The following is a 71200-nucleotide window of genomic DNA, read 5'->3' as shown; positions in this document are numbered from 1 at the left end:
CTGCTGTACCAGTCTGTCCATGCAGCAGCAGGAAGGAAGATAAGGGAAATGTTGGGCAGTGGCTGGCAGATATTTTCCACTGAAAGTAAATGGGCAAATCCAATTTTAGTAGCACAGACAGATAGTGTAGTCAAAGGCTGAGTACAGCATATGGGGTTCTTTTGTTGTTTTTTATTTTTCCCTTAAATGGGGGTGGTGGTACGCAAAGGCTTCAGAACTGAAAGAAGGTGCTTTTAGTGAGTTGTTATTCAGAGTTGCAGCTCATCAACACTGGGCAGGGATGACTCTGAAGCAAGTGTTATCTGAAATTATTAATCAGCTTTTGAAATAAAGGTATGAACTGTCCCTTCAGCCCCCTCTGTAGCTTCCTAGGTTTTTGGTCTTCAGGATTTCCCCAGAAAGCTTGAAAACCTGCACTAGAATCTGTTGGGAGAATCTAATTTCCTTTTCATTCCTGGTTTTAAGAAAAGTGTTTGTTTCCCTGAGGAGCACTGCCTTGGGGTCACAGGGCTGCCTCTGCTACAAAACCCTCTTCTTTCTGTAGGTACTATTTGCGCACCCTGACTCTCCCCTACCAGAAGCTTAAGATGTAAGGAGTAGTTGCTAGATGCACCTTCCTAGTGCCACTTACAAGTATTGTGGACACCACAAGGTCAACCTTTTTGCTTTGAACTCCAGCAGGAATTTCCATGTGTTTGTTCTAGCATGTGATGCCAGTGAGGGCTCTGTCTGTTCCTTAATATTTGCAGATCAGCTACTCAGATCTTCCATGCATGTTTTGACCAGTTAGCACACCAGTGCACAGGTATCATGAATAGGCAAATGTGATCACCTCAGAGTGAGAGGCTCTGGTCCAAGTGCAGGTAATTATTACTGCAGTAGAAGTGTTATGTGGAGCCTGTTTCTTTAAAAGTTTAATTCAAAGATCGTCTTCACAGCAGTGAAAGCCTCATCCTGCCTTACAGAGTAGACTTTTAGAGGCAAAAGGACTTTTTCTAAGGAGAGTGAGAAAGCATTGTCCCCTTAGTATTGTATGAAAAAGAAGAGGCTAGACTACATTTGTATTGCCAAGTCGTAGGTTTCTGGCCTGTTCTGGCCTCAAGTGTATGTAAACATACCAACTGATACAAATTTGTACTCCAATGTTTTTTTTCTCTGTTTATATAGCATTTCATTCTAAGGGGCCTTCTTTGCCTCTTTCATTCTCATTTCTGTAAAACAAACAAAAGGAGATTTACCCTGTCTATGGGATTTTGCCACCCAGGCAGGCAGCCACCCAGTGCTAGTGAAACTCACTGTGATTTTTACTCAGTTTGGTCCTCATTTGGACTCTAACTGATCTTTTGCCATTAGGAAAAACCAAACACGATCATTCATTTTACAATGAAATTCTTTGTTCATGAGGCTTTAGAGAAACAGTGGAGAATGAAACTAAAAGAAGCAAAAGATAAATAATTGGGAAATAACCAAGCAATCACTGTATAGATAGGGGTTTTGGTTTTTTTTTTTTGTTTTGTTTTGTTTTGTTTTGTTCTTTTTTTACCATGGAAATGTTATTTCTGCAATGGCATATCTACCCTGGAGCCAGATGGCTGGATTCACCAAGAAGTACTCATAATTACTTGGTTCTCTGAAAGTTTTATTAGCTAGTAATATTCCTGGTGAAAGGCAAATATGAGAAATGAATGGAAACTGATTTTCTTTAAGTCTGAAGTTTTAGGAAAGCTAGTTTTCTAAACTGCTTTTGGAAGCTGTTTCGCTGAGGCCCTTTCATGTGATTCAGATCAATTCCAGATCAAACTGTCTCATTTTTAGAAGTGTAGAAAAATGAATAAACCCTCTATTTCCTTGGTGCAACTGAGAATTCTTCCCCTGAACCCTTAGAACATGTGGTTCAATGGCTAAGCTGGATCATGTTTAGCTTGCATCTAATTTACTTTCCTTCTGTATTAGCACAGGGAATGCAAGAAATGGGGACCTACATAGGAAAGTGACAGGCATTAAAAGTTTTTATTAATGATACCTTTTTTGATTTGGAATTGTTAGGTGTAATCCAGCTAATTTCAAATTTACAAGAGGTCAACTCACCCCCCACCTACAACCCTTACGGACTACCAAAAATCCTTACCCCAAGCAGCCTGCAAGATAGGAAATAAAATTGTTCAAAATTGATCCTGCCAGGGAGAACAAATCCTGATGCTGCTTTCTCCCATTCCCACCCATGTGCACATGTGGGCCACAACAGGGCTGTAGGTGGGGAAGAAGGGACATTTGGGGAACTAACATAGAATCATAGAATAGTTAGGGTTGGAAAGGACCTCAAGATCATCTAGTTCCAACCCCCCTGCCATGGACAGGGACACCTCACACTAAACCATCCCACACAAGGCTTCTTCCAACCTGGCCTTGAACACCGCCAGGGATGGAGCGCTCACAACCTCCCTGGGCAACCCATTCCAGTGTCTCACCACCCTAACAGGAAAGAATTTCCTCCATATATCCAATTTAAACTTCCCCTGTTTAAGTTTTAACCCGTTACCCCTTGTCCTGTCACTACAGTCCCTGACAAAGAGTCCCTCCCCAGCACCCCTATAGGCCCCCTTCAGATACTGGAAGGCTGGTATGAGGTCCCCACGCAGCCTTCTCTTCTCCAGGCTGAACAGCCCCAACTTGGCTCAGCCTGTCTTCATACGGTACATACATGTAGAGCTTGGTCTAATGTCATCTGCTATTCTGGGGAGAGGCCCGTGTCTTCCATGTGAACTACTTCATGGTCAGCTGGCCACTTTCTGAACAGCTAGAGCACTTCAGCTATTGATTATTTTTAGGTTTTAAGGTGAATGTTCAGGGTTGCAGACTGTCCCTGACAGAGCACAATAGACAGTGCTCAGGTTGGGGAATGCTGTTCTTGAATAAGAGTTGAACAAAGAGCAGTGTAAAGGCATTGTGCATGCAGTGAATGCCACAGACCCTGCAGAGGTTTGGAAAGAGTGGCTGTATTCTTGAATTAGACAGAATATGTGGATATTTAAATGCTAAAATCAATCCCACCTACAGTACCAGCAGTCGATACGTATCTACGGTTCCCATTGACTTCCACACAACATGTAGGCATGCACAATTTTGATGTAATAATTTTGATGCCTAAAGAATCACAGATATACAAATAAGGACCAAGAAATTTCATGGAAAACTTTATCTGAGCTAGCAATAGTTACAGTTTCAAAAGACTGAAAACTTGATGGTGCCCCATTGTTTCAAGCTGCCCCAGCACTGCCTGCACTGTCATATCTTTAAAGAAAAATAGCTGGAAAGAAAATCCACTTAACTGTGCATATAAAAACTATTGTCTAACCCTTCAGTTTTCCCAAGGGCTCATAAGGAATTCTTCCTCAACCAACAAAGAGCTCCAGGTGTTGTTAGAAATAACTCAAGTGGGCTCCCAGTGCCTGGTTCTCTAAGCAAGGAAGCTGAGTGTGTAAGAGTTCTCCACAGTCCTAGGGAATTCCTCCAGCCCACGTGGAGCTGAGGTTCCCAGATGCGTTTCTGACCTCACAAAGCAGTTGTAAATGTGATGCCTTAGGAAATTGAGAGTTACAGTAACCCTACAGAAAAGAGGGACTTGAAAAAACCCTAAAATAGAAAAAAGACTCCAATGTAACAGGATGTTGTAGTACATTTCTAATATACAATTTTATGTTAGCCAAGGGCAAATCATGTTTGGTTTTTTTCTGACACTTTCTAATTTGGTGGCTATTTATGGTTATTATTTCAATAGGTTCATTTCAGAGGAATCAAGAGAGTTCACAGTAACTTTGAAATGCAATGTGTTATTTTTCAAATATGCCCGTTTATTGCCTACAACATTCTGTACTGCTGCTCATTAACCTTAATTTTGCTGGATACTAGATCGTACTGTTTGAAAATGCAAAACGTAACCACTGCTCAGTTAATCTCCATCCTCATGTAGGGATGACGGTAGGTAGTGCCAGGTCATGCTTCCTGTGACTCCAGCAAGAGCATTGCTGTCTCTGAGCAATTCAGTAATGCCTGTTTTCCCAGACAGGACCTTGTCACCAAAAGCATCAGAGATAGGTGATTAATGAAGGCATAGAGAGACCTGTCTGTTGAAATCTACACAAAATGGAGGTAACACATTGTAGAGTTAATGCAGTCCAGTTTTGCTCCTCACTGTGTTTACAGATCCTGCATGTCCAGTATTCATTGTGGTCAGGGGAGATGCTGCTGGTTTTGTTAACAAGGGAAGTCATCGAAGATCAAACCCATGTCCTTGTTTCTTAGCTAATTGCCTTCAGGTACTGTGCAGGTGGAGGATGAAGTTGAGGCTAGTTGTCCCCTGATAACACACAGGCACAGCACACTGGCAGTCCAGTCTGTGTGCTGGCTCCAAATTTAGTCTCCCTTGGGTCAGTATGTCTTCAGTGTGAGGAGCATCAGGATGTCTAAGTATGGCCAAGGGTTCTTTGTCCTCTTCAAAGAGATTTTACTCTCCCACCCTCTTCTTTTCATGTTGCTCCCAAAAGTACAAAGGCTTTGCAGTTCGCTGGTGTTGTCTTGGCCCAAGGTGGTATGTTTTCTGATTGGTAGAATTTCAGTTTCAGACAGAGCTAATTTAGGGTATCTATGTCTGGGCCACTCTGTTGCCTTAGTTTTATGGCAGGCTTTCTGAAAATATGTAGTTTTCACTTTTTCTGTTAAATCAGCATGTTCTTGCTATACTCCATCTAATTTTACCATGGAGCTAAAATTCCTGAGCGAATCAGCTCAACACTTGTGCTCATTTCCAACATTTTAAGGCCCTTTCCAAACTCCATATAAATCTTCAGAAAAGTCTTTGAACTTAACTGCCTATTTGAGAAATCACTGGCCTGCCTTTTAAAACCTTTTTGAGTGGTTTTTATTTGCAGTTGTAGGGAAGATACAAAAGCATAGCTTGCAAATGTCATCTTAACTGAAGTAATTTTTCCACCCTCAAATAACTGCTTTTAACCCGTAGGGCACCAAATGGACTTGCGCTTTTCCCCATAATAAAATCCCATAGTTCTGATAAGAAAATAATCATTTTTACAAAGGTTTCTGTTTCAGATATCTAATATTTACTACTAATGAAAAAGACTGGATTTTTTCCTGATTTTCATTTTTCAGAAGTGGGCAGATGGGGAGGGAATAAATGATGTAATGTGAAGAGTTTCCTACTTACTCTCATTCTTGCCTTTCTTCTAACATATCCCAAATAGCACACCATTAACTGCTCACCTAAACCTCACCACTCCCAAAGCAGAGGAGCAATGACTGTGCAAGCTGTATTAGTAGTTGCAGATAAACAGACTTGCAGTTTGACAGCTCTGTGCTGAGCTGAAATCCTTGGCTTGGCTCCAGCAGCTGAGGTTTGCCCCTTCAAGCACTGCTGAAACAATTGATTTTATTTTCCTGAGAAGGAAAATGAGTTAGACAGGTACAGCTGACTAAGATTTTCCATGGAGGATTTTTCAGGCATTGCTGTTTTTCTTTCTTTAGAATCTGGACACAAAGGGATGACTATAGAGAAAATATTTTGCATTAAGCAAACCTTTAGGTGTATTATAGGTGTGTGAAAAGGGTGTCTAAAGGTCTGTGTTTCTGTTTCCTTTCTTAGCCACTGAGCCCTGCAAGGACTTCAACAATAAAAGGCACTTCTGAGATTCACAGTGGAATGAGAGGAAGTGAAAAAAGGTGGTTTCTCAGCTGAAGGGGATAGGTTTGTGGTTTCTGAACTGAGGACTTGATATGCAGAAAATGGAAGACATAGGGAGTTTCTCAGCTAGGAGGAGGAAGGCTTATCTGTGTGCAAGGGACTGTGGCACCAGAGATGAGTGAGGTAAGGAAATGTTTGTTGAAGATCCTATGGCCGCCTATTTGGCCTGGGTCATTTTATAAATATGGTTCACTCATGCTTTTCCCCAGCTGTCTGTTTGTAAGTGAAGAATAACTTCATATAACATTTATTTATATGTTAATTGTGGATCAGTGCTAGACCCTTTTTGCAAAGTGTCTGGGGTGTGCGCAAGGTCTCTTCTCTGCACTGGGGGGTACAAGTGCTCTGGCCTAGTCTGCTTTAGCTGAGTTCACAATTTTCCCCATGAAAAGGATGCCATGGGTGATTTTGTCAGTAATCATCATCAGGAAGGGCTTGTTGAATCTGATGCGAGGAGGAGGAGAAAACTCTTCAGAAAAAAGTACCATCCATCTTCTTTACACCCTCCTCATAGGTATCTGTAGCCAGCACTAAGAACCCTCCTTCACCTGGCTGAACAACTTAAGTCACTCAGCTTGTCCTCATATATCCCATGCTCCAGCCACACAGCCACCCTGCTCACCCTCCACTGCATTCACTGTAATTTAGTATGTCCCCATCTCCCTTGCACTGGGGAACCCCAAGCTGGATTTGCAGTATTCCAGAAGTGATTTCACAAGTGTGGGATAGAAGGGAAGAATCAATTCCGTTGTGACACAAGGCATGTATTCCCAGGGACACTATGGAAATCGCTTTACTTATCTGCGTCTCAGTATCTTGTTTGTGAAGTGGAGCTATCCCTGACCCACAAGTCTGTTGTCCATATAAATTCCAAGGTGTTTCAATAATCATAGACTGGTTTGTGTTGGAAGGGACCTTAAAGATCATCTAGTTGTACCCCCCTGCCACAGTCCTGGGACACTTTCCACTAGACAAAGTTGCACAAAGTCCCATCCAACTTGGCAGTAATAGTGCAGTAATGAATGGTGTATACATAGGATAAGAATGACTATTCCCACACTTACGTCATAACTATGACCCTTGTCATGCATTAATTATTTTACACCATCTTTTGTGAAATTATTCTGTTTTGCTTTCCAGATCTGTTTTCTTCTTCAGAGACTTTCAAGTGAATTTGCAGGATTGCTGTGCAGTAAACAATATTAATTAAACTGTAGGAGTAACAGCCATTTAATGCCTAACCTTTTCCTTCCTTTATTAACGTCAATAAGCCATGACTACACTCCAGATGTGGGATTAGCCTATTTATGGAGATAAAACCTGGTTGTAAGCAAGGGAGATAAATCTCTTGATTACCATCTCTGTTTGCATACTTACTTTGGAAACCTTCAGAAGAGTTTTTTCTGCCTCTCCAGGGAGATCAGCCTGGTCACTGAACAACTCTGTCACACCCATTTTCTCAAACAGGCTCTTGACATCATAGGTGCTGGAGATGGAGAATTTTGGAAGGTCCAGGTAGATTTTTTCTTTCCAAAAATCAACAAAAAATGTGAATTTATTATTGCAAGATACTTCAATGCTGTCCCTTCAACAGCTGTTGCAGGTATATACCTATTCCAAATACCTAGGGATCTAAGGCTTGGCTGTCACAGTGATAAATCCGATGTTACAGAAGCAGAAATTGAGATACCTGTCCCACCAGCTGCAGTCTGATCAGTGGTTCAGGGAGAGAGTGCTGGTAAATGAAAGTGACTAGCTGGAAGGTATCGTTCAGACTAGAGAGAAAGAAATTTATATTCTTTTTAACTGGATTCTTCCTACTCAAGACAGGCTCCCAAGGGTAATGTGCCTGTATACGGGGTGGGAATCATCACAGCTGGTAGCACTTCCACTGCTGTGACTGGAGAAGCCAGGGAGAGTGTTGCCTCTAGGTGCAAAATCATCCAATACCTTGTTTGAGTTAGAGAAACCATGCAGTGCTTGTTCCTTAGAACAATGTGTTTAGCAACTCATTGTGGCATCCTAAGCTTTACCTTGCCTGGATGAGCAGTTATGGCCTCTTCAATATTTAAAAAAAGGAGCAGTTAAAAGATTACTTGTTTTCAAGTGATTGCATCCAGTTATACACTGTTTATTTTAGCAGTGCATCCTCCACTTGCTGCATTGTCCCTTCATCAGGTAGAATGAACAATGAAGTAGAATCATAAAATAGAATCATAGAATCAAATAGGTTGGAAAAGACCTTTAAGATCATCAAGTCCAACCATCACCCCAAGACTGCCAAGTCCACCACTAAACCATGGTCTGGGGAATAGGGTATTTTTTTTTTTTTCTGCTGTTCATCACTGAGGTTGAAGGCATATTGACCCTGGACTTAAAGTGCAAGAAGCAACAAACACAAATACAATGCAGATTTCATCTTCCTTCTGAACAGTTCTGTTAAGAAATAATAGAGCAACTTTTAGATATAGAGAATTTTATCTTTATCTTTCCTGCATAAAAATAATTTCTGTATTCTAGATACTGATTTTCAGATGTCAGTCTTTAGGATTGCTCTTCTACTTGGCCTCCTGGAAAGTATTTCTAGTCAGTTCTTTCAATATTTGACCAACAGCAAAAGAAGGAAGATATTAATGTGGCATTACCAGCAAATAATTGATGTTTAGGCTTTCATGAGGCATTATGACTGAAATAGTTCTTGCCTTTGACCAGTGTGGCCTCACTGCACTCCTAAGAGCCTTGGGGTGCATGGCTGAGTTCACCTATTGACCCCCAGTGTATTTGGTAAGCACTTTGTCAGAAGGACCAACTTTTGCTGATATGTTTATGTGGTACTGTTGTGGTTTAAGTCCAGCCAGTAACTCAGAACCATGCAGCTGTTTGCTCACCAGAACTGCTTGCTCACTTAGAGTAAGCATTACTTAGCAACAACTAAAACACCGGTGTGTTACCAGGGTTGCTCTCAGACTAAAGCGGAAACACAGCACTGCACCAGCTACTAGGAAGGAGAAAAAGTGACTGCTACAGCTGAACCCCGGACAAGGTATTCATGGCCTTGTTATTACTTGGGTTTTCAAGCACTGAGGCAATACAGATCTAATGTCAGTTACAGCTGAGAATAAAATGCATCTAAATACTCACCTCTTAAACTACGTATATCTTTTTGTGTCTTGTGTAGCAGCTCTGAAATCAAGAAGCATATTATTTCAAAACATTACTTTAAATGTTTTAGCAAATTGAGGATAAATCAAGGTTTATTGACTCCCTCTACTGCACGTAAAATATCCGTAAGGTTGCAAAGCCCAAAACTCAAGAGCTGAAGAAAAGCTCTAGTGTAATCTGTCTTGCTGTGTATGTACTATTCAAAGACTTTTCCTCTTCCTTTAACTGATGTAAGCATATTTTATGTAACCCCAGTCTGTCTTCTGCCCTTTTCAAGTGAAGAACCATACTGGAGAAGAGCATTATCCCTAGGTTGCCTCACCTAAATTATCTCAAATGACAAATACTCAAAAACCTGAAGTAGGTAGTTTGGGCTGCAGTAAAACAGAGATGATCTGAATGTTGTTCATAGCAGCTGTATACTTATTCTAGAGCGTGGGATTCCTTCCCAGGGTCTGCCTCAAGCTGTGTGTCTAATCCCAGGTTTAGGTCTTACATCAGATTTTCATGGGGAGTTATTAATTCTGATTTCCCTCTTTTCCAGCTGCCCAGTATAAAACACTGGAGATGTAAGCTGTGGAAGTGCTGAGTACAGGAGCTGTACTCATCATTTTTAAAATGCTGGATGAAAACATTGATGCTGAAAAAAAGAAATCATTCTAAATGGAGGTAATTAATTTTGGTCTGATAAGTACTCTTTTCAAATTCCTCAAATCTGCTTTTGAGAGACTAATTTCTCTTCCAGGCCACTTGGCTGAATGGATGCTACTCCATTAGCCCTGCATCAGCCTGGTGTAGTCAGTGCACTGAGATAGCAACTGAATTTACTCCTCTTGGAGCAGATACAAGGGTTTTTTCTTCACCTTGTTATTTACTGTTGAGTACTCATTTTGGACCTCATCTCCCAGTCATCCTGGCATGATGTCTAGGAGCTGGATCACTGACTGAATCCTGTTTCCAACATTAAGAACATGCTTCCAGAAGCTAAAATAATTTCCAATTACTGTACAAGATATATTAATCTCAGAATTAAATATTGTGCAATAAACAGCAGAGACTACAGGCAACATGAGTTACAGACCACCTGATCAAGGAGAACCTGCAGGTGAAGCACTCTATAGACAGATAGGAAAAGCCTCACGCTCACAGGCCCTTATTCTCATGGGTGACTTCAACCATCCTGACACCCGTTGGAATGACGGTACTGCCCGGCACAAGCAATCCAGGAGGTTCCTCGATTGTGTGGAAGACAACTTCCTTCTGCAAGTAATAGAGGAGGTGACAAGGAGAGGTGCCATGCTTGACCTTGTGCTCACCAACAGGGAAGGGCTCGTTGAGAATGTGATGTACCCGGGCAGCCTTGGATGCAGCAATCAGGAGATGGTCAAATTTGAGATCCTCAGGACAGTGAGAAGAGTGTGCAGCAAGCTCACTGCTCTGGACTTCAAAAGAGCAGACTTTGGCCTCTTCAGGAGCCTGCTTAGTAAGGTTCCATGGGATATAGCCCTAGAAGGCAGGGGGGCCCAAGACTCTTGGTTGATATTCAACGATCACCTGCTACAAGCTCAAGAATGTTACATCACAACTAGAAGGAAGTGCAGCAGGAGGGCCTGGGAAGAGTACAGGGATGTTGTCTGGGAAGCTAGGGACCAGGTTAGGAAGGCTAAGGCCCAGTTAGAATTAAACTTGGCCAGGGATGTTAAGGATAACAGGAAGGGATTCTACAGGTATGTGGCAAATAAAAAACAGACTAGAGACAACATAGGCCCCCTCTGGAAGCTATTGGGAGAACTGGCTACACAGGATTTGGAGAAGACTGAGGTTCTGAATGACTTCTTTGCCTCTGTCTTCACTGGCAAAGGCTCTGACCGCACCACCCAAGTCTTAGAAGGTAGACACAGGGACTGTGAGAATGAAGACCTTGGGCCCACTGTAGGAGAGGATCTGGTTCAAGACCATCTTAAGAACCTGAATGTACACAAGTCCATGGGACCTGATGAAATCCATCCGCGGGTCCTGAAGGAGCTGGCGAATGAAGTCGCTAAGCCACTGGCCATCATATTTGAAAAATCATGGCAGTCAGGTGAAGTTCCCGACGACTGGAAAAAGGGAAATATAACCCCCATTTTCAAGAAGGGGAAAATGGAACACCCGGGGAATTACAGACCAGTCAGTCTCACCTCTGTGGCTGACAAAATCTTGGAGCAGATTCTCCTGGAAGGCATGCTAAGGCACATGAAACACAACAAGGTGCTTGGTGGCAGCCAGCATGGCTTCACTGAGGGGAAATCCTGCCTGACCAGTTTGTTGGCCTTCTGTGATGGGGCTACAGAACTGATGGACAAGGGTAGAGCAGTTGATGTCATCTACCTGGACTTGTGCAAAGCGTTTGACACTATCCCACACGTCATCCTTGTGACCAGCAGGTGGAAGGAGCTGATCCTGCCCCTCTATCCTGCTCTTGTGAGTCCTCACCTGGAATATTGTGTGCAGTTCTGGTGTCCTCAACATAAAAAGGACATGGAACTGCTGGAACAAGTCCAGAGGAGGGCCACGAGGATGATCAGGGGACTGGAGCACCTCCCGTATGAAGATAGGCTGAGAAGGTTGGGGCTGTTCAGCCTGGAGAAGAGAAGGCTGCGTGGAGGCCTCATAGCAGCTTTCCAGTACCTGAAGGGGGCCTATAGGGATGCTGGGGAGGGACTCTTTGTCAGGGACTGTAGTGACAGGACAAGGGGTAACGGGTTAAAACTTAAACAGGGGAAGTTTAGATTGGATATAAGGAGGAAGTTCTTTACTGTTAGGGTGGTGAGACACTGGAATCGGTTGCCCAGGGAGGTTGTGAATGCTCCATCCCTGGCGGTGTTCAAAGCCAGGTTAGACAGAGCCTTGGGTGAGATGGTTTAGTGTGAGGTGTCCCTGCCCATGGCAGGGGGGTTTGGAACTAGATGATCTTGAGGTCCTTTCCAACCCTAACTATTCTATGATTCTATTCTGTGATTCTATAGTGTTACTTACAGTGCTGGGCCTCTTTTCCACAGTGCTTCTTGCTTATTCTTCATTTTGCTGGGTAATATTAAGTTAATATCCATTGGTAAATATTAAACAGAGCAAATGAGATTTATTTGCAAAGCAAAGACTGAGTAAGCAATTTTTTTCTGGACATCAGACATTAAAAGTCTATCTTCCCGGCATACAGGCAGAATGATGCCAGTACGTGAGGCTCTGACGGGAGAGAAACAGGCACATTTTTCTTATTTAGAAGGGTATTGAAAGCTGAGATACATGCCACTCAGCCTAATTAGCAATGACTGATTATTTCCATCCAACGCTGGTGATTTCATTTGGAGTAAATTTGCAATTTATCTACACATAGGAATCTACCCACCATAGTTATTGCTATGTAACTACTATCTCATACAAGGTAGTGGCAGAGTTGTTCAGAACATATTTCTGAAAACAGGTTTGGTTTTTTTTCATGATGTGTGCAAGTACCCAGAAAGTTTATTGCAGTGTTATGTAGAATGACCAAGGTTCAGAGGCAGTAAATATGCTGTTGCTTGTCTCTAGCAAAGACAAGCTATTTTTCTCAAGTCTGGGCCTGCCTACATAGATATCGTGATTGTTTCAGTCCAGTCCCCTGTTCTCAGGAAGGAACTGCTGGGAAAAGCAGAGCTTCTTCAGTGATTCTTCTGGTTTCTTCCAGGACATACAGCAGCACTCGATGTGTAGAAAGTCACTCCTGTCTCTGCTCACCACTTGCACTAACTAGCTCCAGTCACCCTGGCCCAAGTCTTGTTCTGGGCAAGGTTAGGACCAACAGTTACATCAGACCCATAAATGACCATTTTCAAAGCATTCAGCTCTTAGCAGATGCATCAGCATGGTTAATGAGTCCATCAGTCGCACCTAGTCCTTTGGAAATCTCCCTTAGGTCGTAAGTTTCAGAAGTAGAGACTCTTGGTTGGATGCAATGGAAAATGAGGGTGAGTCACCACACATGGATATCACCAGCGTACTTGCCAGATGGGTTGGGATAAGAGCAGTTTAGTAACTAAGTTATAACACAAACAGCTACTGATACTGCCAATAATAATAATGATAAGGAAAATAACAAGGGAAGAGAATACAATAGCACATACTGACTGATACGCAGCCCGACCGAGCAGTGAACTAGCCCTTCCAGGTAATTCTGAGTTTACATCCTGGGCATGATGTGCTGTGGTATGGAATACCTCTTTGGCTAGTTTGGGTCAGGTGTCCTGTCTCTGCTTCCTCCCGGCTTCCCCTCCTCCCTGGCAGAGCATGAGACTCAGAAAGTCCTTGGTCAGACTAAAACATTTGAGCAGTAAGTAAAAACATTGGTGTTATCAGTGCTGTTCCAAGGCCGAAAGTCAAAGACACAGCACTGTACCAGCTGCTAAGAAGGAGAAAAATGACTGCTACTGCTGAACCCAGGACAACTGGGAATATAAACTACACCTTTTCTGCTTTCTTTTCAGCTTCTTTCACCAATGCAGTAGGAATCTCTGAACTAAAATTTTATATGAGCTCATAGTTTGCTAGATGAAAGCTGTATAAACAATTAAATAATATTATTTTTTTCTTCTGTGCTACGTCTCAGAAGGAAATGAAGTTCTTTTATTACCGGAGTGTGATTCCATTTCTTATAACTGACGTTTGATCTCAGATCTTTTTCATCAGTTTGCAGAAAACATTTTAAGTTTTCTGCTTTGTCTGTACCTGATCTTCTAGCACTGAAAGAAAATGTGTTTCCAAGAGCATACAAGCATTTAAGGCCTGATGTAAATTCCACTGGAATCAGTCAGCCAGCATTTTAATGTTCAAGATGAGTAATCTCTCACTGAGAGATCATTTCAGGTTTTACTGATACATTTTCCATAAAGTTCCCAGATAGAGACATTGGAATTGCAGACCTGCCTGACACTGCCAAGGCTTTTAAAACTAGTTGTTGTTTTTTTTTGGTTATGTTTTGTTTTGTTTTTTTTTTTGTTTGTCTTTGTTTTTGGTTTTGTGTTGTTCGGGGGGGGGGTGTTCGGGGGGGGGGGGGGGGGGTTGTTCCGGGGTTGGTTTTGGGGTTTTGTTTTTTTCTGTTTGGTTTGGTTTTTGGTTTTTGTTTTTTTTAATCACTAGAATAAAAAAAGGGGGGGGGGGGAGGGGAGGATGAGGAAGTAATAGTAGATAAACTGCAAGACCAAACCCCTTAATGGTACAAAAACTTAGAGATGGCAGACATAACACACAGAATTAAAATAAATGACAGTAAAGGAAGGTAGTGGGTCCTCCTGACTGTCAGTGAGGTTAAAGCCCAGCCCTTCCAGCACCTGAACCTGGCTGGTGGGTCTGCAGCTCAGGGCCAAATTGGAAGGAAACATCCGTGTTGCTGGGGATTATCCCTTGGTAGGCTTTTCATTGTGCGGCTGCTGCTCCTGCAGCACTTAGTTTTCTTATTCTGCTTGTGGCCACAGGACTGCTGACAGCCAGGGACAGCAGGCTCAAGTGCAGCAAAGGAGCACTGCATACAGTCATGGATAAAGACAGCATAAAGTCAATTCAAGATTTCTTGATCTAGTTGTAAATAGATTTCATGTCTGGGTACCATGCCAGAAACAACTCCTAAATTAATCCATCTGGCCCTTTGAGAACTTCTATAGTTATTGCTTTATCAGGTTATAGCAACACTTGTCTTTCTGCTGTCAGTAAGACCATTTCATAAAAATTTTTGGCAAACAAAAAATACAGTTTTTCCTTTGGTCTAGCACTGTCTATGGGAATGAATTGGTCACAGAGGATCTGGTTACAAACTCTCTGATTCAGTACTAGTTTGGCAGTGATATTACTTCAGTCCTGATCTGCTTTATTTAACATCACTGTCAGATTCAAAGAGTGGGGAGCTGTGCCCTCCACCACCTTCATCTCTGCCTGCCTCTGTGCAGTCATTGGAAGAAGAGATGCATGACATTAGCACTGGGTGCTGAGCCTTTCACAACGGCAGGATCCAGCTGCCAAAGGAGACTCTCCAGTGGCCTTTTTCTGCCAGCTCATTCCAGTTTGCAGGGTCAGGGTAGCACCTAGCAAGCAGCTTGCACAACTGTCAAAAACCTGTCAGGTCTCTGAACTAGTGACAGACCTTCTGGTTCCTAACAAAAATCTTAGTTTAAATATTTTTAAGGAGGAGAGGGGAGATGGAGGATGGACAGTGGCTATGCCTCCATAGTAAGATCTGTCACATTTTAAACAGTATTTAAATTCATTTACATTACAAAGTAATGTAATAGAATTAAATTTGCATATCTTGTACTTCATGATAGTTTCTATGTGTTCAGCTGTGAAGTGTTTCAGGTATATGCATCATCAAAACATTGCTGTATCCATCTGAGGATAGGCACAAGTCTGTAATGAGAAGCAGCCTTTTGAAAATAAGCGTGTATGAGTACTGTGACAGCAAATGCACAGGACTGACCACCTGAAGAAACCACCAAAACAAATATATGGGAAGTACATGGGAGTCTCACAGTTTGTGAATTGCAGTAATTTTGAAGGGTGTTTCCTGAATTGCCTAGTCATATTCCACAGAATGGGAAAGGATCTCCAGTTCCTTAAATTTTGAGAAGCAGCTGGTGAAGACCTATCAACATGACCTGGAACTCATTCAAAAGAGGCAGGTTGCCAGAAGGGGCTGGGGTTTCCCCTCAGTCGGTGGCTCTGGTTTCATTTAGAGTCATAGAATAGTAGAATAGTTTGTACTAATACACTGAGCAGTGCTGCGGCACAAGCCTGTTCATCAGCCTGCAATCACTCACACACTTATATTTTAGCACAGTTTCAAATACAAGTATCAGTTGATCTATACATGATTCTTCCAAACAAGTGCTAAGCATATATTTCCAATAAGCAGCCTGGATGTCTTGAAGGGTCAGAGTTAAGCAACATTTACTAGCATAGATGCAAACTCTGGGGATACAATTAATTTCAGTTTTTGTTTTACCCCTTCCAGATATTCAAAGCCTACCCCTTCTGAGCTTATATTTGTTAGTGAAACACAAGAATAAATCTATAAAACAATGTCTAGCCAATGCTGGTGTCTAGCCAACTAGAACATTCTCCAGCTCTTGTTTAGTCACTGCTTCCACAGAGGGTGCTTGTGGAGAGTTTGTTACCTTAAAAGGGGACTCAAAGACGTCAACACAATGTGGATGGATGCCCTTAGCTGTGACTATTGTAAAGGAGAGCATGGCAAAAGACTTGACCTTCAAAGAAAGTTCCTAGGCCTTGTCTGAAAGTGACTGATTTCCTTCAATGTGTGATTTGGAGCTGTGGCTTCCTTTTCCTGGAAGCTCTACCAGTTCCACAAGATATCCCAGCTTCAGCCACTACCCACTCAGCAGTGTAGTTTGCAGAGAATACATTAGGATATATCTGCCAAACACATTCTCCATCCAGGGGAGGGCAGACCTGGATTTCCATCTTCCAGGCAAATACCCTTACGAGTGCTCCAGGTCCAGTCCTAGCTCTCCTTTCACAGGGTTCATCCTGACCAGCCTGGAGTTTACGAAATTGTCTGCCTTCAAGAAAGGGAGGGGTCTGAACAAGAATATTCCTGAATATCCTGTACCCAAGGCAGATGGCCTAACTGCATAGACTGGTGTGGGCAGGTAACAGTTGCCTTGGAGAGGTTGGACTCTATAGAGCATCTCCTTCTTGGAGCTTGCTCAGGTGTCAAATTGACCTCGTGACCCTATAGACTCAAACATCTGCTTTAAAAAATTAAACTCCTGATCACCTAAACTTGTGTAAATAAAGAAGTTGAAGGAGGTTCAACGCACTGAGAACCTTAGCACCCCAGAAAGGCAATCTGACTTGCCGAGGAGGGCAGAGTTATGTGGCAAAAGCAGGACAGGTTTTACTCTCTCCCTTAGTTGTGGCAATACTGGGAGGAAGGCTGCTGCTGACAGCATCACCACACGCATTTTGAGCATCTCGCCGCAGAGCAAAGAGCTGCACAAGCAGGAAAAAGCAGCACAGACAGGCACAAGCTTCCACACAACCTGAGGAAGGCGAGGACTTCAAAACATCTTGGAAGTGATGCGAAGGGTTAACCGATGTACAGGGAGGGTTAGGATTAAGCCGCTTGCTTAAAAATGTTACTGCTTACTTGTGCTTACTCAACAAATGCGTGCTTGCCGGAACAGGGTGGGAGGACCAAGGCTATTGATAAGAGGAAGGAACAGTAACTCCTGTTCTCTGGACCCCTAAACTGGCTGAAATCAGCTTTGCAGTTTGGACAGTGACTAAATCACCAAGGAACGTGAGCAATGACTAGACATGAAAAGTTCAGGGAAGACTCTTTTACTTCATCTTGAGACCCTCGCCCATGAACACCAGGAGACACTACGCAAGCAAGGACCTTTTACCTCATTATAATATGATGTGGGGATAGGTCATGAATATAGACAGGTATCTTGCGTAACCTCCTGAATATGTAACAGTTTAGAGGATAAATATGAAGGACAACAACACTGAGGTGTGCATGCCTTTGGAGGAGCTATCCAACATGCGCCTCAACGCTGAATAAAGCATACCTACTTTACAACTTTAACAAGTTGCGGAGACGACCCACGTATCCCAACCAGTCACACATCAGACAAGTAGTGACAGAAAGAATCCTCAAGAACATCTTTTCCCGCAGAAACCTCCAGGTCTGACCATGCCCGAGAGCCAACACCTCCCTCCTGCGGTGAGGCGCGCGGAGAATGAGGGTGGGCAAGCCAGAGGCAGAACAGATGCCTTACTCTTTTCAAAGAGATGAGAGATTCATTTTCAGTCATTAAAGAGAGATTTGCTCTGCGTAGTCTTCTTCCCCGAGCCGGGAGGATGGAATTCCAAGAGGGAGTAGGCATGAAGAGATGGGGACAAGATGCACCGGGCCAGGAAGCTCACCCCCTCCTGAGGGATCCTACGCCTTCACTTCAGGAACTGGCAGAGCTTTAGGCCCGGGAGCTCCACAGACACCCCCAGGGACTAGTCGTGCTTTCTAGACAGCCCTCAGGGCTGGCAGAAGCTGCAAGACCCCTAAACCGGCACGGGGCCACCCCAGCACAGTGAGGCAGCAACAGCAAGGGAAGGACCTTGGGGCAGAAGGGAAAGCACTGAGCTTCAGTGGTGACAGGGTGGCAACCGAGCCCCACGCTGTGTGAGGACAGGCAGATGCTGTGTCCTCGTGTCCATCAGCCCCAGCGCACCGTCTCCCCGTAACCTTTGGGACCCAGTGAATGCAGAGTGCCAGTTTTCCCAGAGCAGGCAGGGATTTTGAGTCGTCTCCTGGCTTCAGGTTAGCCAACTGCTTCTGGCTTCTAGTCAGGGCAAGGTGTGAAGCAAAGCCTGAGGAGAACTCAGGCTGTGGTGCTGACTACGACCCAGGGGACACCAGCTCAACCCTCTGGCCACTGGGGCTGCGATTCCGCAGTTACTACCCAAGCACAGCCTAGTAAAAGCAAGCCCAAGTGGCGCAATGGCAGGCAACGAGCCCTGACCTTACTTCTGGCAGGTCTGTCAAGCAGCTGGGAGGAAAGAGCCGTGCTGCTCACATCTTGAACACTGGCTTCCAGGATGAAAAGCATGGTCCAGTATTAGCTCAGAACGAGGGGGCTTGAACACCTCTGCAAGAACTTCATGCACTCCAGGGGATGCATTCCACAATCCTCTCAGCACAGGACTCCTGCAACAGGCTGAATAGCCATGTTGTACCCATAGCTAGTACTTGGAAAACACAGGAAACCCATCCACAGGCTTCAGACCTCAGCCAGCCCTGCGCATCCCTCATGGGGTTTGGCTCCAGGGTTTGTCCCCTGCTGGAGCTACTGGAGATGACCCACCTGCCCTGGGCTTCTGTGTACCCTCCCGAGAGATTTGGAGGAAACTCCAGGAACAAACTCGCTAGCAAAGCTTTCGAGTTGACAAGCGGGTATTCTTTATTGCGGCGCCGGGAGACACGGGGGATAGTTCCTCCTAACGTGTGTCCCCGTATTGCTATACAGGCCGCCCTTACTTACGAGGCTACACAAGAATTACATCATTTTCCGGAAAGTTTCCCACATGCATACAAAAAATGTGGTGGTGGTCTTTAAGGGTCGTTTACTTCTCCCCACAATCTTCATAACTTCTGGCAGCCTTTGAAGCACCAGCTTAATTAGCATTACAGACACAGCAATCATCCTGGCCTTCTACTTATCAGTTACTTTAATTGCTCCCATCCTGGACATCTGCTAGTCCCGGGATACTCCCCAGTAGACGTTTACACCAGCTTAATGGGTTCGCCAACACCGCAAACGTAACAATCATCCTGTCCTTCTACTTACCGGTTAGTTTAACTGCGCCCATCCTGGACGTCTGCTAGTCCCACATCCTCCCCATCCCCAGGTCCGGTTTTTCTCTTCTGCTTTTCGTGCACTTTTTGTGCTGAGGTCCTAAGGACCTGAAACTATGTCAACTACCTTCAAGCACCGCAGTTTTTTTCCCTTACAAAGCCATCAAACTTACCTTACTTAGAACTGACTCCATTGTGCTTTTGTGCCTCCTTGTCTCAAGGGCACATGCGGGAGCAGACCCAATCTTTTGGGCAATAGAAACAAAGGACCTCCAGAGTGCATTTGTGTTCAGCATTAGAGGGCAGCCTAAGCAGAGCTGGGGAGCTTGGCAGCACAGTGCTGGACCGATTTCTGCAACCATCATGCTTCAAGCTGGGAAACGTCATTTGAATGTCGTCCCCAGCTGTGAATCTGTTCCAGGTCCTGCCCTTCTGCTTCCTCTGCCAGATGCTGACATATTGGTGGGTTCCTTATCCTGCACACACTTTCTGTGTTCTACAGGAATTCGCTACCGGTGTCAGAAGCAGAAAGAAAGATAACCAAAAATGATCTGCTACAAGAAGTATTTCGGCTTTGTAGGGGCAAACACATGGCAGAAATGAATAAATAAGGGGAATCCTCTGAGGGTGCTCTTCTCCTGCGCGTGTGCTTGCATCTGCATTTTTCTTGAAGTCTTGTCATCTTCACAAAATATTTCACTGACTTCAAAAGCATAATTTTTAAAGGGCTCTCAAGAGTGAGAAACAACCCGTGGGTTTTTATTCCTCTGCTGCACTAGGAATCGTTCTCTTGTCGGAAGCCGCACTGCTCTCCTGGTCAGCTGGTTCTGCGAATAGAGAAAAAACATATCGCGTGCACACAGAAAATCCCCGAGTCACCTCTGTATATTCTGATTGCTCTTCTCCATGTTCAAGCAGCGAGAAGCTGGGGGCCTTGGATGGGCTTTGCTGTTCAAGAATTTATGCCGTCAGGCATAGGCAGCAGGAAATAAAGCTTAGGAATATAATGATCTAACAAAATGTTTATCAAGTGCCACTACTGCTCCTACCCAAGTGGTGCCTCAGCAGACCATGGCGAGATGGTGCGGTCCAGGTGGCTATAAGGGACTTACACAAACAGAGCAGTTGTGACCTTACACTGCCACTTACACGTTACCATGAAGGCTGTGCCTGTCACAGGCGCTGGCCCAGTACTGAGGCATTTGGTCAATACGGCCTGGTGCACTTAAGACAAACCTCTGTTTCATCTCTTGATCCTCTGCAGTAGCTCACTTCATCACAGGCATTTGCAGTCCCACAGACACCTGTACTGCCATTCCTCTCACCTAACTATAGGTAACTGCTGTGCATGTTTCTACATCTAAGCCTGATAGCAGGGCTTCCAGGACAGTTCAAGGGTCTACAGTCACGGACTGAAGATTGTAGGTTGCGTGGTCCACACAGACAGTGAAGTCAACAGCACAGTCTCTTAACAGGCACATCCAGTTGGATGACCATAGTCCTTTGGCTTCAATGTGACACAGTGTCAGGCTTTCATTGTGTAGACTTCTGAAGCCAGGGGAGTTGAACCCTAGCCTCAGAAGTCCACACACCCTATTTCTGGTGGGAGTTAGCTCTCCTGTACTCTCTGAGGCACCAAATCTCCACAGGCTTGGCTGGCCCCAGCTAACTGATGTCATGGCTTATTGATGAATTGAGGGCTAGGTATGATCTAATTTGGATGCCAGAAGGAGTACAGCCACACACGTTGCCTTCCTTACCGTAAACACCAAGGAAGCCAACTCTAGCAGGAAGCCCTGAAGCCCCTTCCTGACCTGTGCTCTTTAGCAATACCACTGCAATGCTCACAATCAGAAAAGAAAGGCAACGATATGGGCAAGTTCCCCGCTTTTAGCAGGGAGGAGGGCAGAGCCACGTATAGGGAGTTGAGAGCTGTCCCTCACCGTGTGCTGCTGCCACCACCCTTCCCACCCAGGTGCCAATTTGCTATCACCTTCAGCAGCAACTGAGCATCCTCCTCCTCCTGCTGCACTGCCCAGCTCCCCCAGCCCCACTCTGGGGCCACAGGCTCCCCTACACAGGGCTCGTGGAAGTGCCAGGGGGAGCGCAGCAGCTCAGGGTGCTCAGACGGTGGGGATGAGGAGCAGCGGGGTGGCCAGGGGCTGTTTTCAGCTCCTTCAGTGACACGTGGCCACAGGCCAAGGGCACATCCCTAGCCAGGGTCCCCCCACTCAGGCCACACAGGCGCTTTGCTGAGCATCACCTTTTGTTGCTGCTGTCGGGAGCTACTTCCTCACCAGCTGGGGTGCCGGGGTGCTGGGATTCAGCCGGTGACCCCCCGTCGTGCCCGGCTGCCGGGTTACTGCATCCATCCTGCGGGGCTGGAGGGGCGGGTGGGGGCGGTGTACTTGGCGAAGGTGGCTGTGGGATGAGGCTGCCCTGTCTTCCAGTGGGCCAGTGGTGCCAGGGGCTGAGGGGCAGGGGTCAGCCCTGCGGCTGTCCTGGCCCAACTGCTCTGTCTTGTTGTGCTGTGGAGGAGAGAACGGGCTGGCTAAAGCATGGGGCCGAATTCAGCATCCCCAAGCAAGCCTCTATACCCATGTCTCCTGGGGAAACCGAGGCATGGATCCCCTCCCAGATGCTCAGCAATGCCCTCCCAACCTCAGTCACGCCCGCCAGATCCCTTCTTTCTTCATCCCTACCTTGCCGGAGAGCAGGGTGGAGGGCTGGAGTGCCTGTGGGGCGCTGGGCTGCAGAAGCTGGAGGCGCAGGCTGCGCTGCAGCGGGTGTGTGAGGGTATGCTGGCCCCCACACTGCCGTGGCACGGTGGGGTACCTGCCTGTGGCCATCCGCTCCCTGCAGGATAGGGTACGGGAACACTCAGCACCCAGCACACAACTCAGCACATGTGGCTTCAGCGCCACTGAGAGAGAGAGGAGGCAGCACAGTGGGGAGGCTGTAAAAACCGCCAAACCTGGGGCAAGCACAGCTCAGCCTCTGTGGCACATCTCTGCTCCCCTGCCCTGCCCAGGGAGCAGAGCCCTTTACCCCGACTCAGGGAAGGACTCTCCCTTGCTGGGGCAGGGCCATCCTGCAGCCCAGGGATGGGGATGGGGATGGGTCCCGGGTCCCCTACCTGTGGGTTTGCTCCGTCTTTAGAACAGGGTGGGATTGTCCAGTGATGTGAGGGAACAGCGGTGGAAGGGGCGGGATGGGCGGGATAGGCCTGGGGAGAGCAAGAGCCATCAGTGGGTGACAGGGGACAAATGACCCGCCCTGGCTCGTGGCAGCACCCCAAACCCCATAGGCTTGTACCTCACGGCATCCCCTGCCTGCTGCCCTCAGGGAGGGGTCCTAATCCTCCCGCTGACGGGCAGGCCTGTGGAGGCTGCTGGGCAGGATTGGACCCTCACAGGCAGAGACCCCGAATGCCATGCCTGGTCTGGAGCACCACCAGCACCCATCTCTCCCCATCCCACCCATGCACACTCCTGATGCGCCCGTGTTGGGTGCTACTCACGAGCCAGGCACCCGCATGCTGAGTTGCCTCTCGCAAGACAGGCACTGGAAATCCGCCAGCAGCTGCCTGGGGAGGGGAGAAAGGGCTGGGTGAGTTGGGAAACCAGGTTTTGAGACTGCTTTAACACAACCCGCGCACGCCCTCCCTCACACCTCCCCCCCCCCCCCCCCAACAAGGTCCCAAGCTGCTGGCTGGTTACAGAAGAAAGGCGATAGGATGAGGGAGAGTGGTTGGCTGTGGGCTCCCTCCTGGGAAAAAGCTCCACCTCAACTTAGGCACAGGAGAATCCACAGAGGGGAGCGCCCCAAAACCTCCAATGCTGTGGGAACCACAGCCACAGGCACCCAGAGCACCATGGGAGCAGAGGATGCAGGCAAGGAGAAAGCAGGAACAAGGCGAGTGCTGTCCCTGTTGCACTCACTTCCTAATCCCAGCCGCATCGTCAGCTTCCATTGGTGGTGCCATTTCCTTGAGCTGCTCAAGTCTGCTCTTCCACTGTTCATCCAGCAGTTGCTGGAATGGCCCCAGCTCCAGGCGATCCAGCTGCAGACAGACACGCTCCCTCAGCCAGCGGCTCCGGGATGGCAGATTGCATGCCCAGGGAAAAGCCAGGAGCAGGTATCCTCAGCAGGATGCTGCCTTGGGCCACCAAGCCCCAAGGGTGCCATTTTTGTGCAGCGGTCATGAGTTGCCCCTCACCTTGCTGGCCATCTCCTCCCGCAGCTGCTGCTGGACCTCGTGCAGCCCCTGCTCCTGGCCTGCCAGCCGGCTCAGCACCTCCTGGTTTCGCTCCTTCAGCAGCTCCAGGCTCGCCTCAAATTGGGCGCGACTGACTTTGCTTTCCAAGGCGCCCTTGTCTGCTTTCTAACAACGGGGAAATGCAGGAGAAGGGTGGCGAAAGGACGGAGGTGCAACAGCCAGGGTCAGCTCATTGCAGGGGCAGAGGCAAAAGCACTTCTGCAGGACCACTGTGCCCCTCCCACGGCCGTGTGGTCCCACTCGCCCCGTCACCGCGTGGGGTCGGTCCCACCACCCCGAGGGACGTGGGGGGAGACGGAGGGACCTGCCCCTGGGCTAGAAATCCTCCCTCCCGCGGGCCAGATCTGCCACCAAGCTCCCAGGGGACAAGGGGCATTTGTCACCCTGCCCAGGACCCCCTTGGCTGGTGCTTAGGCCCCTTGAGGTTGTACCTCATCCATTCCCAGCTCCAGGTCCTCCTTGTCTGCCTTCTCCTTCTCCAGCCTCTCCATGGACTGGAACAGACCCTTCCAACACAGAAAGCATCCTGTGACATTGTGGCAGGAGCACCCCTGCTTCTCCCCGCCTCCCCCACAATCCTCTGGGAAAGGTACTTTTAACCTCCACAGGGAAAATCACTCATGGTCCCCAAGCTGGGCTCTGCCTGGAGGATGCTCTAAGCCCACGGGGGTTTCAGCCACCTACCTCGATATCTTCCTGCTGCTGGCGACTGTCATCCAGGAGGCTCCCCATGACAGCGTTGAGCTTTTCGTACTCCCCTTGCATCTGCAGGATGGCAGCCTGCACACGCTCCAGCGCCTCCTGGTCCTGCTCCAGGGAGGCAAAAAACAAGGGAGTGCCACGCAAGGTGGGCTGGCTGCCCCACGGGGACAGACGTGGCTTACTGGGCCAGTGGCCATAGGCTCTCAGTGCCAGCAGGACATTTGCAGCATGGCTTGAATCTCCCTCTGTGCTGCAGACTTTACAAGACAATATGGGGGGGAGCAAAGAACTCCCCCACATAACACCGAAGCACAAACAGCCGGGCACGGTTCTGGCAGCCCCCTCCCAAGTCCCCCATGCTGCCATCTCCCTACCTGGCTCTTCCCTGGCAGCTGCCTCAGCACCTTGGCCCTCTTCTTGCTCGACATGAGGGAGTCCACCAGCCCCCGCAGCTTCTCATAGCGCTGCACAAGCTTCCCCAAGCGCGTGCTGGTGTCGCTGCTGCAGACGGGGCACGCTGCCTCCTCCTGCCCCGTGCTCTCCATCCCCCTCAGCTCTTCCAGCTGCAGAAGGGGAAGAGGAATCCCCTCTGAGACGGGACAGATGCGACCGACAATCCCAGGTGCCACGGGGGCTCCGTGGCCCCAGCCAGCCAGGGGATGTGCCTGGGAACCCCACCAGGGCCACCTCACCGAGCCAGCGGGTGGTGGGAGCTCCCCCCACAGCTCACCTGCTCTGGCTCCTCCTTGGCTGTCTGGGTCACCAACTGATCCAGTGCAACCTTGCTTATTTGCCGCTGCTCTGCCACATCCTTCATGTCCCGCTTTACCTCCTGCGGTGTGGACCTGGGCAGCGAGACGGGGACAAGAGGCAGGCTTAGTCTTCAGAAGCCTAGTTGCTTGGGGGGCATCCCTAACCCCTCATCGTTGGGTGCTCCCAGCCCTCCTGGGCTCCCTTGCAGCCCCACAGGGTCCGAAACCCTCTCCTGTCCTTTTACCCCAGTGGCAGGCTGAGTTGGTTGCTGAGGTCCATTTGCCAGCTGGCTCTGTCCGCCTCCAGTTTGGCAAGGGCGCTCTCCAGCTTCCTGATCTGGGAATGGCAGTGGGGGCAGAGTCAGGGCATGGCCCCTGTGTCATCCCAGCACAGGGGCTCTTCAGCTGCCTCCTCCGTGCCCAACTCTCGCAGCATCCCTGCATCTCCCTCGGGGAATCCTTACTTTTCCCTTCTCGCCCTGCAGCTCCCTGGCCACGCCCTTCAGGTCCCTGGACAAGCCCTGCAGGTCACTGGCCAGGCCCTGCACGGATGACACCTGGGCCTGGAGGTCACCCAGCGTCTTGGCAACTCTCTCCTGGCCTAGAAGAACGTGGCACAACGGGACACACTGTCAGTGAAGGGGTCTCACCCTAGGGGCCAGGCTCTGAGCACAACGAGCTCCAGACCCAGCATTTCAAACACCCCCCACAAGCCTCCCAGAGCTCCCACCTCCCTCCTGGGGGATCAGGCGCAGCTTCTCCAGTTCAGTCCGGTCCAATTTGGTGGCTTCTAGCCGGCCCACCTGCTCCTTCAGGGCAGCATAGAGGTGTCTGACCTGCACAATCTGCTTGAGAGCCTCCACCCCATCCACGTAGCAATTGTAGGAGTTGTGGTAGGCAGTGCTGGAGGCCGAGGACAAGGCCAGCCCTTGCAAGTGGGACAGGGGCCAGGGATCAGGGTCGAGTGGGATGTGGAATCCCTGGGCTGTCGGCAAGAGAGTCCCTGCCGCCAGGGGGCCTGCCTGGTGCAGGTGTGTGCTGGGCTGCTCCCCTGAGGTGCTGGTCTGAGTGACGGTGCGCTCCGGCTGTGTCCCCAGGCTGGCGGTCCGGGTGCCCGCGGACTCTGGCTGTGTCAGCTGTGTCCCCAGGCTGGTAGTCTGTGCATCCTGAGACACTGTCTGCGCCATTGCTGTGGTGCTAGCATCCCTCCTCTGATCTGAGGGAACGCTTGCCTGCTGCTTAGGGGCCGTTAGAGCTGTCCCTGGATCCTTCAGCCCCAGCGAGCTGCCTCTAGATCCCAGCACTGAGCTTGCCCCGTGTGGGGTGTCCATATCCGAAGTGGGAGGCTTGGTGGTGGCAGGCTGGTCTCCCTCTTGTTCTCCTCTGGCTCTTCCTCCGCCTCTTCCTCGGTCTCCTTTGCTGCCCAGCAGGCAATCCTCCGGCACGTCCCGGTGCACCGTGTTGTTCACCTCGTCCGGGTCCGGGCACAGGCCCAGCCTTTCCTTCAGCATTTGCTGGGGAAGGAAGGGATCAAAGGCTTTACCCCAGCCATGTAGCCAGGGGCACGGCGGGACCCACAGGAGCACTCCCCCTCACACCCAGTGCTGCTGGGGACCATGCCCTAATGCAGAGGGACCGCCTGCATTGGTCCCCTAGGGATGCAGCCGTCTCCTGGCCTGTAGCGGGATCCGGCGTGCTCATAACCATACCACATCACTGGCCAGAGTCCTTAGGTTGCAGAGGCCTGGCAGGCGGCCAGCAGCGTCCTGGAGGTTCCCCTAGAGCGGGGCGAGGAGAGGGACGGCAGTCAGGACACAGGAGCAGGACTGAACAGAAGCACCTGCAAATCAACTTGGGCACTAGACAGAGGGACGCTGGCAGGCTTCAGCTTGGGGGCTGCTGCTGTATTGCACCAGTAGATCTTGACCCTCCTTCCCAGCACCCATGGCACTTTAATGGGTGTTCAGTTTAGAAGTGCCTGAGTGCCACCTGGGTGGACACGCACAGTTACCTCTACCGGCAGCTTGAGCTGCAGGCAGCGCTGCCCGTTTCTGCCCTCCCCGGGGCTCCAGGTAGGGTGGGCTGAGCTCCCATGCTTCCCTCTTGGGACAGCCTTCCCGCTCTTCCCTCCCGCCGCCCTTCACACTGGGTGACACCCAAGGCCGGAGGCCAGGGTCCGCAGGGAGATGCGGGGTGATGCAGGAGGGGAGCAAGAGGCCAGCTCCCTCCTGGGGACACCAGCAGCAGCTCACCAAGCCGAGCGCCTCCTGCATCATGCAGATTTCTTCTTGCATGCGGGACTGCGCCTCCTTCATCTGGCTCATCTCCTCAAGGAGATCCTGGTAGCCAGCCGTGTCCTAGGAGAGGAGGGTGGCAGGCATGAGCCCCACGGGAGGGTCCCTGCAGACCAGGAACTTGGTCCCCACCCTGCCCCAATGGAAGCCATCACACAAGCCCATGTCAGCGGGGCTGGACCCAGCCCTGCCTGCCCGTGCTGAGCTCTGAGCAGGAGCGCTGACGCTGAGGCCAGGGGTATAGAGCCACACCTGGAGGAGGAGGCGCCTCAGCGGGGGGGCACCCGGGGGACTGGGGAGAGCCTCTACCTTGGAGCTGCTGCTCTCATGGGTTTCCACCTTCTCCACCAGCTGCCCCACGTCGGCAGCCACATCAGCTTCAGAGCCACTGGCAGTGTCCTGCAGCAGGTCCTTCACAGGCAGCTGCTCGCCCGGCTGCAGGGGCTGGTGCCCCGCGGCCAGGGTCATTGCCCTGCCCCGCTCAGCAGGCCGCTCCAAGCCCAGGGGGGAGCGGTCCTGCAGGCCCAGGTGCCCCAGCATGGCCTGCAGCAGGTCGCGCAGCGCTCGGAAGTTCACGGTCGGGGCATCGGGAGTCCCGATGGCAGCGTCCAGCAGCTGGGTCAAGCTGAGCAGAGCCATGGCTGCCGCTATAGCCGACAACACGGGTCTGACCTGCTGGCGGGAGGAGAGACAGCGGGCAGCCGGCAGCCTGCCTCCTTCTCATGCTCCCTCGGGGATAGCACGGCCCCTTCCCCGCCGCCTCTGCCCCCTCCGGCCCTACCGCCGGCCACCCCGACCCCCGTTCCCTGCACCCCCTGGCCCCGTACCTGCAGCAGCTGACCCTGCCCCACGCCCTGCCCTCTTTACCGACCACCGCCAGACGCTCCTCGACGCCCCTCGACGCCCATTGTCCGAGCCCGTTCCGGAACCCACAGAGGGCGGCGCCGCGGAAAACACCCGTTGCCAGGTGACGCCCCACGGCCTTCTCCCCTCCCGCAGTTCTAGAGCACGGGTGACGGTTCCGGGCCCGACCCCGCTTCTGCCAGCCCGTGCCCAAGGAACCTTAACGCCCCGCGAAGGCAAGCTGTCCTGCCGAGGGGGGCAGCGCTATGTGGTGAAAGCAGGACAGGTTTTACTCTCTGCCTTAGGCGTGCCAATACTGGGGGGAAGGCTGCTGCTGACAGCATCACCGCACACAGTCTGAGCGCCTCGCCCCAGAGCAAAGAGCTGCACAAGCAGGAAAAAGCAGCACAGACAGGCACAAGCTTCCACACAAGCCGAGGAAGGAGAGGGCTCCAAAACGTCTTGGAAGCAGTCACACATCAGACAAGGAGTGAACAGAAAGAATCCTCAAGAACATCTTTTCCCTCTGAGAGCCGACACCTCCCTCCTGCGGTGAGGCACGCGGAGAATGAGGGTGGGCAAGCCAGAGGCAGAACAGATGCCTTGCTCTTTTCAAAGAGATGAGAGATTCATTTTCAGTCATTAAAGAGAGATTTGCTCTGCGTAGTCTTCTTCCCCGAGCCGGGAGGATGGAATTCCAAGAGGGAGTAGGCATGAAGAGATGGGGACAAGATGCACCGGGCCAGGAAGCTCACCCCCTCCTGAGGGATCCTACGCCTTCACTTCAGGAACTGGCAGAGCTTTAGGCCCGGGAGCTCCACAGACACCCCCAGGGACTAGTCGTGCTTTCTAGACAGCCCTCAGGGCTGGCAGAAGCTGCAAGACCCCTAAACCGGCACGGGGCCACCCCAGCACAGTGAGGCAGCAACAGCAAGGGAAGGACCTTGGGGCAGAAGGGAAAGCACTGAGCTTCAGTGGTGACAGGGTGGCAACCGAGCCCCACGCTGTGTGAGGACAGGCAGATGCTGTGTCCTGGCATCCATCAGCCCCAGCGCACCGTCTCCCCGTAACCTTTGGGACCCAGTGAATGCAGAGTGCCAGTATTCCCAGAGCAGGCAGGGATTTTGAGTCGTCTCCTGGCTTCAGGTTAGCCAACTGCTTCTGGCTTCTAGTCAGGGCAAGGTGTGATTCAAAGCCTGAGGAGAACTCAGGCTGTGGTGCTGACTACGACCCAGGGGACACCAGCTCAACCCTCTGGCCACTGGGGCTGCGATTCCGCAGTTACTACCCAAGCACAGCCTAGTAAAAGCAAGCCCAAGTGGCGCAATGGCAGGCAACGAGCCCTGACCTTACTTCTGGCAGGTCTGTCAAGCAGCTGGGAGGAAAGAGCCGTGCTGCTCACATCTTGAACACTGACTTCCAGGATGAAAAGCATGGTCCAGTATTAGCTCAGAACGAGGGGGCTTGAACACCTCTGCAAGAACTTCATGCACTCCAGGGGATGCATTCCACAATCCTCTCAGCACAGGACTCTGTTCCTGCAACAGGCTGAATAGCCATGTTGTACCCATAGCTAGTACTTGGAAAACACAGGAAACCCATCCACAGGCTTCAGACCTCAGCCAGCCCTGCGCATCCCTCATGGGGTTTGGCTCCAGGGTTTGTCCCCTGCTGGAGCTACTGGAGATGACCCACCTGCCCTGGGCTTCTGTGTACCCTCCCGAGAGATTTGGAGGAAACTCCAGGAACAAACTCGCCAGCAAAGCTTTCGAGTTGACAAGCGGGTATTCTTTATTGCGGCGCCGGGAGACACGGGGGATAGTTCCTCCTAACGTGTGTCCCCGTATTGCTATACAGGCCACCCTTACGTACGAGGCTACACAAGAATTACATCATTTTCCAGAAAGTTTCCCACATGCATACAAAAAATGTGGTGGTGGTCTTTAAGGGTTGTTTACTTCTCCCCACAATCTTCATAACTTCTGGCAGCCTTTGAAGCACCAGCTTAATTAACATTACAGACACAGCAATCATCCTGGCCTTCTACTTATCAGTTACTTTAATTGCTCCCATCCTGGACATCTGCTAGTCCCGGGATACTCCCCAGTAGACGTTTACACCAGCTTAATGGGTTCACCAACACCGCAAACGTAACAATCATCCTGTCCTTCTACTTACCGGTTAGTTTAACTGCGCCCATCCTGGACGTCTGCTAGTCCCACATCCTCCCCATCCCCAGGTCTGGTTTTTCTCTTCTGCTTTTCGTGCACTTTTTGTGCTGAGGTCCTAAGGACCTGAAACTATGTCAACTACCTTCAAGCACCGCAGTTTTTTTCCCTTTCAAAGCCATCAAACTTACCTTACTTAGAACTGACTCCATTGTGCTTTTGTGCCTCCTTGTCTCAAGGGCACATGCGGGAGCAGACCCAATCTTTTGGGCAATAGAAACAAAGGACCTCCAGAGTGCATTTGTGTTCAGCATTAGAGGGCAGCCTAAGCAGAGCTGGGGAGCTTGGCAGCACAGTGCTGGACCGATTTCTGCAACCATCATGCTTCAAGCTGGGAAACGTCATTTGAATGTCGTCCCCAGCTGTGAATCTGTTCCAGGTCCTGCCCTTCTGCTTCCTCTGCCAGATGCTGACATATTGGTGGGTTCCTTATCCTGCACACACTTTCTGTGTTCTACAGGAATTCGCTACCGGTGTCAGAAGCAGAAAGAAAGATAACCAAAAATGATCTGCTACAAGAAGTATTTCGGCTTTGTAGGGGCAAACACATGGCAGAAATGAATAAATAAGGGGAATCCTCTGAGGGTGCTCTTCTCCTGCGCGTGTGCTTGCATCTGCATTTTTGCTTGAAGTCTTGTCATCTTCACAAAATATTTCACTGACTTCAAAAGCATAATTTTTAAAGGGCTCTCAAGAGTGAGAAACAACCCGTGGGTTTTTATTCCTCTGCTGCACTAGGAATCGTTCGCTTGTCGGAAGCCGCACTGCTCTCCTGGTCAGCTGGTTCTGCGAATAGAGAAAAAACATATCGCGTGCACACAGAAAATCCCCGAGTCACCTCTGTATATTCTGATTGCTCTTCTCCATGTTCAAGCAGCGAGAAGCTGGGGGCCTTGGATGGGCTTTGCTGTTCAAGAATTTATGCCGTGTGGCCCTCCCCAGGGCTCCAGGTTTTGATCCGCTGGTGGTGTCCTGCAGAAGGTCCTTCGCAGTCATCTGCTCATCCGGTCATTGTGTGACCAGCAGGTTGAAGTAGGTGATCCTACCCCTCTACTCTGGTCTTGTGAGAGCTCACCTGGAGTATTGTGTGCAGTTCTGGTGTCCTCAACATAAAAAGGACATGGAACTGCTGGAACAAGTCCAGAGAAGGGCCACGAGGATAATCGGGGACTGGAGCACCTCTTGTATGAATATAGGCTGAGAAAGTTGGGGCCGTTCAGCCTGGAGAAGAGAAGGCTGCGTGGAGACCTCATAGCAGCCTTCCAGTGCCTGAAGCGTGGCTGTAAGGATTCTGGGGAGGGACTTTTCATTAGGGACTGTAGTGATAGGAGAAGGGGTGATAGGTTAAAACTTATACAGGGGAAGTTCAGATTGTATATAAGGAAGAAGTTCTTTACTGTAAGGGTGTTGAGGCACTGAAATGGGTTGCCCAGTTAAGTTGTGAATGCTCCATTCCTGGAGGTGTTCAATGTGAGGCTGGGCAGAGCTTGGGTGACATGATTTAGTGGGAGACGTCCTTGCCTATGGCAGGGGGGTTGGAACTAGGTGATCTTAAGGTCCTTTCCAACCCTAACTAGTCAGATTGACACAGGCATCCTCAAAGTAGCGAGCAATCATTTTCCCATTGAAATACAACCCATCTCCACTAATGACATTCAGGTGTTAGAGAAGAACTAATATATCCCTTAGTGGACTGCATTTGTATTCTAAATTTCCACATCAGCCCTCCAGCACCAGGACCTGGTGAGAGGTGGCAGCAGCTGGAGCAAGCCTTAGTGTTTTGCTTCATTCCTACCCACAAATCAAGAGTGGTCAATCTTTATTTTGTTAAAATGTTTTAAATGGATTCTTTCAGCTGGGTACTTGCCTTGTTTTTCAAAGATGACACATGCTGGTCGTCAAACTGTTAGCGTAAGAATAAACATATAACCACTGGAATGGCTATATGAGGTGCTTTATTGCAGCGCTGGGGAACCAGGGGCACTCGCCCAAATCTGGCTTCGACCTTGTCACATCGCATTCTCAATTTATACACTAAAAACTTGGTCACTAATACATATTCAACATGGATTACATCATTAACTAGTACATATGCATCAAGGATTACCACATCAGTCTATTGCGACATCAGCCTCTTCTGCGCTTGTGGGGCCCCGTCTGGTGGTCGCATTGATGAAGTAAGGAGTCTTCCTCAGATGAAGTAAGAAGTCTTCCTCGCTCTGTCCTTTTCACCTTTCTGTTCTTTGGATATATCCCAACCATTGTGTGGACACCAGCATTCTCTTATTCTCACTTGACTACCCTGGTGTGTCCATTAATTTCTGCTTCAATAGACTTTCACAATACTTTCTTAAATCCACCCATATGCCCTGCACCATATGTGATTATGTTTGCTCTTGCCACCTAGCCTACCATTGTTAATATTGGTTACTGAATAACTATGGTACAAAACTACAAACAATACTGCAAAATTACAGTATTTCCAAAACCACACTATTGATTTATAAATTTTTCAAATATAATCATTTCTAATATTTAGATATTGTAAAAATTTTACCCTTTCTCTAACAAAATGGCTGATTTGTAAGATTCTTCGTAATTCGCTAATAGCTGTATCTCAGTGGTTACTTTCTACTGGAAGAGGAAGCAAGAACAGTGTTTTAAGAATGACCACACTCTTTGCATGTGTGACATTTCTTTGCAAAAAGAATATTTTTGATAACTGCTATTATATAATTTTAATCACAATTGCATGGATAATGCAATTTAATTCAGTAAGACCAGCTACTGACCAGTCATTTTTCAGTTGGGCTTACAATTTTTCCCATGAACAGGATGATTTGAGTACATTGATCAACAATTAACAGCAAAAATGGATAGTTGAATTTAATAACAAGAGGAACAGAATGAGGAAGAAAATCTGTGCCAGTGACTGCTGCAGCCTCTGTGCCATTCTCATGAATCTTCAGCAGAGCCTTGTGAGCAGCCTACAGTGAAATAGAGCAATAATTAATGTATGTGGAGGACAGAGTGTGAAATGATTCATATTAGGACTAAGTTAATTCATCTACTGCCATTCACAAAAATTGCTGGTAGACCAGGAACCATGAAGAAGGAGGTTATAGCTCGTGGTGGTCTTTTAAACAATGTTGTCTCAATAAGCAAGTATTTTCACATTCAGTGTTCCTCACCACAAGTGTATGCAACACAGACCTTAGTGATTGCATACGTTGTGGAAATAATTGAAAGTACAATATTCAAGCAAATTCACAAGGAATGACAGTTTCAGAGGGAAAGGATGTTTGGCTCCAGAACTGTTCTGTATGTATCCCTAAATAGTACCATGCGTTACAGTTTTGCCAGTAGAAATTCCACTTTGATACCTTTTTTTTTGTATTGTTGTTAAATTATTGTTGGTCATTTTTAATCTTTTTGTTTTACTACAGTCAATACATTAGAACTTTGTAAGTGCTGCATTCAAAATGGTTGTAAAAATGCTAGCTTTTCGCTTCACTTTATCTGTTTCTCCTCACATTATTTTCAGTAAATGGGATGTTTTCCTCAAGTCTGGTCATTTCACATAATTAGCACTCATCGGAGCCTTCAATGGCAGAAGATTTTAGTCCTTTAAAATTACAGAATGCACGTTAGAAAAAGGCCACATTTTCTGCTAGATATGCTGATGCAAGGCATTCCGAGCAGAGATATCCATGTGCACTTATTTCACATACAGAAACTGGGCTGTGTTTAGCTTCTGGAACAAATACTAAGCCCCTCCTAGCCTTTGTCTCAGGCAGAAGACAATATCCTTATCTCTAGATCTTGGAGAAGTCTGATAGAGTTTAAAGTTTCTTTATCAGCTAAATGTTCTAGTTTAGAGTATCAGTTAGCTCTAGCAACAAGTAAAATCTCACAACTTATTTTAGGGCAAGACAATTGGCTATTGAGGAATCCACAGATCATTGTTTCTGCTGACAAACTTACTTTCCAAATTTTCACATCAGGTTTTCCTGTAATTCCAGACAGATCAGCCCAGTCAGAAAACACATTGGTTACACCCAGATTCATTAACATTTTCTTTAAGCCATAGGTGGCGGAAATTGGTAGTTTTGGAATATAGACTTCTATCTTCCTGTTAATTAAAAAAATAAAAATTTATGATAGTTATTGCAATGACAGTTGCCTTGGACTGAAGACTCCCAACTTGCTGGTGGTTATTTTGTGCAAAAACGTTAGTATTTACATCTGAAAAATATGTTAACAAACATAACATTAGAAGACGATAGGAAAGTATGGAAGGAGAAAGACATCAGCTGGGCTTTCTTCTACGATTCTGCAACACCGTTGCTTGGTTGGACAGCAAGCAGCAATGGTGCCAGCATTTCTAGAACTAAGGTTGCTTTATTTTTTTTCTAGCCTTGAAGATTTTTCTTTTGGAATTCACACCCCTCTGAGTCATCTGATTGCTATCTTGCAGTATTACTACTTTTAACACATTATGTTTAAGGCAAGGAAATGGAAACACTTCACATCAAGTAGAAAATGTGTGGGGAAAAAAAGATTAAGTTTCTCAGCTCACAGATCATAGAATCATAGAATCATAGAATAGTTAGGGTTGGAAAGGACCTCAAGATCATCTAGTTCCAACCCCCCTGCCATGGGCAGGGACACCTCACACTAAACCATCCCACACAAGGCTTCATCCAACCTGGCCTTGAACACCGCCAGGGATGGAGCACTCACAACCTCCCTCGGCAACCCATTCCAGTGCCCCAGCTTCTCTTCTTCCACTCAGTAAAATGGTTGCTTAATCTTCAGAAATGCATCCATTTCTTCTCCGCAGCTTTGATTATGGCAAGGGAGCATTTCCTGTCAGCTGTGGTGCCTTCCCAATGACTTTTTTCATGATGGAAATTTAGGTATGGGTAAGCATCAACTTGCATACAGTTTATTGATCCTCCTTGAACAGATACCTGCGACACTCAACAGGATGCAATCTTCCAGGGACAGCTTTGGTTTGGTGCTCCAAGGGTAAATGCAGTGGTGGAAGGAATGAATGCAAAGGGATATATGCTGGCTTGTGTTTCATGATTGCTTGTCAGCTCCTGTATAGGTAATGAACTTGGATCATAGGTTGAAAATCTCTACGTTATTGCAATGCCAGTATGAGCTAAGAACATCTCTGTTGCTATTTGTGTGTTTGTATGCATCTGCAATCAAAAAGGAATAATTCTTCAGGCAATCCCTCCCTTTATCTCCATTTTGTCTCACTGCTAATAAACAATCTGATCTCTGTTAATGAAAATTTAGGATTATTGGTAGAAGTTTACAGAGCTAGCTGAACTGGAAATACTCAAACTCCTCATTTTCATCTTGTACATCTTATTCACTGTTTTATAAGCTATAATATGCCAGTTGCCACATGTATTGCTGGCTACTTTTTGACAGTACATAATGCACTTGTAGTTACTGGGCAATGGTTCAGTGATTTACAGATTATGGATACTACCCTTCAAAATCTGGTGGTTGCCATCAGCCTCTTGGGGTATTCTGGCAAAGCGGAATCAACAGGATGGAGACTGCATATTTCACACCAACATTATGGAAATGGCACTGTAACTGGTAAGTTGAATGACAAAACCATCCAACATAAGGGAGATGGGTTCTACAGGGGCAACGAGGTCTGTTAAAATTTTCATTTCCTGCCTTAGTGTGTCCTTGAGCAATCTGTCCATATATGATATTGAACCCTGAATATCACAGAATCACAGAATCACAGAATCCCAAGGGTTGGAAGGGACCTAAAAAGATCATCTAGTCCAACCCCCCTGCAAGAGCAGGGTAACCTACAGTACATCACACAGGAACTTGTCCAGGCGGGCCTTGAATATCTCCAGTGTAGGAGACTCCACAACCCCCCTGGGCAACCTGTTCCAGTGCTCTGTCACTCTTACAGTAAAGAAGTTCTTCCTGATGTTAACGTGGAACTTCCTATGCTCTAGTTTACACCCATTGCCCCTTGTCCTATCACTGGATATCACTGAAAAAAGCCTAGCTCCATCATCCTGACACCTACCCTTTACATATTTGTAAACATTGATGAGGTCACCCCTCAGTCTCCTCTTCTCCAAGCTAAAGAGACCCAGCTCCCTCAGCCTCTCCTCGTAAGGGAGATGTTCCACTCCCTTAATCATCTTTGTGGCTCTGCGCTGGACTCCTTCAAGCAATTCCCTGTCCTTCTTGAACAGAGGGGCCCAGAACTGGACGCAATATTCTAGATGCGGCCTCACCAAGGCTGAGTAGAGGGGGAGGAGAACCTCTCTTGACCTACTAACCACTCCCTTTCTAATGCACCCTAAGATGCCATTTGCCTTCTTGGCCACAAGAGCACATTGCTGGCTCATGGTCATCCTCCTATCCACCAGGACCCCCAGGTCCCTTTCCCCTTCACTACTTTCCAGCAGGTCAACCCCCAACCTGTACTGGTACATGGGGTTGTTCTTCCCCAGATGCAAGACTCTACACTTGCCCTTGTTAAATTTCATCAAGTTCAGTGATGTCAGAATGTCTTCTTTAGCACTTGCTGAAAGGTGGATAGGCAGCCTTGTTTGTGTGCTGCTGAGGTCCTTTTCAGTTGCTTATGATTCAGAAGACTAATCTGAGGACACAAGACATTCACTGACCTCATGTCTCTCTTTGCAGTCAATCTCTGGAACTGATCAATGTAAGTGTGGTTTCTTAGCAATGGTGGTTGTGTATTTTCAAAAAAGCCCCAGGAAAACTTCACCAATTCCCCAAATAGTCACGAGCCATGGCCAACAGCAATGAGTGAACAGCTCTGTTGACTGGAAATGTCTCACTAGAGTGGTAATGTCACATGATATTCTCTAAGGAAATCTAGAGACAGTTCATTAATCACTTGCAGTCTGCTCCCCTCAAAATAAGACCTCAAGCCACTAAAGTTGGTACCAAAAGTTGTGACTGAGGTATAAAGTAGAAGCAGAAGAGCTTTCCAAATCCAAATCTTCTTTTGAAATCCTGACAGAGAGGTTACTATTCCAGAGGAGATATAGTCCCTGTTCTGCTCCCTCTTATCTGCAGCCCAACACCCAGAACTGTTAGTTTGTGGCTGGATTGGACAAACTGTCCAGAGTATCTAGTGTCATTGCTGCTTGTGCATCCTCTCTGGCAATTTTTATTTGAACTGATTAATGATTAACGGGGGTGCTTTGCTTAATCCTGTTCAATGCGTACTGAAGAGAAGGAACAGACAAGACCAGATGGGCACAGCAAGATACTTTTTGTAGCACTGTAAGTACCCTTTTAATTTGCCCTCGGACTGTTGAACATTATATGTGGGGGGAATTATGTGGTTGCCTGGAAAAGACACATTTTTACCTGTAAACAAAGGTATGTACTTCACATGCAAAAAACCAAAACATGCCAAAAATCAGCAAAAACTAGCTGTTAGTGAAGAAGATACTCCACATAATTATATAAAAAATTGTTTTGGAAACAATAAAGATGCCTATAGACTTTGCTACCACAGTGATCCAATATTTTATCTTTTAAGATTTTACCAGCCACAGAGGTGAGACTGACTGGTCTGTAATTGCCCGGGTCTTCCATTTTCTCCTTCTTGAAAATGGGGGTTATATTTCCCTTTTTCCAGTCATCGGGAACTTCACCTGACTGCCATGATTTTTCAAATATGATGGCCAGTGGCTTAACAACTTCATTTGCCAGCTCCTTCAGGACCTGCGGATGGATTCCATCAGGTCCCACGGACTTGTGCGCGTTCAGATTTTTAAGATGGTCTTGAACCAGATCCTCTCCTACAGTGGGCCCAAGGTCTTCATTCTCACAGTCCCTGTGTCTACCTTCTAAGGACTGGGTGGTGCAGTCAGAGCCTTTGCCAGTGAAGACCGAGGTGAAGAAGTCATTCAGAACCTCAGCCTTCTCCAAATCCTGTGTAGCCAGTTCTCCCGAAAGCTTCCTCAGGGGGCCTGTTTTGTCCCTAGTCCGTTTTTCGTTTGCTACGTACCTATAGAATCCCTTCCTGTTGTCCTTAACATCCCTGGCTAGGTTTGATTCTAAAACTCTTCCTTTATCACCAGGCAATGCTGATTTTAATTTTTGCTGCAAATATCAAATCATCAAGTCTTTTGGTCTGTCGCTATATACCTATTCCATTGTTTAAATCTCCAATCAAAGCAAAGGCTAGTGACTGTAAAATCTGATCATAATATTCAGACTTTGGATTCTATCTACCTTGAATCATCAAACCAGAATTCTATATTTACCGCCTTACAAGTGATTTTTTCCATTGGGACACAGTGTCTTCTGTCAGGGCATCTTCCAACTGTTTTATTTTTCCTTCATCAGGCAGGATAAACAATGCTGTAACGTCTCCCTTGTATGGAATCTGCACCACCTCGCAAGAGAGCTTCCTGTCAGAGTATGCTTTATAAAATCCATCTTGAGTCATCATCTTCACTTCAACTGAGGTCTTCTCATTCACATGGAAATAATCCTTGTGAGTCCCCTTAATATTGAAAGGATTTTCCCAGTAGGCTTAAAACTAAAAGAGAAAGAATGCACTCAAATGCTTGTTTCAAGTAGGATATAGTAATATAGTACAGTGATGTACACAAGATAAACCCATATAGATGAACACATATTTGAAAATTCACACTCATATTTAAAGTATTCCAAAATATATTAAAGACCTTGTTATTTCTTATCTTTGCTGTACTGTACTGAGTAAAAACTGAATATCCTAGGTTAAAACGTGTATAGACTTGTACAACAACTTTTTATGTTGGATAAATTAAAGGAAGTAACTTCATCATATTACCTTAGATTTTATTTGAAGAAAATGAAAGCTGATCAGGATCCAATGAGTGCCTTTCTGGTTTCAGAATATTGTTTGTAAAGGAAATTCCACAGCAGATGTTTGCCTTTTAAAAGATAGCATGTTAAGTTATCTTTTAATATATAGCTATTTTAATATATGGCTATCTTAAGCTATATATGCTTTTTCATATGTTCTTCATCTTGTAGCACTAAATAAAAGCTTATGTGCAAGAATAACCTGAACTTTTGGGTTCATAACTGATGATAACTGCATTATGTTAAATGCAATAAGGCTTCAAGGGCTTTAATCTTCAAAATGATTTTTTCTTGATGTTTGTTCAACTGAATTTTCTATGATATTTTATTTTGTATTAAACAGGTTCATTCACTGAACAAATACAGAGGGATCACTGCTTGCCATTCTGTAAGTATGTTTTCTTTTTTTAATGTCGAATAGAAATAAAATAAAATTGGAAAATAAATAAGGAAATAAACTCCACAGTACTCTGCTTACTTTATAAGTTTGAGCTTTCCTCCTGCTTGCCCTGTAATAATATATAATCTGTTATCATAAAGAAATGCCTCAGACCAGGGCATCTAAGATTAGGGAATCCAGTTTAACAAAGTACTTGAAATAAAATTTGTTTTACTGAAAGTTTGTCTATTTCCAAACATGTTTTTCTGGGAGGTAAATTCTGGGTATGTCCTGCATGCTGCTACTAACAAATATAATGTGTAAGAGGAAATTAACTATTGCCACAGCAATGCGTTCACAAGTTCTGTTGTGCTCTAGCAATTCCCTAAAATCTGAAGGTTGCAAATAAGTGAAATTTCATGTGTAGGAGCATAAACATATGGTAAGAAAACATAGACATAGAAGAGGTTTCAAAACATGAGAAATTTCAGTGTTTCTTGTAACTTCTAAAAATAATTCAGAAATAATGTGGAGTATTTGTTTTAGTGCAGGTGAAACTGAGGTATTGCTGTAAGTAACATCTATGTAACTTACCTTTGAAATAAATGTAGTTAACAATTACCAGTAGAGTGTTTGGATCAAGATCTTTAAGTATTTGGTTTACATTCATATGGGTTTTGTTCTTTATGTGACACTTGATCTCTTTTTTAGCTTCAGCGGAATTCTGGAAGTTACAAGAAACCATTTCTCCTTTGTACAGTTTTTTCACATCCTTCAGAAATGTTTTTAGCAGCTTCAGGTGTTTGTCCAAGAACAGGGTGTTCCCTATGCTCAGCTGCACCTGGCTGGCAGGGCGGTCCAGAAAGAGGAGGAGATGACAAAAGCCCTTGTGTATCTCCTCCTCCTTGGTGCTGCTGAGGTTAAAGGCCAGCCCTTCCAGCACCTGAGCCTAGCTGGTGGCTCTGGAGCCTAGGGCCAGCAGGGCAAAGGCAGTAGAGATACTGACTGGGGAAAAGAAAATGTTCTTGCCAGGGTTCTGTATGGCTGCTTCCCTGTAAAACTTGAAGGGAAAGTCTGTGTTGCTGGGGGCTATCTGTTGGCAGGACTCAAGAGAATCTCTCTCACAAGGATGCTCTTTCTGGCAGTCAGTTGCCTTGGGCTCTTCATTGTGGTGGTTGGTCTGGGTCAGGCTGTGGACAGTGATGTGAAGCATGGCTGCTAGCAAGCGCAGCAGGAGGGTGGCCTTCATCATCCTCCACAGCTGCTGCATAGAAAAAGGACGAAATGGTATTGGATGCTGGAGGTCAGCTCTGTCAACATCTCATCTTTCATTTCTATCTGCTACTATTTTCAACAACTATCTGATAATCACTGTTATCTCCTGACCTGCTCCTTTATAATGGACGTGTTTTTTAAATCCTCGTGTTTTTATCTATAATTCCTATCCATCGCAGCCTACCTGTATTCTGCTTTCTCCAGCTACAAAAGTCCTTAGTTACAGCAGGAAGAAACATATGGTGAAAGAAACGTGAGTATTTGTCGTGGTTTAAGCTCAGCTGTAAATCAGGCAGTCGCTCTCTCACTCCCCCCCCCTTTCTTTCCCTTGCTCCTGGAGGGATGGGGAGAAGAATAATTGCAAGAATGTAACTCCCATGGGCTGAGATAAGAACAGTTTAGTACCTAAGATATAACACAAACCACTACTGCTACCACCAATAATAATAATGATAAGGGAAATAACAAGGGAAGAGAATACAACCACTCACCACCCACCAACCAATAATACCCAGCCTGACCTCGCCAGTGAGCTAACCCTTTCGGGTAACTCTCCGTTACATCCTGGGCATGATGTGCTGTGGTATGGAATACCTCTTTGGCTAGTTTGGGTCAGGTGTCCTGTCTCTGCTTCCTCCCGGCTTCCTCTCCTCCCTGGCAGAGCATGAGACTCAGAAAGTCCTTGGTCAGACTAAATATTTGAGCAGTAGTTAAAAACATCGGTGTTACCAGCACTGTTCCCAGGCTGAACCTCAAAACCACAGCACTGCACCAGCTACTAAGAAGGAGAAAAAAACGACTGCTACTGCTGAACCCAGGACAGTATTAAAGAAAAATATGAGTCCCAGAGAGACAACAAGTGAAATAGCTTGTATTTTTTTATTTTCTGTCTCTGTGTAAATTTGTTTTACAGTGAGGCAGCTCATCAGGAGCAAATCTTAATTCTTTTATGTTTATCAGGATTATTATGTTATTAGTAATTGAATGAGGCTTATATGAAATGATAGTGCTATGTCAATGGAAAGCAATATGAGATCGTAGCACTCACAAGCAGTAGTCTTTCTCTCATTCCTGCCTCATTTTAACATGCGCAAGTGACGTCACAAGACAACTTGTAAAGAGTTTCTGCTTCAATACTGGATTAGATTGGAACATGTTAATTTATTTTAAATGACTGCTCATGTGACAGATATTTTCCAGATAGATTCCTCTCTGTGTATACACTCCCTATCCGGTGACCTCACAGGTATGGGCTTGGCTCCTCTTTCCAAACTTTGTATCAACAAGAAAGCCTACTTTCATAAGGCAAATAAAACAGAGTAGCACTCAGCAATTAGCCTGGATTATGGCACCTTGGCCATTTCTGATAACTGTGACAATTTCTTTCTTTATTGATTTCTCTTACTGGTTGGATCATGAACATACTTGAGTGATCTGTAGTAAGATGTCTAACCTGTCAGAAAACAGGTAAGAACTATTACACCTTAAAAAAAGTACTAATGGCTAGAAGATCAACTCCAAATAGAATTTACCTAATGTCCTATTGAAACAGAACAGCCTCAAGGAAGACAATTGCATGGATTATGTACTTACCCCCTAGTCAGTGGCAAAGGCACTGAAAGACACTGGTTTAGCAGAGCAGATGAGATGTTTATTGTGTTTCCTCCACCTTGTGTCAGCACTCTGACCACCAAGATTTGGGCGAAAAGGAGCTAGCTTGTCCTTCCACAGCTTTGCTCTCTGAGATTTGAGTAAATTGAGACTTATGGGGGAGGGTGGCACAACAAAATTGATTTGTGAATCCTGTCTAGACCATGTTGATGTAAATAAGATGACTTACCTCACTTTTGGTTAGCTGGTTGTAAACTTTAGGGAATATAAGTAATTGATAAAACACAAGATTGACAGTTGGTAGTATGAATACTTCCCCCTTTTTAATGAAAAGACTTCTAGATGTGAAAAAGCTATTTGGGATAAATCTTCAGATCAGAATTATGCTCTGGAGTTGCGATAATGTATCCCCAGAATTTGCTATTCAGTATTTCTTGAAGTTAATTCTGCTGTCATTTGAGTGCTTAGAAACCAGGTTTTGCTCTTCAAAGTGGATGTGCTTCATGACTCATGACCTAAATGCCATGCCGCTGCATCAAAATCTTAAAGATAACTAACTGGGAACTTGCATTACATTCAGAAGCATCTTGCTCTCATGGGTGGTGCTGTTTCTTCCTGCTTTACCCATAGTGCTGTTTTCCTCTGTTAATTATGTGGCTTCAAATGCCTATTACTGAGAAGGGAAAAGCTGGATGCTGAAGAAGCTGGTTTTCTTGGACATCATTATGTGCATGTCCACATCTCTCCACTGTAAACAGAAAGCAAAGTCCATTGGGCCTAGCTGGTCATGTTATATGCTAAAGTATGCAACTCTTCAGCAAATATTTATTGGAAGTGACATTTTGTTTTGTTTGGGTTTTTTTTCTGTACCAAGGGTAGCTACTTTGCTCTATACACTACCTAATAGATAATAATTCATCTGGAGACACACAATTTCAGCACAGCACTAAGCTCTGAAGGTCAGAGCAGGGGAGCTGCAGCTTGTGTGTAGCTATGCTACCCAGCCTACTAAGTTCCACTCAAGTGTAAACATCTCATCTTTTATTTCTACACAGTAGAAATGAAAGTGACTCCACTGGTCACTATTTAGAAGCCAATGAGTCCTCTTGGACTCATCAGTAAGGAGACTACCTCATTCAATTGTGTAAGCATGTTACCTCTTAGCTGTAGTTTTGTATTCTTTCAGACACAGGGTTTTCTCACAGCCTAACAACTCTCTCTATCTCTGTCAAGGACCACCTAATTATCAAGTTCTGTGAAGAGCTTAATGTAGTATTTAGCAATTGAAAAAGCTGTATAAAATGTGTGCCATCACTGAGTGTCCAAAAATGACACTGAACAAATGCAACTGTTGTAACATACATAAACAGTAAACCAAGTACAGTCACAAATCTCCCAAAGAATAGCAAATAACAGAAGAGAGCAACCCAGTAACATTAAAAAAGGCAGTCTCAAACAACAAGCCTCAGCCTTCTTGTAAAAATGTGTTTCAATTTCTTAGGATTATTTCAAAGGAAGGTAAGTGCTGTGAAGCTGGCTGACCAGCGTTCATGGCTGGATGGGCTGTTTAGGTGTGTGGTTTGATCAGCCATCTGGGAAAATACCTGCTCAGTCCCTCTATGCCTCTGTTGCACCTTGCAGGACTTGTTACCATCCACTCAGGAAGGAGTGGTGCAATTCCCAGGATCCTGCAGGGCCAAGGAGCTGTGCAAGTAAAACAGTGTAAAGCATGCCTGTGCTCAGTCCCTTGCTGTGTTTCTTTAAAAGGTATTTCTTTATCCACCAGGATCCATGGCCTTGGTCACACATCTAGGTTCTCTGCAGATTGTCTAAAGCCTTAGCACTTTTTTCTTCATAACACAGCTGAACTCTGCATGCTCTGTTGGGATACAGCCAAAGTTTGCAGTTAAGTATTTTGAGTTTGAGGGGCTTTTTTGTTTGTTGGTTTTTGTTGGTTTTTTTTTTTTTTTTCTCCTACTAAAGTACCAGTTGTTGCTGTCTCCTGCAAAGCTTGTGTAGATCAGGTGGAGCTTGATGGAGCAGACTGTTCTATTTTGTCAGCCACGAAACAACTGCATTTGAATTACATGAATGTATAAACTAGAAAGCTTGATTGCACAAATGTGGCTTTTCAGGAAAAAAAGGGAAGCTTGTAGTTCTCCAAAACAGTTAGGCTGTTGGCTGTTCTGTTCTACTCCTTTAGTCATACAACTGAGTGGTGTTAAGCATTTACACTTCTGTTAAATATTACATGGATCAAAACAAGATTATCTGAGGATGCAGATACCTGCTCTGTGTGGCCATAACAGCATTTATAAGTCTGTGACTGAAGGGACAGCTGGCTTTAATGTTTCTGATCCTGAGCACGCATAATTGCCATAAGCAAACATGGTTTAGGAAGAAGAGGCTATGGCAGTGAGCAGCTGTTCTACCAGGTGTGTCTTTAGCACTTACACCTCCTTAGCTTATTGCCGGCTAAAACATCTCCTGAGGCATGTTGTGGCCTGCCCTGGGGCTTTAGTTTCCTGACCATGTAGCTTGGACACCTGCTGCAAAATGCTAAACCAAGCGAACTTTCTGTTCTATGAAAAGCAGAGCAGAAGGGGTAATTAATGTGCAACTTATTTTTCCCTCACAATGAACTTGGCATCAGTTTAGAAACAGTCACACTGATTTTCTGAAGCTCTTTCAGAATCTGCCTCTCTTTACTTCAGCTATCGGTGTTCTCATGAGATGGTGGCATTAAGACGTCCATCATCCTATAGGAGAGGTTGGCAGAGGTTCTACAAGCCAACAGCTAGTCCACCACAGGGCCTGCTTCTGGAGACAAATGTGTAGGCAAAATGTGCCTACACTGCTGCTTTGATTTATGCTGTAGTTCATTCCTAAACATGTAACTGCACTCATACTATTTTACTCTGTCTGGTATGAGCTGCCTAGCTTGAAGAAAATGTTTCAGCTCCACAACCTCAATAAAGAAAGGGTATGAACCCATTTTTTCATTCATTAAATCTTCAAAAGTTTCCTCTCAATGTATAGTATTAACTGATTCAGAGAAAAACTAAAATTTATGTATTTTATCAAGTTTTCTGTATCATGTGGAAAGCAAACTTCTTACACTAGAATGGCTGGAAACATTTTCTAAATCCATGTTTATGAAACAAAGCCAAATTTTCTTAATAACAATCTGTACTTCATGCTTTCATTTGGCAGCTTCTTGAAAGAAAAGTTAAGGTACTTGATATTTGCTGGCCAAGTCATGTTTCTATGCATAAGCCCTGTTGGGACTTAAATAGTGTAATTTTAAAACTCCAGCTTTGAAAATTCCAGTTATGCTAGTGGAAATTTTGTCCACGGAAAAGTGTTACTGCTCCTAAACAGCTGTTGTTTAACCTTCTTTTTTTTTTTTTTTTTTTTCTGAGTAGTAATGATTGGCTTAAAAAAGACTTTAAAATAGCAGCCTAAAATCTTATATTAGGCATACAAACACAGATTCTGGATGCATTAAAATGTGTCTCTCTGGCTTGCTTTGTTTTTCTCACTGGCACATTTGCTAATGAAACACTTTTGCTTTTAGCTCTAATTTAAGCACAGTTCATGTGCACGGTTATTCTGGCCTTGTGTATTCCGTTTATGCTTTCATGGGAGACAACTGTGTTGATTTTTGTAATTAAAGAAAATTCTAGCCTCACGTTTTTACTTGGTTATGGCTGTAAGAATTAAAGAAATTCTGTGAACAGTTACACAGTGGTTATTCAGTGAGCCATCCCTAACAAAGTAAATAAGGTTTAATTAGCCCAACCTAATCTGACAACTTGCTGCTGGCACACTATCAGTTGGCTAGTGATGCATGGCACAGCTGGCTAGTGATGCATGTATGCATATGAGATTAAGATCACTCCTTACAAATTTTCTTTGCTTTTCAAGTGTTGTGTGGTTGAATTCTTGCAATTTCAAGTTGTCTTCTCATACAAACTTTGCTTCACCCCATCTAATTTAGAAACAGGTCTCAGTTAACAATATTAACTATCGATATTCTTGCTTTTGAATTTTGAGAGAGGCTGGTTTTAAGGTAAACACTAGCAATGCCTATACAAAAATCATGTTTTATGTGTTTTAACATGGCAGAAGTTCAGATCACCCAAGAAACCACAATCTAGGTGTGGCCAAGACCCAAGCCAGTAACATCTCTAACATGTACCACTGTGTCAGGGTGTAAAATCCTTGAGTACAGTTCACAGCTAGGCTTCTCAAAGCATTATTAGGCATGCACAGAGATAGTCACATATTTAAGCTTACAGCATCTTCATTTATACTTTCAAAAAGACACCTTTTATTCACATGTTGATGTTCATAGTAAAAGTGCAAGATCGAAAAATTGCCTTACACAGGTTTCCAAAACCACAACTGTAAGCAAAGTTTTCCTTATTTTTTGTCAGATTCAGTTTTGACCTACAGTCACAATCAATGATGACCCTTGAATAGTGAAAGGATGAGGATTAAACCTATATTCAGCAACCCTGGCTAGTGGCAGCCTCTTGCCTCCCTGTGATTCCCAGCAAAATTCAGAAAGGCTTTGTGACCATCCTGCATCCACTCAGTAGTAAAGTCTTGTCAAATTCTGTCCAGCTGTGTTGTCCAATGGTTTCTTGCAGCAGCCTTATAATCAACCAATATGGAAGAGAAATATAAAAAACTTTGAGGTTATAATCAGACAAAATATTATATTTCTGAAACTGTCCTTCTATAAAACATATTCTGCTTTTATAGAGAACATAGTAAACAAGTGTGCCAGTGTATTTTCCTCACAGGTTCTTACCCCTGTGCAGCAGTATCTAAGAATAGAAATCTAGGTCGAAAGAAACCTCCAGAGATCACCCAGTCCAGCCGTCTGCTCAAAGTGTGCTTACTTAGATCAGTTTCCTCAGGGACACGCCTCCAAGGAGGGGGATTTCATGATCAATTTGGGCAATCTTTTCCATTATTTAACCATCACATCGTAAAAATAAGTTCTTAGTTAGAATTTTCTACATTCAAGCTTTTCATTGATCTTCTCTTCAGTTTCTGCCAGTTTCAGCATCATGAATGTCTGTCATTGTGCAGAAACTTTTGGCCTGCTGTTTACAGACAGGGCATTGCATTTGCTCAAGTAGACCTTTCTTGGCAGTAAATGAAAGAAAAGCTTCATGGACCTCCTGCTCTTCTGTCTCTGTCAGGTGAGGTCTTTGTGTATCAAGTTCCACATCAATGCTTTGCTTTCCCAGGAGAGCATTGCAAAGGCTCTAGAAAGGCTCAAAGAAGAGAATAAAATGTCCTTGTCCCCTTCCTCTGACATGACCTGCTTGTAAAACCTAAATGTGAAGTCAACACTGCTGGTGGCTACCTTAAGATGAGCCAGATTTCAATTACATTGCTGCTTTCCAGGAGATGGTTAGGTAATTTCCATCTGTTAACCTGTACCATTTATGGGGGTGGCCAGTTAGTAGGTGGGAGTGAAACCTAATCGCTCAGGGGACTTGGTTGCTGGCTGTCATTTGTATGATACTGAGGAATAGAATTCACATCTGAGTAAGAAAACATCATGAAAATTACCCGACTCTCCATAGAACGCCATCAATATTTGCTACAGAGGTTTATTTAATGCTGGTTCAGATCTATGACTGAACTCAAAGACCAGCATGCAAGCAATGAGAAAAAAGGGTTTTAATTAATGTTTCTGAAGTAGTTTCTAAAGAAAGACTGGGACACCCATTAAATCCACAGAGTGCCAAACATAATTCCTCATTTTTGCCCACAGAAATAAGATACAAGGCTTAGGTCTCAGTGGTTAGCTCAGTGCTGCCAAACTCCATGAATACAGAAGTGTTTAGAGAGGCTGTTTTCCCCTTAAACTTCTCTTGACCTTTCATCGTCTTCCACCACCTAAATTCAACCTTTATCCAAAGCACACATGTCACATCCAACTGGCTGCTTAGGAATGAAAATAGAGCTGAATTTCTTGGGAGATCATGGTGTCCTGGGTTCAGCAGCATGACACAAGGAAGAACACTTGGGGATCAATCTCAGTAAAAAAGAAATGAAAGATAAACATTGCCTTTCCTGTTAAAAAAATACAAAGATAGGACATATCAGACCCTTCTTATTGCTGCTAAACTAATTTGCTCTCTTAATTTTGCTGTGCTGAATGAAGATGTATATCTGTGGTGCCTTCATTTGTACAGCAACACAACTGAGGAAAAGATTTTTTTTTAAAGAAGCAAGAATTAAAATTATGTGTTTATCCCAACTGTGGTTTTGTCTTCCTCTTTTTCTTAATTTCTTTTTAGTGCAGAATGTGAATTATTTCTTTAAGGAGCCTCCACATGTTACACTATCCAAAAAATGACACTAAACTGAATCACCTCAGATTGGGTTCTGAAACTCAGATCACCTCTGAGTTTCTTTTATGATTCATAGGACTTCATTGAATGAGCTGGATGCAAATGGGTCTAAACTAATCACTGGGTTTAACTTTGCTGTACCAGATCTATGAAATCAAAAGAGAGAGGTACCCATCACCTCATTGAGCTTGGCAGAGAGCAGTCTTTGAACAGATACAGAAGTGTAAATTGCTGGCAGTTAGAACAGATACAAATATCTCTCAGAAGAGAAACTCCTTTTGCTGCAGTGCTCTAAAAATGTTAAATTAATGTTAAATGGTTCAGGGAGAGCCCCATGTACTTCTGAAATAAGGAAGAAAGAGCAAGGAGTGATTGTATCACATCAGCTGCCAGCTCCTACGCATGAGCTTTCCTTAGAGAAGGGAGTTCAGGAAGCCTCCCTCAAAGACTCAAGGATCTGCAAAAACTAGTCAAAAGCTTAAAAAAAACCCAACCCCTTATCTATGCTATAAACACAGCAAAAGACAATGCAAAGGTAAATTCGTCCCAGTCAAACTTTGGACTCCAAGAAGTGATAGTGCACTTGTACTTGCACGGGTCTGAGCCTGTGCCCTGTGACTAACCAACATCTGACTGAAGTAAGAGAAAATCTTCCCTACAATAATTTCATTTGATTCTCTTTCCATTGACATCATGTTCTGGCTTATTTATGCCAAAAGCTTTAAGATCTGCTAATTAAGTTCCAGTCAAGCCTTAAAAAGACTCAAAGTCTATAACTGCATGGTGGCCTGCCCAGACAGATAAGCTAATTAGTCCCAGTGTACTGCTAGTCTGCTCTCACTTCCCTGCTTCCCTGTCTCATGGCAGGTTCAAGAAGGACTTCAGCTTGTACCTCTGCCTCTCACAGCACAATGGGGTCATCTTGGCCACCCTGGCAATCTCCCTCTCCCTGCCACCTGCTTTTATAGACTTCTGCTTTTTTTTTGCAAGGAAGCCCAGTGTTCTTCATGACATGACATGTTTCTTTGCAGAACCTCCAAGAACATTTCTATTTTCTCACCATTTCACAAAACCAGCTATTTTCTCAGTTCTTGCTTTGCAGAGAAGTGATTCCCTTTATCACCACTGACAAACCCGCTCCTTTTACGCAGGTGAAATAAGAAAATGTGCCATAAATAACACAGGTAACATGGTCTCTAATACAAGTGTTTTCTCATGTTCACACCACTTGCAAGATGCTCCCTTAGCCAAATTGTTCTCTTCTGCTCTTTGTTCTATTGCTTGCACTCCACACAGCATAATGCAAACAGATAAGAATTAAAAACAATCCTGGAGGCTATAAATTAGCTTCTGAGGAAGGTTTCTTCCCATTTCTCCTTTTTCAATGCAGGCATCTAGTGGTTCGGATGCATTAGAAGCTGTTGTGATAAAAATCTGAGATGCATTTTTCAATTGGCTCGTAACAAACACAGGTCCATTTAAACTGGACAAATCTCATAAGAAATGTCAAAATCAGCTACCCAGAGGGAACAAGATATGAAGAATGAGGTGGAAAGCCTACAACTCAGCTAGAGCATGGTTTGCTTATGGATCCACCCATCGCTGATGGTCAGTGTAACCCTACTTCTTTTCCAGTCTTTTTCCCCAGACTGAAATGGCTTATGATTGAAATTGTTTCTGACTTATGAAGATGTTTCTGGTTTCTGGAAATCATAGGTTTCTGGATGTTGAAGCAGGTGGCTATTCCTGGAAAGCTGAAGTAGGAAGAGCTAGTGAGATGTTCTAACAGTTCTATAATTTCAAACTCTGAGGCCATAATCTAGAAGCATTTCTCAGAAGGTCCTCAGGAGAAGCATCCTGTGAACCTTTATCTGGAAGAAAGTTGCAGCCAAAGTCTGGAACCAGGTAAACTTCACATGCACAGGAGTGAAAATAAAGAAATAAAGGTGTGAAAAGCATCGATACTTACAGTGATTGACTTGCCTGTGTGCATCAGCATTTAATTATCATAATACTGTACTGTCTTCATATGTGTTTTTCTAATAGGAAAGAAATTTCATTCTGTGTATAAGACAGAAGTGACCAAACCATGTTGTGTTTGAAGAAGAAAAATACAACTCTTTGCCAAGACTTTGCAGGAGTCAAATAACCACAGACCTTCCGTTCTTCCCCACAGATATTTTTCCTTCTGGCCAAACGACAGAGCACAAGCCAGGAATCTAATATATAGCAGAATTACTGAGTTAACATTATGGCTCTCCATCTAAAAGGCCTGTAAGTTTTTGTGTGAAGTGCATTCATTTTGGTCTGGTTTTTGCAGTCTCTTAGCAGCCAGTGGTATGATTAAATACACTCCCTTCCAGAAAACATTTTTTAGATCCATTCCAACAATGAAACTGTTGATGCCTTCAGACCCCCCATTCTGAGCCCAAACCATATCTCACATAGGTGATTATGCTGCTGGTAACTCCATCTGACATATGCCAGGGACATTTGTGAGGTATTTGGGGTTACCAAGGCTCTGTGTAAGCTACAGGAAAGCACTGCCTTGAGCTTCATGAGCCTAGGTGTTACTGTGATTAGCAGGTGATGGCCACTGGCTGTGTGGATCTCAGCCGCAGCACATTCATAGCTGCCAAGTTTCTGGTGGCAATAGAAGCCAGGTTTTTAGCCATAAGTAATCACCGACTTCTTCAAAAGCTGACAAATTCACTTAGTATTGCCCAGAAATATCTGTTAATTACTAACTGTGTGAGAATTGCTAGACAGTCTGGATACATAATGAAATACATGACATCTGGTTTTGAGAAATCAGACACCCCGAAGTGATGGGTATGTGACATGAATGGCACTATTTTCCCATAGGGATAACCATTTTCCAATTAATGGGAATGTGGGTGTGCTGATCAATGAAGAGCACCAGGGAAAGCTTGCTGTCATCAGGGAGACACTCTTACCTCACCATCCCTGAATTATCATGGTGTCAATCTGTACCAGAACTTCATAAAACTTACTAACGTTTTTCTTTGTCATTATGTCCTAAAAGTGACATGCAGAAAGAGCAGTATCATACAGTACAAGAACGCAATAAGTTATTCAGTATCAAGACAACGCTAACAGGATGTGGCTATCTAGTTGTTATAGGTTAGAAAACAAATTAAAAGGACCGAAATTATTATGAGAGCCTGCGATGTCTCTTGTCTGATGACAAACACTGTCTTGCAGAAACTATGACTGCCCTGGATTTGTGATAACCTTGAGGCTGACAGTTTTGGGAGTGTTGTGCAATCCTTCTGTACTTGTTATTTACCACACAAATTTGCTGCACACTTCCAGTGACGGACGTTCCCTGATCTTAGTCAAAATAGAAAGAAAACCAAGTTAAGACACATGTATATGGTTGCTACTCCCCCTTGTAGACAATTCTCTACCAACTTTTTGGTTATCCAGATCTTAATTCAACCTAAATTTTCTCCATCTACTTTAAAATGAATTGAGCAACAAGGTTACCCCTCAATGATATCTGATTCGCAAAATGTCATTTACTTTTGGTTTGTTTTTTTTCCTACTAACAAATGGAGACTATTGATCTGAGGTCCATGAGGTACAGCAAACACAGTCTTTTGGTATTTGCCTACAGAGTTGTTTGTCATTGCAAAGCTGGACTTTGGCGCACTGTCCTGAATTAGCCCTGAGATTTTCTAAGGGTTTTTGAATGATTTTCTGTAGAATCTGTTTATCTGTATTGCACTAAGACTCTTTTTGTCTTATGTGTATAGGTATGAAGCTTATGCGTAGAGGTCTTTTATGTGTAGAGGTATGAAGCCAACTGTTTGTTACTAAATATTGAACAGACTAAACACAATTATGAGTAAGAAACTTTTGTTAATAATTTACATTATTTTGATAAGGGCTTTGAGAGTGAATGTCAAGTGTTACATGGCTGGCAGTTTGATATAAAAAGGTTCTTATGTTCCTTATTGGTACACTTACAGCTACAATTTACTAATGTTGATATCAATAACTTAATTTCAAAGAAAGTAAAGATACCCAAACTAATCAAAATAATTATATTTTAGAAATATTCAACATAACTTTCAAGTTATATTTTTCAAGATATTTTAAGAGACTAAAGTCTAGAAATTTGCCATTTATATTTTACTTCTTCTCTACCAGTTTGATATTCTGCTGCAAATTTTTTAATCAATCCATAGTTTAAGCACTTTCATTGGCTTTCTGTATTTTACTAAGACATGCTAAGGATGTTGATTTAAAAAATTAAAGAAAAAATATTAAATATTTACTGATTGATTTATGTTTTGTTTCACAACTGTACAACTATCTAGTGTAGCTGGTATGTTAAAATCCTCTCAGTTGTCTCATTATAAAACAACACAATAGCAATAAGTTAAACTCAAGAAACCTTAAAAGTGAAAAGGTACAAACATCAATTCACAGTATGTTTTTACTCCATAACAGTAATCCACTCCTACCATTTAGGAAGTTGACTTCTCAAACATTACCTTCATTTTCTATGTGTCTCTGTAATAGTTTAAAGCATGTTAACAGCCCGTAGGAAAGCTCTGCTCTTCCTACTGAAGAAATACAAACTCTCCAGGGTTATAATGTCTTATTCCTCCTCTTTTCTGCTGCAGTCTGACATGTCTAGCTGGAAAGTGTAACAATAAACATGCCATCAGCAGGAGAAAAAAGAAATGACAGTGATGATAAATCCATAAGAAGGAAACTGGTGTTACGCCATGTACTGTTCCACCATACTTTTATCTCAGGGCATTGGCAGTAATAGCTGTATTAACAGGATAAAACAGAGTCAGTCTGCTGCTATGGCTTCCTTGCTTAGTAGAATAAATATTATTTGTAAAGCAAAAACCAACCTTCTTGTCTTCATGAGGAGGGCTTCCTCTGAAGGGGAAAAAGGAAGGCAAGCTAAACCAGCTATACTCATCAACCCTTTACACTGGTGTATCTTCCAGTGTCCCTGTCACTGATCCTGCAACTTCACACCACCCGTGGTCAAAAACCAAATAAATTAATGGAAATTCACTCCAATATTAAGGGAATCTGTATTTAAAGCTAGTCATCAAGGTTAGAGTATTAAACAGACAGGATTTATACCTTACACCTCCTTTTCCTTGATTCCCTTTTCCTGCTGTCCAGTACACACACCGTGAGTGTACAGAGTAGCTACATTATCCAGAGGCTTTGAGCCATCTCAAATAACCCACAGGAGCATGTCAGGAAGAGCTTCTTACAAAACTGGTGAAAAATGATCTGACACTTCAAGCTATCTCCAGCTATAGACTGGCGGAAATACCAGTGACTTTCAGACAATGAAAAATAGGGTTTGTTTTTTAAGGGATTAATAATGTATATAAAGATAATGGGTGAAAGATAAGCACTAGTACATAATGGCGTGCATGCACAGGTGTTTCACTGGATCGCAGGGATTTAGCCAGCAATGTGTATAAGTGCACATTCTCTGGTGGATCAGTCATTTTTCAGAGGGTTTACGATTTTTCCCATGAAAAGGATGGTGTGGGTGTATTTATCCAGAATTGCCAGGAGAAAAGGCCTGTTGAATCTGATTCGAGGTGGATGAGGAAAATCGCCAGATCGCCAGGTAATCTCCTTAACTGTGGCCCCAGCTGCTTCAGTGCCGTTTTCATGAACATTCAGTATGGCTTTGTGGATCACCTGCAAAGACACAAAGCCAAACAGCCTCCAGATGACAACCTGGCAAGAAAAGAGCAGCCTACCACCCTCCTTGCTCTCACCAAAGGGAGCCCTGCCTGGAACAAGACCCAGCAGCACCAACCTCTGCGAAGGTCATCACCAGACACTCCTTCCCACTGCAGCACAATCAACTATCAGGCCACTCCTGCTAGCCTCCTTCACTGTGTGTGCAGAGAGTAACCCTCAAACAGCAGACAGCCAAAGAGTGATCAAGATGACTGTTGGCAAGAAACTCTGGTAACAAAGAAACCTGGTAATTTAGCTTAGGCTTTGTTTTGCCTTTGGCAGCTTCATGAATTATTTTGAATTTACCCTACCATCTAGCTGAAAAAACTAACTTTTTTGAAAGTACTAGAATAGCAGGAATAACAGCGTTTTGCCCTTTGTATGCAGAATTAGGTGAAATTTTGCCAAAGCTAATGTCCTAGCTTTGGATAATTTTGTTTAGTAGCTAAAAGAACAGCTAATTATATATATGTCTTCTTCCTTGTTCTCCAACCATGTACATATAGCCTTGCAAGCATGTTTGGCTTCAGATTTAGGAAATACAGGGAATGCTTTGCCTCTAGTTTGGCAGCTGTCAATGACTGAGTGATGCTTCAGAGAGACAGGGATAAGCTTTTCATGGGATATTAATGCCAGGTTCCTTGGAATAGACAAATCCTGTGGTCACTGTGTTTCATGTGCTGACTTACTTTTGAAACCATTAGTCCAGGATCCTCAGTAATCCCTGACAGATCAGCTTGTTCAGTGAACAGATCAATCATCCCCACTTGTTTGACTATACTTTTCACATCATATGTACCCGAAATACAAAGTTTTGGAATGTGCAGATGTATTTTCCTGTAAAAGATACCACAAATGGGGACAAATTGTCATCTAGGTAGCACTCCTCAATGGCTTCAGTATAATGACAGTTCACATTTATCTTTCTAAATGTTGAAAGTCTGCTTTCAGGGTTCAGGTAGCATGCTCTTCTGATCAGGTTAGCTATCTAATGTGGGGGGCTGGAGCAGAATGAGCCTGTGTTATCCTCTGCCTCCACAGTGGGGTGAACACCACACAACTGTACCAACTCTGTGGCAAGCAGGGAGCAGGGTTTTTTCAAGAAATCATAATTAGTTGTCCTAAGGCTGTTTGAATATACAACAGGGCTTGGGCCACCACAGGAGTAGCTGCAGTAATGGTGAATGAGTAAAATTCTTGCTTTTACCTATAATGGTCTCAACACCCAAACACCCAATAGCTACTCCATTATATTTTCAAAATGCCCTTATGAAACAAGGGTCTGCTGCCTTCATTTTGGTGCTAAGCAACTTTTGGTTGAGCCAGGAACTTAACCCTAGGTGGATCACAAGTTCAATGCCCTATTTGTTTGCTAGCCACAGTTCTTTGTAACTTTTGTACTAAGAAAGAAGTCTTGCGTAAAGAGGTTCCATTAAGTGACCAGAGCTCAGTAGAATAACGTGGCTTTTGATGTTTTGTCTTGGTGAGATAAACTCTACTAATCTATGATTAGACTAGCTATAAGGAGGAAATTCTTTCCTGTTAGGGTGGTGAGGCACTGGAACAGGCTGCCCAGGGAGCTTCTGAATGCTCCATCCCTGGCAGTGTTCAAGGCCAGGTTGGATGAAGCCTTGTGTGGGATGGTTTAGTGTGAGGTGTCCCTGCCCATGGCAGGGGGGTTGGAACTAGATGATCTTGAGGTTCTTTCCAACCCTAACTATTCTATGATTCTATGATATAGTCACCTTTCAGAAAAAAAACCTTACCTGTCTCGGAGGAACTTTCCCCATTTAGATACAGTCCTTTTCAAGAGAGCATCTTCCACTTGCTTCATCTTCCCTTTGTCAGGCAAAACAAATAATGCTGCAGCATTTCCATTGTAAGGTATCTGAACCAGCCAACAGGACAGTTCTTCATCAAAGTAAGTTCTGTAGTAACCCTTTCGATACATCATGTCAACTTGTACAGATGTTTCCTGATCCACAAAAAAGTCCTCCTGTTTTGTATATAAAGTACTGAAGGGTTTCTCCCACTGGGCTTAGGGCAAAAAGAAAAATAATTCAGTGGAATACAAAGAGGAATGGTCATGGTGAATAAGATGGGATCTAGTCCCACAGCCTTCCTTTGATTAGAGCAAATATCTTTTTCAAGCTACTGCATTCCCAAGTGTTACAGCAATGCAGCTCTTTTGGTTTCTATTTCAGGTGTTTAAAGACAATTGCAAAAAAAAAAAAAAATATTGAAAACATCATCTTTCAATAGAGCATAAGCCTATAAAACATTAAAGAATTTACCAAGCTCAACAAAGACAATTATTAAAAAAAAACCAATACCACTAGTCTTTCACTCAGCCAGGTGAGGACACATTTATACTGACAAAGAATATACATGAGTTTATAGCGATATGTGGTATTTTCCAGATACTGAACTTGTTTTCCTCCATTTAAAATACTTAATCTACAGTTTCTTTCTCTTGTTTTCATTCCCTGTAATAAGCAGCAAGCATCTAAGTTAGAACCTTCACACCCTTTGATATTTCTTACCTTTAAAGAAGACGTAGTTAACAAGAACCATTGTGGTGAAAGGATCAAGATTTTCCACTAGTTTAGTAATTTTCCCATTTGTCTTTTCCTCAATATAACTGTTGATCTGATTCTCTGCACCAGAGGAGTTGTTAAAGTCAGTAGAAAAGACTTCAGATTCATAAAAATTTTTGACATCATCCAGGAACTTCTGTAGTGGTTTTAGTGTGTCTTGTATAAAAAGGGCATTGCCCAGGCTCAGCTGGAGTTCACTGTCTGAGCGGTTCAACATGTGGAGGAGCTGGCAAAAACCTTCATTTATTTCCTGCTCCTGAGTCTTTTTCAGGTTAAAGGCAAGCCCTTCCAGAATCTGCGTCAGTGTTGCTGACTTGGCACCGAGTGCCAGCATTGCAAAGGAAGCAGAGATGCTTATGGGTGAAAAGAAAATATTTTGATCAGTTGCTTCGGATGCAATCAGCTTGTAAAATAAGAATGCAAAGTCAGCATTGCTGGAAACTAGTTTACCGAAAGTATTATTCTTAATTGGATAAACTCCTTTCCCATGAGAACTGTGTCCTGGGTAATACAACCTTTTGGGATCATCCTGCTTATTGGGATAACGAGGATGTTGATGACAGTGGGCAGCAGTATACAAATCAGCCAGCAATAAACACAAGGAGAAGATGAGCTTCATTTTCCTTTTAACTGTTTCTGGAAAATGGATAAACATAGAAAATAAGGCATGGAAATGAATTTATTCATTCTGTGTGTCCAGCAAATCAAAATGAGGCTCTCAGAACACATCTGTTCTCTAAAATCCCACACTTTTATATTTCACATTCCTAATACATGCTAGTTATCCCCAGAAAGAATATGCCTCCTGATACACTACTTGTATAGCCAAGTACTCTCTCAGAAGCAGTCATTTGGATCATATTGACTTTTTAAAAATAGGATAGGACTGAATTTTTAAAAACTTGCAAACAACTGGAAGATTATAACCTTTTTCCCAGAGTAGGTGGAGGACGTTAGTTTTGCACTCAGTACTGTAGGATGGCCACTGCTGCCCTGTTAGTCGTCCTCAATTCATCAAATAATGAGAGAATGAAATGTGTTTTAAACAAAAATGAGGTATAAATACATATCCTACTGTCTAGGATCAAGATTTCAAAGTACTTACTGTTTCTTCAAAGATAAAATATTGGATCACTGTGGTAGCAAAGTCTATATGCATCTTTATTGTTTCCAAAACAATTTTTTATATAATTATGTGGAATATCTGCTTCACTAACAGCTAGTTTTTGCTGATTTTTGGCATGTTTTGGTTTTTTGCATGTGAAGTACATACCTTTGTTTACAGGTAAAAATGTGTCTTTTCCAGGCAACCACATAATTCCCCCCACATATAATGTTCAACAGTCCGAGGGCAAATTAAAAGGGTACTTACAGTGCTACAAAAAGTATCTTGCTGTGCCCATCTGGTCTTGTCTGTTCCTTCTCTTCAGTACGCATTGAACAGGATTAAGCAAAGCACCCCCGTTAATCATTAATCAGTTCAAATAAAAATTGCCAGAGAGGATGCACAAGCAGCAATGACACTAGATACTCTGGACAGTTTGTCCAATCCAGCCACAAACTAACAGTTCTGGGTGTTGGGCTGCAGATAAGAGGGAGCAGAACAGGGACTATATCTCCTCTGGAATAGTAACCTCTCTTTCAGGATTTCAAAAGAAGATTTGGATTTGGAAAGCTCTTCTGCTTCTACTTTATACCTCAGTCACAACTTTTGGTACCAACTTTAGTGGCTTGAGGTCTTATTTTGAGGGGAGCAGACTGCAAGTGATTAATGAACTGTCTGTAGATTTCTTTAGAGAATATCATGTGACATTACCACTCTAGTGAGACATTTCCAGTGAACAGAGCTGTTCACTCATTGCTGTTGGCCATGGCTCGTGACTATTTGGGGAATTGGTGAAGTTTTCCTGGGGCTTTTTTGAAAATACACAACCACCATTGCTAAGAAACCACACTTACATTGATCAGTTCCAGAGATTGACTGCAAAGAGAGACATGAGGTCAGTGAATGTCTTGTGTCCTCAGATTAGTCTTCTGAATCATAAGCAACTGAAAAGGACCTCAGCAGCACACAAACAAGGCTGCCTATCCACCTTTCAGCAAGTGCTAAAGAAGACATTCTGACATCACTGAATGGATATTCAGGGTTCAATATCATATATGGACAGATTGCTCAAGGACACACTAAGGCAGGAAATGAAAATTTTAACAGACCTCGTTGCCCCTGTAGAACCCATCTCCATTATGTTGGATGGTTTTGTCATTCAACTTACCAGTTACAGTGCCATTTCCATAATGTTGGTGTGAAATATGCAGTCTCCATCCCGTTGACTCTGCTTTGCCAGAATACCCCAAGAGGCTGATGGCAACCACCAGATTTTGAAGGGTAGTATCCATAATCTGTAAATCACCGAACCATTGCCCAGTAACTACAAGTGCATTATGTACTGTCAAAAAGTAGCCAGCAATACATGTGGCAACTGGCATATTATAGCTTATAAAACAGTGAATAAGATGTACAAGATGAAAATGAGGAGTTTGAGTATTTCCAGTTCAGCTAGCTCTGTAAACTTCTACCAATAATCCTAAATCTTCATTAACAGAGATCAGATTGTTTATTAGCAGTGAGACAAAATGGAGATAAAGGGAGGGATTGCCTGAAGAATTATTCCTTTTTGATTGCAGATGCATACAAGCACACAAATAGCAACAGAGATGTTCTTAGCTCATACTGGCATTGCAATAACGTAGAGATTTTCAACCTATGATCCAAGTTCATTACCTATACAGGAGCTGACAAGCAATCGTGAAACACAAGCCAGCATATATCCCCTTGCATTCATTCCTTCCACCACTGCATTTACCCTTGGAGCACCAAACCAAAGCTGTCCCTGGAAGATTGCATCCTGTTGAGTGTCGCAGGTATCTGTTCAAGGAGGATCAATAAACTGTATGCAAGTTGATGCTTACCCATACCTAAATTTCCATCATGAAAAAAGTCATTGGGAAGGCACCACAGCTGACAGGAAATGCTCCCTTGCCATAATCAAAGCTGCGGAGAAGAAATGGATGCATTTCTGAAGATTAAGCAACCATTTTACTGAGTGGAAGAAGAGAAGCTGGGGTTGAAAGCTGGTGGGTAAGTGCTGGGAGAAGGCAATGAGAAGGAAAGGGAGGGCAGATGCTAGCAGACAGCAGAAACAAATGAGCTATTAGAATACATCCAGTCCCTGAAGAGACACGAGAGGCCTTTCTCTACAGCTGTGTCATTAAATCACTGGCAATACATGTCATGCCTACTCCTATTATAACAGGCATTTTTATTACAGCAAGGCTGGACAATATTAATTCTAGTATTTCCTAAAGACTGAACATTTGGCCTTACAACCACAATACTCTGCTAATGTTCTTCTTTGGGAAATAACATACAACTTTTTACCCTCAGTCTCAATATGTTACAAGAACCTTACACTTGCAATGAAATGCTGTGGTATATCTTACCTTTGAAGAAAAACATAGATATACATAACCTCTGCTGAGAATCAAATTTCTTTCTACTTTACTTACTAATCCTTGTTATTTTCTTGGCTTTCTAGCCAAAAGTATATATATCAGCCTCAGAGATTCTGGAAGGTGGACTGTTTCAAGCTACCTTTTGATGCTATCTAAAACTATATAATACAGGAATTTTTATGTTGCTTGCAATAAAAAAACACGCTTATTGCAGTCTATATCTTGGAGAGCATCATGGGACTATGACTTACAGCTTGACATCACAGGATAGCAATTTGGTGATGCCATGTTGCCCAGCAAGTAGCTAACCCATCAAGAGGACTTCCTTTTCCAGGTTCCATTGTGTAAAAAAAAAGGTATATAAAAGATAATGCACATAATTCCTTCCTTACTTTCCAAGAGAGCAAATGTTTATTCTTTTCTGTTTTCTGGGGTTTCTTGCTTTTACAGCTTTACATTTTGTTTCTTTTTGTAATATAGTTTTCTACTTTGCCAAGACATCAGACGGAGAGAATGCGTAAATAAAAAATTCCCTACTAATTAAAAATTTCAGTGTTCTGGAAAAATGGAGCATACTTTCTCACTTTAAACTTTGTTTTTTTTAATACTGAAAATTAGCATACATTTTCCTAGAATGACACCAACTGGTTGTGTTAACAGTAAGTTCCAAAGGACTGTTATGGTTTAACTCCAGTTGACGACCAAGCCCTACACAGCTGCTCATACACTCCCCCAAGTCGGGACGGGAAGAGAATCAGAAGAGTGAAAGTGAGAAAACTCCTGGGTTGAGATAAAGACAGTTTAATAGGTAAAGCAAGAGCTGCAGGTGTAAGCAACGCAAAACAAGGAATTCATTCACTACTTCCCATGGACAGGCAGGTGTTCGACCATCTCCAGGAAAGCAGGGCTCCGTCATGTGTAACTGTCACTTGGGAAGACAAATGCTATCACTCCAAATGTCGCCATCTTTCTTCTTCCCACAGCTTTATATGCTGAGCATGACACCATATAATATGGAATATCCCTTGGGTCAGCTGTGGTCAGCTGAGCCAGCTGTGTCCCCTCCAAACTGCTTGTGCACCCCCAGCCCAGTTGCCGGTGGGGCGCTGTGAGAGGAAGAAAAGGCCTTGACTCTGTGTAAGCCCTGTTCAGCAATAACGAAAAATCTCTGCATTATCAACTGTGTTTCTCTGCATTATCATCTGTGTTTTCAGCACAAATCCAAAACATAAACCCACAGTAGTCACTATGAACAAAACTAACTCTACCACAGCCAAACTCAAGGGGCAACCTAGAAGACACTTTTTATTTTCCATTAACTCTAGCTTCCATTTTAACTTGCGTTTCTATATCAGGGAATCCAGATAAGCTCATTCCTTCGTGCAGGTTTTGCTTCATCTGTCTTCAAGAAATTCATTCTTCATGTACAAATCTTGACAACTTTATTTCAAATATAAAAGTAAAGGAAAAAATGCACAAGATGTATTGTAATCCAGAAGGATTTTGTAGTGTGGCTATGGCCTGCTCATGTATTAGATTTGTTCATCATCATGGCTTGACTTTGTGAATGAAAATTTGGGAAGGGCTTTACCCATGCTTACTACAAGCGCACTGATGACTGAAAAAAAGGTAAATATAACCCCATTTTCAAGAAGGGGAAAATGGAAGACCCGGGGAATTACAGACCAGTCAGTCTCACCTCTGTGCCTGGTAAAATCTTGGAGCAGATTCTCCTGGATGGCACGCTAAGGCACATGAAAAACAGCAAGGTGATTGGCAACAGCCAGCATGGCTTCACTGAGGGGAAATCCTGCCTGACCAATTTGGTGGCCTTCTATGATGGGGCTACAGAATTGATGGATAAGGGTAAAGCAGTTGATGTCATCTACCTGGACTTGTGCAAAGCGTTTGACACTGTCCCACACAACATCCTTGTCTCTAAATTGGAGAGATATCAATTTGATGGATGGACCACTCGGTGGATAAAGAACTGGCTGGATGGCCGCACACAAAGAGTTGTGGTCAATGGCTCAGTGTCCAGCTGGAGACCGGTAACGAGTGGTGTCCCTTAGGGATCGGTGTTGGGACCGGTCTTGTTTAACATCTTCATTGCTGACATGGACAGTGGGATTGAGTGCGCCCTCAGCAAGTCTGCCGATGACACCAAGCTGTGTGGTCCGGTTGACATGCTGGAGGGAAGGGATGCCATCCAGAGGGACCTTGACACGCTTGTGAGGTGGGCTGATGCCAACCTCATGAAGTTCAACCATGCCAAGTGCAAGGTCCTACAGCTGGGTCTGAGCAATCCCAGGCACAGCTACAGGTTGGGCAGAGAACAGATTCAGAGCGGCCCTGCAGAGAAGGCCTTGGGGGTGCTGGTCGATGAGAAAATGAACATGAGCCGGCAGTGTGCGCTCGCAGCCCAGAAAGCCAACTGTATCCTGGGCTGCATCAAAAGAAGTGTGACCAGCAGGTCGAAGGAGGTGATCCTGCCCCTCTGCTCTGCTCTTGTGAGACCTCACCTGGAGTATTGTGTGCAGTTCTGGTGTCCTCAACATAAAAAGGACATGGAACTGATGGAACAAGTCCAGAGGAGGGCCATGAGGATGACCAGGGGACTGGAGCACTTCCCGTATGAAGACAGGCTGAGGAAGTTGGGGCTGTTCAGCCTGGAGAAGAGAAGGCTGCGTGGGGACCTCATACTAGCCTTCCAGTATCTGAAGGAGGCCTATAGGGATGCTGGGGAGGGACTCTTCATCAGGGACTGTAGTGACAGGACAAGGGGTAACGGGTTAAAACTTAAACAGGGGAAGTTTAAATTGGATATAAGGAGAAGTCTTTCCTGTTAGGGTGGTGAGGCACTGGAATTGGTTGCCCAGGGAGGTTGTGAGTGCTCCATCCCTGGCAGTGTTCAAGGCCAGGTTGGATGAAGCCTTGTGTGGGATGGTTTAGTGTGAGGTGTCCCTGCCCATGGCAGGGGGGTTGGAACTAGATGATCTTGAGGTCCTTTCCAACCCTAACTATTCTATGATTCTATGATTCTATGAAATGGCCAATGTGGGATAGGAAAATCCGGTTGCAAAAAGCACAGTGTGCAAAAACCACATCCTTGGGTGGTATAGGCGGGACGCGATTCTTTCTACGCTGTCTTTCCTCCTCAAGACTAATTCTGCATTTGTTCTCAAAGGAGACAATGGCGCTATGGAGTGACCAATGTCCTGAACCGCCTGCATGCAGGGTTGGGTCTGCAGATTCCAGTGCACCTTATCACCTGCCGTTTCGTCCCTCGCCTATCACTACAGGGCTTTGCAAGTGCAGGTAAACCCTTCCGGCCTGCACAGTGGGTTTTTTAGGTGAGGGCAGCGTGTGCGGAACCGGCCCCACCGGTTTAGATTTATCTGCCAGGGCCTAGTGAGCTTGGACGGTGACAGCAAAGTCCTCAGGTCGTAGGCTCGGTTAGAGTATCCTTCTCTTAGATGGGTGGCCTTACAGAGCTAAATGAGCTCCTTCTGCCCGGGTTTGAAGTTAGAGTTGTCCTCCTAGGATGGTTGCCTGAAGGCTGGTGAGCCCATCCAGCCCATGGACGCACATTGTCTGACCCTTCAGTTGAGACCTGTCTGGAATGGGAGACCCTACTGGAGGCATATGCCACCACCAGCATAGCTCCCAACCTCACAAGGGCATGCAAGCTCTCTCCCCACGACAAGGGGTATCTGTGAAAGAGTAGATTTGTTACCTACTGCTGAACCATACACAGGAGAATATCATCTGGCAGATGTTCTTATCAAATACAAACTTCAAAAGGAATGCAATGTGAATTATGAAGATACTAATTGGTTTTGGACTGTATTGGTGAAGAATTTCACCATCTTTTCAGAAAAGAGCATTAATATAGGTGAGAGACTCTGACAGAAGGGAGAACTATAGTAATACATAGTAAAAAGCAGTGGCCTAAGTGGCACACATGCCCCTCTGCAAGCTCCCAAGCATCTGACTCCTGAGCAGGAGCCACAAGCTAGGTCAGGTGTCACACTGTCCCACGTGAGATGTTCAGCACCTCAGAATGAGAGTACACTGTTGGGGACCTGCATTTAGGAGTTTGAAGACAATACTGGAAAGGTAACTGCCCCTTCTTCCCCTCAAGCTGAAAGCAAAGCTGTTGTCCCATTGTTGTCTCTTATGGCTGCATAGTCAAGAAGTAAGGACACACTTGTCAAGGCAGGACACACCATTTTCCTTTTGAATGCAGCAGTACTAATCATTTGCTTACTGACCAGGTGACTGGAGCACTGTATCGCCTGATCTGGATACAAGACCCTCAAGTCTTACAAACTATTCTGCCTGAGAGTATCAGACCCAAATCATCCACTTGGCAGAGGAACTAATTCATGCTGCAAGAGGCTGATGAGCAAAGGCAATTCCTAGCCTTCTTTCTGAGGACTTCCTGCTTAAAAAATCAAGTAAGATATAAAAACTACTTAGGTGAGATGTGCAGATAATTGTGTGTGAATAATTGTGTGAGTTTTCATCTACCTGCAAAAGATATTTATGTATACAAGCACACACATCCCTACAGGTATTCAGGATCCTGGACAAAGATCAACTAGTCCAACGTGTTAATCTAATAACGCAAGCAAAAGCCTGTGAGATAGGAAACTTAGGCTTCCCTCTGAGGACAATTTAAGTAGAATAGGAAACAAAGGCCCTAGGAATTGTTTTTGAATATGATGCCTGATTGCACAAGATATGCAAGTGTTATTAGTTCCAGTCATATGAGCAGTGTGTGAGTAGTTCCGCTAAAGATAATCATTATCTGTGCTAAATCAGGACCTGTGGCAATAATTAAAGCATTATGATTTGAACTGAAAAGAACCTGAAGAAATGCTATCTCGAATTAATTATGATGTTTCGATAACATAACAATAACTTCAAAACACTTTTTAAGATCTTTGAAGAATCGTATCATTACTAGATTGTATATGCTATTGTTTAAAAACACTTTGCTAAAAGCTAAAAATAAATAGCCTTTTTACATCCTGATATGAAGTGATGTGAAAATATTTTAAGTTTGCTTACAAATATTTTGTTGAAAAAAACCTGAAAAGTCACTTTCAAATATAAATGAAAGGGAGAAAAAAAAAAAGGATGCTAAAAATGAGGCAATGAAATAAGTTGATCAGGCTGTAAATACCCTGACTGAGTGATGTCAACTCTTTCAGAGAATCTGTGATTGGAAGAGAATATGCAATTAGGTATCACTGTTTTATTATTATGCTATTTTTAGTTAAATGTAGACTCCTTCCAGAAAGTTGTGATGAGGTAAAAACTCCTGCTTTTACCTGATCTTGAAATCTGGTGGTTTAGTATTTTGCTCCCTTACAAGCAAACTGTCCTGTCGTCAACACATGAAATTTTCATAGTACGAACTTTCATGAACTTCCCACACACACAAAAGGCTCTCCTAGGGAAAAAGAAAAGCAAATCTAAAACTGACTCAGAGGAAACATGGCAGCACTCACTGCACTCTGGTACAGACAATACAAAGCAAAGTGTTCTGTAAAAAGTGGAGTTAACAAAGCCTAGTTTACTAAGGATTTATGGCTTTCCTAACCACAATAACCACGGTTTTACCCCCCAGCCTCCAGGATGACTACAACCAGGCAGGACAGCAGCACTGGGTCCAGGGCTAAAGCTAGGGCAGGGGCTTGGATTCCCTGACATGTGCTCGTTGCCTGCTGCAGTGAAATTTCAAGCAGCTGAGTCCTGCCTGCCTTCCCCACATCAGGGATCACAAAGTTGTATTTCACCCATCTTCACAGTGTAGTAGAATGGTTTTTCAATCTTCTGCCTCTGCTAAGTGTGACTGAAATTTGCCAATAAGCTGCAATGTTATGGGAGGTAACTAAGAGAAGGCAAGCAGCTAAAAACATGAAAATGTGATGTTGTTTCCTTTGGAAACCAAGTTGGCTGCTTTATTTTCTTTCTGCTTGAGGTTATATGAGTCACATTTTCTAAGTTTTCACAGCTCATGGAACTTCATTTCTCACTAGCTACCATGAATCTTTTCATCATCCTTACATTTTCTTTAGAAAAAAAACCTCCAACAATTTATTATAGATTATCTTTTAATAATGATGTATCTCCATTTTTACCACCATTAGCTTTTCTTGTGCATCCTCTTCAGGTGAGCTTGTAGACAGTCCAACACTCAGTGGAGTGATTTAGCAGTACAGGACAAATGAAGAATAGGTTCTGTAAACATTACAACTGTTTCATAACATTTTATAACCAGGCTGGATGCTCCAGATCACCATATATTTCAGATGAGGTTCTGTGTCATTCATTAATAGGCACCATGGGAGGAGAAAAATTTAAAAATCAATTTCTAAAAGCATAATGCTTCTGAGTCCAAGCTGTGCTCTAGTTACATGATAAAACCTACTGAAGAGCTATGATAAAATTGGTCTGGGCAAATATTCAGGTATCAAATCCTGAAAGGCTATATAAAAACATGGGATGTAAAAGGCATTTGCTTAGATGACGTAATAGTGACTGGGAAGCATTTCGATCTAGAATCTACCTTGGTAAAGCAGACAGGCTATACCTCCATATGTAATCGATACTGAACAGAGCATCTCAGCAGTCCTTCAGACTTAAATTATTGCCTGATTCTGAGTGAGAGTCTTTAAGCCTTAAACTAGAATCCTGCAGAAGCACTTTGGAAAGGGTTTTGCAAATGTGGGCAATGAATTACAGAACTGGAAAATGATGAAATAATGCATCTTTGGCTTGTTGCCCATTGTATGCTTTGGACTGAAAGTAGTTTGTTTACAAAAGAAATGCAGCTGACCTAAGTTTCCACTGCTTTACACTCAGCACAAAAGCTACAGTTATGGATAGATAGCTCTAAGCATTAACTTTAGCCATGCAGAAATACATTTCTAAGACAGAAGGCACCTGTTCATAGGTTAGATTTATCTTGGGTCAGTGCCTCTGTAATTGAAGAAGAACACAACACATTGCTTTCTACAGCCCAAGATAGGGAGTCTGTCCGTTGTACCTGGATAAACAAAGTTTTTTCTGACCTTTCCTATTTTATTAGCTCACATCTTCCCTTAATAAGAAAAGCTTGAGGTTGGAAGTGCAAGAGGTGGTTGAAAACTCAAGAACTTTTATTCAGTCTCCTTGGGGCTAAACACTTTCCCCAGAAAGCGCTCTTGGCCCAGGTCTGCCTTGCAGTGGAAGCACAAGGAGGAGAAGCACGAAGAGCAAGTACAAGTTCCTTACCCTCCATCATCTTCACAGCTTTGTAAACACAAAAAGAATCTACACTCCACTGAAAGATGCACGTAGGTTGGAGGAACCCCTTTACTCTCTTCTGTAAGTTTCCATCCCCAGACTCCTCCCACTGTCCCATCTGCCCCTAACCAGACACCCTGCCTTCATACCCAGGTCTTGTCCTTGCTCACTCCATCAGTGATCTGGGTTCCCAGAAAGAAGATTTCCTTAGCAGTGATTACTCCTGTGAAATATGTAACAGACACAAAATGAAATAGGAAAAGAATATTGAGTGTTTACCCAGCAAACTTACGGTTTATAGGCTGCATTGTGAGTGAAGATATGCCTTTGAAAAAATGCCTTACTGATCATCTGGAATGTATGCATGTCAGGAACACATGAGGAACAAGTTCTGGACTGGTACAACATCTGTGGGGTTGCAAGATCACCCTGCAGTGTTCCCCTCCACGTACACTGTCTGCTGTGGGCAGACCCACCTCTTTTAATTGGCTTCAAACCTGACTCTTACATGCTTCGTGTGATGTTCTGCAGCTCTGGCATTAGATGTTGGAATAGTGAACGTTGTCTCCATTCACTCAGTCCGTGCCACAAACAATTTTTGCCTTCTTTATGCCTTCTAAGTTGCCTCTTCTTCAGGCTGAAGATCTGTGAGCTGTTCCAGACCTTTGATTAACCTTAACACCTGGTTGTAAAGATTTTCCAGTTCTCATTTATCCTTTCTGTTATAGGAACAAAATTACATACATGAATCCACCTTGGATGATCCAGGCATTTAGACAGTAGCACAATGTTTTTATCTGATTTGTTTTTTTTTCTTACACAATAACTTCTAAGATTTAATTTGCCTCTTTCCCCAATACTGAGTTGGTCTTTAGAAGAACGACCTACCATAACACCAAACCCTTTCAAGTACGTGATTTCACCAAACCTGCCACTAAAACTTAACAGGAAAAACAAAATGCCCACTGACACAGTAACAGCAAACCAGAAAGCTACTGTTCTTTCTGGTTTCAAAACAAGACAGAATTTGTCATGTCCATTCCTTGATTTTACCAGAAGATGGTGGCACAGGGCTCCTTTTCTCATAATCCCTGTAATTTGAGGCTCCATACTTACATTTCTACCTGCAGAAAGCAGTGTAACAGAAACACACTAAAATCTTTGCTTCTTGCGAGGATCTTACTACTCATAACTGGTATACTGAAACAATAACATTTTACTAGTAGAATTTGCTCTACAGACTTTTTATCTCTTGGTGCATCTTCTTACACAAACAACTTTTAGAGTGACAAGTTCACTGGAGAATAAAAGTTCTCATTTTAAAATGAAGTTACCTACCCAGAGAAACCACTTGGTATTACTATTTAAATTTAAATTGATGCCTTACATTATCTTCCTGTTGCAGACATGGCCTTAAACAGGCACAAAGAAAATCCCTTATACAGATACTTGAGAATTACAAAGGATTTTCTTCCCAAAGCTAGATAGAAAGTATTAGGGCTAAAATTTGCAAAGTATTATAATTTGTTATTATTTAATAGATTAATATTTCTTGCTACAGTGAAGAAGCAGAAGGTAGATCAGCTAGCTGGATGAATATATTAAATATAATTAAATTTATTATATGATTCCATTGCTTGTATCCATTTTCTTAAACAAGACTTTGACACTCTAAACCTTTGGGATGTTGAGGATTCTGAAAGGTCCTCAGAATGGTTTAATGCAACAATTATCTTTCCTGTTTCAATGGAGGCAAAAGAAGAGAATGTTTGGTTGCCCTTAGCCTTTGAAGCTCATATTCTGGTAGGTCAGCACAATCTGTCAATGGCTAACAGTATAATGCATCTATGGACACTGCGGTATATAGGCTGTACCTGCACAAGCTTTCTGTTATGATTTCTGTTATGACACCATCTGTCCCATCATGATAACTTAGAAGCAGCTGGAAGTGCTGGTGCATGTTTACTTCTATTTGATGACTCTTCTCACCCTTGCCACAACTATGAATACGTCAAGACTATGACACACAGCACAATGACAGGCATGGGCATGAGGCAGTAATCTATGGCTGGGGAAACTGAGGCCCAAAATGTCTTAAAATTTAACCTGGAAGATTTACCAGAGGGATATAGCTCAGACTTAGAAGGTACAAGAACAGAAAATAAATTCAAGTTGCACATTCCAGTATCTGTCCCTTGAATGTGTGAGGAATGATACGGCTTTTTTGATGGCTAAGGTATCTGCATCTGTGTGAATAGCATGAAGTCTAGGCATACGCCCACTTTTGCATTCATATGCATTTTCAGACCTGCTTTTCATTGCATCTTTCATCTTCCCTGCTCACAGATGTTTTCTCTTGCTCTGAGATTCTTTCCTGGCTGCAACCAAAGTCCCTATGACTATTGAAACACTTAGCGAATTATCTTATTCTGTGTCATTTTTTCCTTTCAAATATTTTCCTTCAGCAGAGGACCACGTCTTCCATGTGGTCTGTGTTTCCTACATGAGACATAGTAAACAATATAGCAACTTTTCCTTAATAAGATATTTGCGCAAGTCTTCTTCAGACCTTCCATATAAGCATCACATTGCTGTTAGCAGAAGTTTTCCAACCACAAAGGATACCTTCTTGTTAAGTATTAAATCATAATATTTTGTTTCCAGATTGTCATGGTTTAAACCGATCCACACAGCTCGTCCACTCACTCCCCCACTTCTTTCCTTCCCTCTACTCCTGGAGGGACGGAGAGGGGAATCAAAAAGAATGCGACTCCCACGGGTTGAGATAAGAACAGTTTAGTAACTAAGGTATAACACAAATCACTACTGCTACCACCAATAATAATAATGATAAAGGAAATAACAAGAGGAAAGAATACAACACCGCAACACCAGCTGACCAATAGCTCGCCCCACCTCCCCAAGCCGAGCACTGACCAATACCTTGTCCAACCCTGCCGTCCCCAGCCCTTCCGGGTAACTCTCCGTTACATCCTGGCCATGACGTGCTGTGGTATGGAATACCTCTTTGGTCAGTTGGGGTCAGGTGTCCTGTCTCTGCTTCCTCCCGGCCTCCCCTCCTCCCTGGCAGA

The 71200-nt window shown here is 44.3% G+C and overlaps 1 protein-coding gene, 1 long non-coding RNA gene and 1 pseudogene across 2 annotated transcripts; 1 reads left to right on the top strand and 2 right to left on the bottom strand.

Annotated features, from left to right (window-relative positions):
• Window positions 1–33197: 33197 nt before the first annotated feature.
• LOC136017322 (alpha-1-antitrypsin-like) lies at window positions 33198–41155 on the bottom strand (annotated as a pseudogene).
• Window positions 37532–50548, top strand: LOC136017323 (uncharacterized). The gene is made up of 4 exons (XR_010613898.1): window positions 37532–37713; window positions 38788–38938; window positions 39638–39682; window positions 50330–50548. It is a non-coding gene; the product is annotated as an uncharacterized LOC136017323 (long non-coding RNA).
• A 2256-nt stretch (window positions 50549–52804) lies between these two features.
• Window positions 52805–58778, bottom strand: LOC136017321 (alpha-1-antitrypsin-like). The gene is made up of 5 exons (XM_065685536.1): window positions 58669–58778; window positions 57243–57932; window positions 56466–56736; window positions 55389–55536; window positions 52805–54654 (listed from the first exon to the last, which is right to left on the bottom strand). The coding sequence occupies exons 2-5, from the start codon at window positions 57913–57915 to the stop codon at window positions 54448–54450; spliced, it is 1299 nt and encodes a 432-aa protein (XP_065541608.1). The 5' UTR covers window positions 57916–57932; window positions 58669–58778; the 3' UTR covers window positions 52805–54447.
• Between the last annotated feature and the right edge of the window lie 12422 nt (window positions 58779–71200).

This window comes from Lathamus discolor, chromosome 6 (genome assembly GCF_037157495.1).
Source record: "Lathamus discolor isolate bLatDis1 chromosome 6, bLatDis1.hap1, whole genome shotgun sequence".
NCBI lineage: Eukaryota > Metazoa > Chordata > Aves > Psittaciformes > Psittacidae > Lathamus > Lathamus discolor.
The sequence above is the reverse complement of the archived record's forward strand: the minus strand, read 5'-3'. Positions and strand labels throughout refer to the sequence as shown.

Bases quoted from the DNA above. Each gene is read 5' to 3' on its own strand.
- LOC136017321 (XM_065685536.1), bottom strand. From the start codon at position 57,915: ATGAAGCTCATCTTCTCCTTGTGTTTATTGCTGGCTGATTTGTATACT. The intron at 56,737-57,242 runs GTAAGAAATATC...TTTTGCCCTAAG, and splicing joins TAACTACGTCTTCTTTAAAG to CCCAGTGGGAGAAACCCTTC. The intron at 54,655-55,388 runs GTAAGTCAGCAC...GTGTCTTTGCAG, and splicing joins CTGGACTAATGGTTTCAAAA to GTGATCCACAAAGCCATACT.